This window comes from Neolamprologus multifasciatus, unplaced genomic scaffold (genome assembly GCF_963576455.1).
Source record: "Neolamprologus multifasciatus unplaced genomic scaffold, fNeoMul1.2 chr13_unloc_3, whole genome shotgun sequence".
NCBI lineage: Eukaryota > Metazoa > Chordata > Actinopteri > Cichliformes > Cichlidae > Neolamprologus > Neolamprologus multifasciatus.
The window spans coordinates 513-72601 of NW_028181976.1; the positions used below are offsets into that span (position 1 = coordinate 513).

The window sequence follows — 72089 nt, forward strand, 5'->3', positions numbered from 1 at the left end:
AGGCCGGAGCTTGCTGGAGAGGAGGTTGCCAAACCTGATGAGAAGCTCCAACAGCAGGAGCAAACCCTGAAGGACCTACAGAAGCAAAAAGGGTCAAGTTAAGGAGGAGCTGGACAAGAAGAAGATGCAGGACACTGGAGAAAAGGACTGCCTCAATTGGGGCCAGAACCAGTATGGAGAGAACTTTGGGCAGCAGCACCAATGGACCCAAACGGACTGAAAAGGGGGAGGCAGGACCCCAGAGCGCGCTTCAGGCCCTGGTTTACCCAGAACACCAGAACAGGAAAGTGATGAACACAAACACACACACAAACACACACATTTACATACACTGACTCAGAAGCAAGAGAAACACACATATGAACACATATGCACTCGTTGATTGACTGAGAAATGACACACACACACGCACACAAATCGAAATGCTGATTCAATTCATTGAGAAGTGATCCTCACACACACACACACACACACATATACATGTTTGTGCAATGAAGAGTGATACACACACGCTGATGCAATGAAGAATGCTTTACTAACAAATGCTATGCTGATACGCAAAATGCTGCACACAAACGTCCAAATACAGAATTTGTTACAACAACAAGAAGCCATTGATTGTTAATTGGTTTAAATGCATTTCATGTCACCCAGAGGGCATTTGTGTAGATTTAGGGGACAGGGTCTAAAGCAGTTTGGTTATGAAAACAATGTCTGTGAGTGATGTCTGTTTATGGCTTAAGGCCTCGACTGAATTGTTTACTGTGCTTCACACAGCCTGATAAGGACCAGTGGTACAGAGTGAAAATGATGAATTAACGGTATGAGCCTTATTTCGGAGCGCCACATTTTGTGATTGAGATTTAATTGAAGGAGGAACACAATAATAAAAAAAAAAAAGAAAGAAAAGGGGGCCAGCCCTTGGATTTACGTAAGTATCCTACGTGTATTTAACACAATTGCCTCAGGCGTTAAAGATCTGTACAAAATTCAACAGGAAATCATAGCTTCCCTGTATTTCCTACATTGTTGGCATGCTGGTGAGTGCTGTTGCCCCACAGTACGAAGGTCCTGGGTGCAAGTCCACAGTCTGGCTAGTTTGCAGTGGTTTCTCTCTGGGTATTCTGGTTTCCTGCCACAGTGAAAAGTCATGCAGCTGTTAGAGCTAGGTTAATTGATGATTCTAAATTATCCGTGAATGTAAGTGTAAATGGTTGTCTGTTTCTAGGTGATAGACTGGTGACCTGTTCGGGGTGCACCCTGCCTCGTAACCTATCACTTCAGGGTTATTTCCCAGCCCTCCTGCAATCAGGATAAAGATAGGAGGATGGTAGTTGTTGTAGACCCATTCAATTTTTATGGTAACCAGAATCTAGACTTTGTTGAACCGTATGCAATATGAAGACAACATGTAGTATTTAAGGGACCAAGTAGAATTTGGATAAAAGTTATTGAATAGTGTTGAAATAAAATGACAGAATTGTGAAGAATTAAAATATTCCAGGAGCTCAACTTACTCCATCTGAACATGTTTTAATCGTGTTTTATGAACTCAAAATGCACAGGTTTACTGAATATGAAAAGGTTGTGTTGATTTAACTCAGTTGTTTAAGTTTCTACCAAAGCAAAACATTTGTGTGCAACTAGTGTCCACTATTGAATCAAATAAGTCCAACACGTTTCTGTCAGTGCAAAAAGAAGTTACGGTACCTGTATGCTTACACAATATTGTCCCGGGACGGAGAAAAACTTTCTGGTGAAGTTTTGGTTGATTTTGGGTTTTGCTTAACACTAGGTTGATTTTATCAGTGAGGTTTGGATTGTTTTCTTTCTCTAAGAGAGAGAAAGATGGTTTTATGCTTGGACATGGTTCTAACGGGCCCCAGTATTTGTTATTATATGAGTATTTTATTGGTTACGTTTGTTTTTGCTTTTGTTACAGTGCACTGAAATAAGAACATCTGAGAGGAGTGATCCACCGGTGGTGATATTTTGGTATTTTGTGAGTTCCTGATTTAACAAATCAGCTCTTTAATCCAGGCCTGAGAGATTGAACTTTAAAGCGCTATAAAACATTCTTGCTGAAAACAGTTGCAAAGTATTTTTCTCCATGATTATAATGGGCTTGGGAGAAATTCACTTATATGGGACATTGATCACATGAGAAGTCCTGAGCCTAAAAGGATTGCAGCGAGTCAATCCAGTCAAAAAACAAGGAACTGTTTTCCTTTAAAATGATGACGTCATCTTGCTGGTGATGGAGGCTCGAATAGGTTGCGTGTGAGACTCCATTATCAGCAATATCTGGTATGAATGTGTGTGAATGTATGCATGTGACTGGACTGTGATGGACTGCCGACTAAAAGTTTTAACTGACTTGATACTGAGACAAGAACGATACCGACTTTAGGATTAGTAAATGTCCACAAACAATTCACCCAGCCTGTAAAAGAAGGGTGGATGTTTTGTCTTGCTTTGTTTTGTTTTTGCAGGAGTAGAAGGAGGACAGAGACTAAAGGGGGAGGCTGTAGCTTCACATGAGTGTGAACTGCAGACTTAACCCTTTGGTTGCTAATTTTGAGCTACTGATGTTTCCATTAAGAAAATTGTGTTTTATTAGTTGTGTTTCGATTAATGTATCACATTATATTGTTGGGAATGTTAAATGCTAAAGTGAAGAGAAGCTTTGATTTCACTCAAGACTGAACATGTTATTATTAACCATAGCAGGCCACTGTAAAAAAGCCAATTAATTTTTATAGAGGAAAAAACCAAAAAAGACTTCTATTGATGTCTATGAATAACAGGGGAATGATAGACTTGTCACATTCAAAATAGAGATATGTAATGACAAACCTTGGTCCACGTCATTTAGGTTCTCCATTGAAATAGTCAATAATTTAGAAAAGTAAGAAAGAACCGACAGGGGCATGTGCTGAGATGTGGTGCTGCACAAGAACAAGAGCAAAATAAAGAAAAATTATTGTGTAGTTTTGATAAATTCAAATTAAAATGTACCATTACACTCAGAGGATCAATATGAAATTCAATATATGCTAATTTTGTATGAAGTACGTGACTGATAACTGTTCTGTCCTGAGCTTTTGTTTTTACAGCACCCACTTGACCACACCAACAGTTTCTCGCCACCCAAAGGGGTACTTGCAAAGAATAGGGAGGAATATCATCAGAAGTGGGAAAGGTAAGCCCCGATGGGGATGATAACATCATTAATTTCACGTATGGTCAAATTCTTAAAATTTGACCCCAAATATGAAAAATTCTTCAAACATTTAGAGACAGAGTGGAGTTCTAGATAAACATGATGTAGCAAACCACATAAGGATGGAGCGTTGGAATCAATAAGATGGTGAAATAACACACAGGAAAAATGTTGACCATGTTGATTATGCTTATTCCAGTGTGCAGGGATTGGCTAATCTGACCAGGAAATGTTATAAATGGATTGTCGGAACAATCAGCGTTAAAGTCACCTTGACAGTCCAGACTAGGATGGCGTTGGACATCTTCAGGGCGGAAAAGGGTTGGTGTGACCAAGGTGTGGTTTGGCTTGTTGTATGTATATTTCAAGATGATATGGCTCTGGATGGACCAGTTACCAGGGCATGGAAGGAGGACAGACTTATTAAATGAGGAGAAGGAATTTTCTGGGATTGAAGATCCTCTGGGTGAGTGGTTGACTAAAAGCATGCATAAATAAAAGCTGTCGTTTGTTATTGATTGGTAATAGATTGATAATTGGCCACATTTACAGCTGTATTGACTTGTAGTGGACGTAGTCTACTTCATGTTTAAGCACTCTAATTAACAGATTGAAAATAGTGACATTAAAGGAAGAATATGCAGCGCCACCCTGTCAGATGCCAGTGCCGGTGGGGCTCAGTGATGAATCAGGTGAGCTGGATTCATGGCTGAATTAAAACATAGATGCCCCTGCTGTGGTCAGTAAGGGATATAAAGGGGGTGTTTTACTGTTATTGTAGCATCAGCATTATTGTTACATCAGAATCATATAACAAGCATTGCATTGAACATTTATTGAAGCTATTGACATTATATTAATATTTGTATTACAGTGATTGTTATAACCTCATGTTAATCTTCTATTTACAGGTGTCAAAAGTAGCCAACAAGTTCATGTTGAAGTGAAGTTCATGTTAATACAGGTTTTGTTTGTAGACAATTGTGAAGACGCAGGCTCTGGGCGGAGCCAGGAGTTGAACAGATCTAACATGACAATTAAATTGATTTCATTCCCTAACACAGGATAACAAGATTGGAGCAACGACACTGGATAGGAGAAAGTCTGATATTTTCTAAGATATGAGGTCACTAACCTTTTCTTTTAATTTTCTAGCTTCGTTGAATTGACACATGTTAGAATTAGAAATGGCTAATTTGTTTTTGATGTATTTTATTAGGATGAGTGGTTTTAATCATTTTCATACATACCTTGCAAATGTGCTTATAATGAGTTGGCACTCGGTCTTTTGAAGGTTATAAGCTTCGTTCGGCGATAGTCCGGACTGATAAAGTGTAGGAAATGCCAGTGCAGCGGGCTAAATGCAAACACGCTTACACACACATACACTAAATTAGGATAAGTCCTTGGGACATTCTGAATGTTCTAAACCAATTCTGAACCACCAAAAGATCAGTAGACAGCAACATTAGATTGTTAGAGCTAGGAAGAGCGGTGTTTTGGTTTTCTGTCTCTTACAGAGAAAGGAACAGACACCAGACGAGGTCACAGATATACGAGGATCCTTCGCAGCAGAGACAGACACGGTGACTGCGGAAACATCAACTGGGTTCAAGTGTCATGGCATTTTGGCCATGACACTTGACACTTGACACATGACACATTTTGACTTAGCTGGATGGCTCCAGCTAAGTCACCTCAAAACGATGGATCCCATAAACACAGCAATAACCATGAAGGGGTTGACGGAAATCCAGGAACACCAGACCAACGACGTTTGAGAGGCTCTTGGTCATAAGGGGGACACGTTCCTGTTCCTTTTCCTGGGGAACACAGCGGTGACCCCAGAATACACAGATCATTGTTTGAAATCGGGGCAGAATAATCCCCTGATCTGTGCAACGACTGAAGGGTTGTCTAACCCCTGATGTTGAAGAAAGAAGAGTAGAGGATCACCCGACTGGAAGACACTGGTGCATACAGCCATAAAATAAAGGTTAAAAGCTCCTCGGACAGAGGTTCTAGTCTGAGTACGTTTGAAGGGTATAAGGTAGCACCGAAATAAAGCTGTGGGAGAACTGGGGAGTGATGGGAGTATCATCTGTACCTACTATTGTTGTTGTAATAAAAGTTTTTCTTGCATCTGAACTGCGCAAACACAGAGGTCATCTCACATATGGTTCACCCAACAGGGGGACAAAGGGCCTCAGGAGTAAGGAGAAATGAACCCGGCAACACTGGATTGCAGGGTGTAAGTGAGCTCTTTAAGTCTAAAGAGCTCATCAGGGGGAATTGTCGGATTATAATATTATTTTATGCCATGTTAGACCCCTAATTAAAGATTGTGAATTATTATGTAGTTTTAGTTTGCATTATTCTCCTGAATTAGAAGAAGGTGATAACGATTACATTTGGTAAACTGATTTGCATTACATGAGACTGTTGATTTATTGTGAATGAATGATATTGTTTTATGATGTATTATACTGCTGAGTTATAAGACATATTGTTCACAGAAAGTCATCGCCTTATTTGTCTGGTTAGAAGAGAACAGAGCATAGTGCCCCATCTTAGCAGGAGCAGATAAACAGGGAGCCAAGGTCGTAGCTTAGGCGCTGTGTGAGAAAGAATGTGAATGTTTAGGCGTTTATGATTAGGTGGGGGCCACTAGAGGCTATAAGAGTTTGATCAAGGCTCCACCATTTTGAGATCTGATGCTGTCTGCTGTATGGTGTCCATCTCCCACGCGTGTGTTCATTAAATCATCGTTTGACTTGACCCGGCCGGACCAGTGTGGTTATTTTTGGTTTTCCTCTTGTATCCATCCCCAATATTTGAATCCGTAACAGGTGCACTTAGGAAAAGAACCACCATTGATATGAAGCAAAGGACTTGTAGCTTCAAATATTTATGAATTTCTTATGCATAGCTCTAATCCATCATTACTATATTAGACCTAATGAGTACAACAATATTTAACACGTAATGTACTCAGAATCCAAGTAAGTGCTTAAGTCTCTGTAATGTTCATGACCAATCTTATGCTTATTGAATACATATATAACAAGGGTATCAGTGAAAAAGCTGATGTCTTGAATGTAATACTTTGTTGCTGAGATCAAGAGTCTAATTGCTAACACTTACAGAACCTAAAATTCCAGTTGGTAATAGTCTCTTTTGTCATGACGGTGAATAATTCCTTAAATTATCTCATTGTTTCATCCTGATGTGAACCCAATCCAAGATTATCTCAAAGGAAGCACTTGGGAAAAAAATAATCATTCCATTTTCATTCCATGAAATCTTGACAACTCAGTTCAATTCAACTGTATTTATACACCACCAAATCACAACAACAGACGTCTCAAGGTGCTTTATATTGTATGTAGACCTTACAATAAAAAATTCAGAGAAAAACCCAACATCATATGACCCCCTATGAGAAAGAACTTTGGTGATAGTGGGAAGAAAAAACTCCCTGCTGTGGAAGAGAGCCAGAGATTAATAACGAGTGTGATTAAATGCAGAGAGATCTATTAACACATGCTGAGTGAGATAGGTGACTAGAAGGAAATAGTGCATCATGGGAATCCCCCAACAGTCTACACCTATTGCAGCATAACTACGGGAGGACTCAGGGTGACCTGATCCAGCCCTAACTATATGCTTTAGAAAAAAGGAAAGTTTTACGCTTAAGTTGTAATAAGGAATTTTATTTTAACAGGACATAAAGATTTCGGAATGTCAAAATACAATATGAATCAAAATCCAAGAGTCCAATCCAAAACTTGCACTTACTGTAGTTTGAATTCCAGTTGGTGACAGTTGTTTTTAATGATGGTGAACAAGTCCTGAAATAACCTGGCTGTGTGATCCTGATGTAACACAATCGAGATTACTTTGAAAGGAAGCACTTAGGAAAACATGAACCATTAGTGTCTCCGTTCGAGGTGATCTTAATGTGATACGTCCTGAAAATCTAAAGTCGACTTAAGTTAACATGCATCTTTATATCAAGTCCTGCAACCTTGGCAAAGAGGAAAGATTTGCAACAAAGATTTCTGTTGGACAAAGTCAGCTACAATGCATAATGCAAAGTAATTTTACAGTGATTGTTGGCTGTAGAAGACATCAACAACACAACAACAATGAGCACTTACTGTATTCAGAATTCAAATAAGTGCTTATGTTGTTGTGATGTTGGTGACTTAATTTAGCAAAGCACTTTAATTAAAGAAGTGTGATCTGTGATTTTTTTGTGGAAAACAAATTCAACCTTTTCTTTAAATAAATAAATAAATAAATAAATAAAGCTTAATTGTATCCCGAGTCACAATTCAACATTATGGGCTAGGAATATAGTTTAGCAAATCATTTACATACACACTTACTCTTTCAGAAATCAACCTAATCCTACTGTTTTCAGTCAGTTCATGGTTTGTTGTGGACAACAGCATTACAACAACAATTAGCACTTGATGCTTTCAGAATTCACTTAAGTGCTGATGTTGCTGTGATCTTGGTGACCAATTCAGAAGTTTATATCATCATGTGACCCTGATAGAACTATAAATAGACACCTAACATGATCAAGTACCTTAACAGAAGTACTTTCTTCATTAAAACACAAAAAAACCAAAGTTACTGTTCTTATGATAAGTATACTTTGGATTACTTCCATCAAAGGATAATTATAAACAGAACTAAATAAGACAATGTGGTAATAACAATCATAGAACATAAAACCAATGGGTCAATAACAGATATGTAAAGAACATGCTTACTTACCGATGAAGTTGACCATGGTTTGTAGCATCTGCCATTTGGTTTCCCTTTTGCAGTGGATGTGGTGATATACTTATAGGGTACTCTTAACTGCTGGGTGCTGCCTCTTCCACCCAACTCGCCTTCTTTTACACCAAATTTCAATGGTCTTGATAATAGCTGGCCAACGACCAAACCATGATTAACAAAGAACCATTGTCACACCTTAACTCAGGTCATCAGACATTCGGGAGTTAGATTTACTTGATAGAACTAGGGCTAAAGTGATATTTAGAAATGGCATGAAAAAATTAGAAATAAGAACTTTCAGCCAAAAGTTTTTAAAATGTCCTTAATACAGAACATATATAAGTCATATTTGTCTGTGATAGCAAACTATGGTTTCCCATATGTCATTCATCAGTTAAATTCTCACTTATAGCATTTAACTTGGGTTAAAAAATAATGACTTAACTCTATAATGATATTTTCATGACTACAGAGAAAAGGACCTTAACCTGAAAAATGAGCACTTACTTTAGTGTAAGTCAGTGAAAGTTAAAATAATTATGTTATGATTAAGTCATGAGTGTTAGTGGTAAATTTCAGATTTACGTAATAAATTATATAACATAAACTGTAATAGGATTTTATGATTTTTGTAGTTATCTTAACGTGAAAGCTGATATATTGTTCACTGATACTGTTGTATACCTGATAGGATTTATTATGAACCAAACTGTGTTTTAATGCAATCTTTGATTGTCTTTTTTTACTTGCTGAGTGGTTTCAGAGGTTCCAATCATCTCCCAGTGTCACAGTGGATCAGGTCAGGAGACAACGGAGGAAGCTTCGCCCCAGAAAGGCAGCAGGTCCAGACAAGGTGTGTCCTAGGATCCTAGGAGCCGCTACAACGAGTCTTCAATCTCAGTCTGCGACTGGGGAGAGTGCCTGCCCTATGGAAGACATCCTGCATCGTCCCGGTCCCCAAAAGGAACCGGCCCAATGAGCTGAATGACTTCCGACCGGTGGCACTGACGTCACATCTTATGAAGACTCTTCCTCAACCTCCTCCACCACAGGTACAACATGCCCAGGACCCACTACAGTTTGCCTACAAGGCGGGTGTCAGAGTGGAGGATGCCATCCTGTACCTCCTGCATAGAGCCCACTCACACCTGGATGGGGGAAAAGGCACGGTCAGGATCCTGTTTCTTGACTTTTCCAGTGCCTTTAATACAATCCGGCCCTGTCTGCTTCAGGAAAAACTGAACAGGATGCAGGTGGACCCCTGCCTGGTCGCTTGGCTCTCCGACTACCTCACTGACAGGCCACAGTACATCAGGCTGAAGGACATCACGTCGGACATGTGGACAGCAGCACAGGAGCACCACAGGGAACTGTGCTGTCCCCTCTTCTCTTCACCCTGTACACCTCTGACTTCTGCTACAACTCTGAATTATGCCACATTCAGAAGTTTGCAGACGACACAGCCATCATGGGGTGTATCTGGGATGACCAGGAAGAGGAGTATAGAAGTCTGGTGAGGAACTTTGTCGCATGGAGTCACACAAACCACCTGCAACTAAACACCTCAAAGACTAAGGAACTGGCTGTGGACCGGCGGCGCGATCGGCGTTTCCTCCCCACAGACGGCTCCGACGGGCCGGGCAAGATCACATCCGGCGAGTCGGGAAGCGAGGCAGGAGTGGCTGAGAGAAGGTGAGGTGTGTGCCGGAGAAATGCCTGCATGGTCGGAGGAAGCGACTTCAGAAGCCATGGCAGGCCAGAAAAGAACCGTTGTAGCCGGCTTTCCACGGTGCGGCGAAGCTCCTCCGGAGGGTTCTCTAGCCAAGGAACTGGTTGTGGACTTTGGGAGGTCCAGAGCAGGTCCACTGCCGGTTCAGATAGAGGGGGAGGAGGTGGAGGTGGAGGTGGTCAACAAGTACAAGTACCTCGGGCTGTGGGTGGACAACAAACTGGACTGGTCATGCAACACAGATCACCTGTACAAAAAAGCCCAAAGCTGACTGTACTTCCTCAGGAGGCTGAGGTCTTTCAACATCTGCAGGAAGCTCCTGAGGATGTTTTACCAGTCGGTGGTTGCTGGAGTACTTTTCTATGCAGTGGTGTGCTGGGGGAGCAGCACAGCAAAGAAGGACTCATCCAGGCTGGAAAAATTGATCAGGAAGGCTAGCTCTGTGGTCGGCATGAAGCTGGACACTCTGGTGTTAGTGGCAGAGAAAAGGACACTAAAGAAACTGCTGGACATTATGGACAATGCTGGGCATCCTCTGCACACGGCCATAAACAACCAGACGAGTCTGTTCAGTGACAGGTTGCTTCTCCCAAAGACAAGAACCAACAGACTTAAAAACTCCTTTGTCCCACACGCCATCAGACTGTTTAACTCCTCTCTGGAGGGGAGAGGGAGGGGAGACAGGGGGACAAAGGAGGGGGGCAACTAAGCTGTAGTGCCTCTTCACTTCACTGTGCAATTACCTTTTGTGCAATACTTTTTGTTAACAGTCAACGGTGCAATAGACTCCATACTTGAAATGTGCAATTCACTTGTATTTTTATATTTATTCCTATTTATTCTATTTATCCCCTTTGTATATTTTATCTATATATGTCTTTGTATTTATATATGTGTCTATATATATATATATATATATATATATATATATAATATTCTGTAACTCTGTAACTTCTGTCGGTGCTGTGCTTTTGGAAACCGAATTTCCCAGAGGAACCCACCCGAGGGATTAAGAAAGTTTTATCTCATCTTATCTTATCTTAAAATTGCTGCCTTTGCTCTTTTAGTCAGTAATTGATTTAAAGCTGAGCGGGCTGCTTCTAACTTCTTAAGTATAGTTTTGGACCTGGAGATTTTAAACTGCACTTCTAGTTTTTGTATTATGTGCTCTAAATCGAGTTGTTCTTTCATTGAAGCCTCTTTCTGCGCTGTGGTGTATGAGATAATACTACCCCTAAGATAGGCTTTAGCAGTTTCCCACAATAAAGATGGGCTTACATCTTCCGTTTTATTAGTGGTCATAAAAACATTCCACTCTTTAGTCATATACTCAATAAATAAGGATTGATCCTCCATCGGCGGGAATGTGGCTCAAAATAAGGTGGGTGAATATTTATGCTTACTACTGAATGATCAGATAATGGACAAGATGTCACGTCCGGTTGTGGCAGACGTGTGGGGTTTGTAGAAAGGACCCAAAAGCCGGCAGCTCTGGTGCAGGTGAGTGTTTATTTACAGGAGTGGGTACAAACAGCAATGGTGGGTGAACATGAAACTGGAAAACCTAAACTGGGCAGAGCTAAGAAAACACATGAAAGGACACAAACTAAGAAACGTGGACTAGATACAGGAACACACGGGCAGAACAGAGTAAACACTAAACAGAGGAAGAACAGAACCAATAATCACACTAATAGAAAACACAAAACGCTGGGTCAAAAGGACCCAGGACCATGACACAAGACCTTATTGAGCACTCTTCCATCCTATCCAAGACCGTCCTGGATGACAGGAGCAAATCTATTCTTGAGAAACTCTGATGGGGGCAAGAAAAAAAAGTGAAATCCCTATCTGTGGGGTGAGCTACTCACCAGGAATCAAAAATTTCTAGATCAGAACAAAACTCTTTCAATCTAATGCTTTTTGGGGACAATTCACCCCCTGGTGGAGATTTATCAACCCTAGGATCAGGAACACAATTAAAATCACCTCCCAAAACCAAATATGGGGAAGCTATGGCTGAAACATGGGTTAAGAGATTGGGAAAAAAAGAGACATCTTCTGAATTTGGACCATAAACACATCCTATAAAAATAGATTCTCTAAATAAGAAACCAGATATAAGAATGTAGCGTCCTTCCTTATCTTTTATGACTTTTTATGGTTAGAGGCAAATTACGATGGATAAGGATGGCTACTCCTCTACTTTTTGTATTATAGGATGAGTAAAAAAGCTTGGCCAACCCAACTTCTTTTTAGTTTTGAGTGTTCCAAATCATTTAAATGACTTTCTGAAACTAAGGCAATTTGTGTTTTTTCCTTCTTCAAAAATGAAAGAGTTTTTTGTCATTTAACAACATTATTCAGCCCTTAAAGAAATTATTTTAAGATCAGTCATATCAGCTCAGCTTTCTTTTTTTTTGGTTATAACATATTTCAATCAATTGCTGTCGGTGTACTTCAATTTAACTCAAATTGTCCAAAAGAGCAAGAGCATCTTCAGATTTACGGAAGGAGTAATTTTTCCCTCCTTGGGAAAGTTTAGTGTAGCAGGATAGCGCATATAAAGCGCATATTTTTCTGGACAAGTTTTTGGCACACTCCGTTAAACGCACGTCGCATCTCTTTTACTCCTGTTGCCAAATCTTGTCGAATATGAATGATCTGTCCATCATAAGTCAGGGGGCCATTATCTTTAGCTGCAGTGAGGATCCTAATCCTTAATAATCATTGCACGAGGGCTGATTAGGTCTCGATAATCCAATGGACCGATGGGCTCTGTCGATTTGATTTTCCCCTGTTTAGTTTGAATACTCAGCAAAGTCGGTAGCCAGCCTTCGAGGAATTTCACCGGTTCACAACCTTCAGTGCCTTCCTTTAAGTTCAGAATTACAATGTTGTCTCTTCGGCTCCGGCCCTCCAAGTCTAGACATTTTTCCTGTAAGAATATTCACTTTAGTCTCCATATCAGCCAGTCTAGTTTCCATACCTGACAGGGAGTCTTCTGCAGTTGAAATGCGATTCTCCGTGTCAGAGATCCGTTGAGAATTTAATTCCAGTTGTGCTGATATATTTTTTAGTGATAATGAGAGCTCATCAATTTATTCTCCATCATAGTAGATATTTTGTCCACGACTGTCTTTGATATTTCCGCAGCGAGCGCGTCGGCGTCCACAGGTGTACTTGGCGTGGTAGCTGTGGTCGTCGACATACCCTCTTTCGCTTGTGACTCTTCAGGAGATTTGTTGGATGCAGATTTTGCAGCTCTTGTAGGAGGCATTTTAACAGACTCTTGTTTAAAGTTTTTATCCCTCAAGGTTGTGCAGAACGTATCGATAATAAAGCAAGATATGCTCAGTGGCGGCGAGAGCTCAGTGTTAACCATTCCTCACCGTCAGTCCCCTGACCGTGGTCGGGAGATGCGAGGGGAGATGCTTCCTCCAGGGCCAAAGTTTGTCCTGAACTCCCTTCACTTTTATGGAGTAGTGAGGCAGACAGAAATCAGCCGGGACACCAGAGAGTACTGAAGAGATGAGGCTTTAATAACAGTACTGCACACTTTGAAAACACACTGCATAGGCTGTAGCCCGTTAGAACGCTGCTCCCGGTCGCCCTCTCTACCCAGGACACACTCTCTCTCTCTTTTTTTCCTCTTCCGCTCCCCCGCGTTTCCTTCACGCGCATGCTCACACACACATCACATACACTCCTTACTGCACCCAGCCACACACAAGACGGCAATTCCCGCAACACTACCCCCACTCTGGATGGCAATTAAACAATAATTCCACTCCAGCATTGTAATGCATAAAACTGGTACACAATCCCCTTTACCACTTGGAGCCCACAGGAGATAAAAGTGTTAGCCATTACCGCATATAAGGTGAGGTATAGTATCAACTAGTGCACTTCAGTGACAAAGACGTTGACTCAAGTAAGGTGTACATACATGTGCAAAATAAAGCATTTCAAGTGCTGTTAAGTAGAAAAGAAATTACACAATTGTAACTATTACATGGCGACCGGGAATAACTAACTTATCCTAGCATCTAGGAATGGATGGTGGCCCTGGTGCCCCCTCATAAGGTCCAGCAGTCCTACTGTCCATCCAACAGCTCCTTCTCCCCTCTTACAGCCCCTATGCGAGCTCCATCTGTGGTGGCTACAGGCCTTACAGCTACAGCTACGGTGGCGGCTACAGCCTGGGAGGATACAGACACACACCTCACCTTGAGGACGTCCCCCCAGCAGGTTTGTGCAGCAGGCTGAAGAGATGGAACAGCAAGCACTCACATATTCATATGAGTACATTTAGTTGTTTTGAGAGGTGTACTCAACACAGGACAGTGGCTGCAGGTGCTAATTGTTTTGAGTTCAAAGTAATTAAGGCTGCTGTTGCAAAGTTTGATAATAGAATCTGAAGCTGGTAATGTTCAGGGCTGCAGTACACGTGCAAAGATGAGTCTGCTTGTATGACATCATATGTGCCTTTGTGTAACTCAGTGGCAAATAAATTGGGTACCATAGCTCCATATGCCATTAGTTACTTTACAAGTGTAAGGAAAAGCAGAAGGACTTGTTTTTGGTTAAGACCAGTTAAAATGATGAATGTCTTTCATTCAGTTTCCTTGCTTGGTTTAGACACTAACTGGACGAGCGAGGAGGACGACCACGTGGTGGCCAGAGGAGAATATGACTTTACAGCTGCTTCTCAGGAGGAGCTTTCTATGCAAGCTGGAGAGATGCTCAACCTCGCTCCTAAAGGTGATGAGCTTTTTACTGGCTGCGGGACATTTGATTCTGAGTGCTTTGACCCAAAACCTTCTATTTTTGTTTTCCTTATCTTAGAAATAACAGATGAGGGCTCTTCTTTTGTGTGAGCGTGCCCCATGTTTACAACTATCTCCCTCGTGTTTAGAGCTACAGCCCCGTGTGCGTGGCTGGCTCCTGGCCAGCGTGGACGGTGAGACCACCGGCTCGTCCCAGCAAACTATGTTAAGATCCTCAGCAAGAGAAGAGACCGCCGGGCCACAGATGTGGAGAGGCTCGCTCAGGCCCAGCAGGCGAACACGCAGGCACCCCAAACAACCTCAGCTGCACAAATCTGTGTCTCTCCTGCAGCCCATAAACGTACAGCATCTACCCGCATCATGTACAGTACATGAATGACCCGTCTCGTCAGATTCATTAGGCTCAGCTGTGTCCCCCTCCTGTGTGCAGTTTCCTCGTTTCCCTCTGTGTGTATTTATAGTAGTGATGGCCAAACAAAGCTTTCTGAAGCTTGTGTTGAAAAACGATTCATTACTGGAAGCTTTTTAACACAGTCCTCTGTGGTGACATCTGCTGGTCAAAAATATGAAGAGCAGCTTGAATCTACAAAAAACTGAACTGCTTCATTATGATTGCCCACTCTGCAGAGTGGAATTCACAATTCACAATTGGACGTCACTGATCACGTGACTGTGGCCAAACGAATCGAGCATCGACAGAGTGCTTCTGAAGCGGTGTGTTGGTGTTTTTGACACACGCGCCGGAGCGTCAGCTTCAAGCGGGCCATCACTAATTTATAGCATTCGTGCTCTTGTGTGCGTTACTGGTCCGTCTGTGTTCCTCCATGCTGTTTTTCCTGCTTGTCATCCTTCGTGTTTTAACTCCATTCCCTCGTGTCCAGGTTTCTTATTTGGTTCTCAGCTTTCCCAGTTTAGGTTTTCCTAGTTTTGTTTCTCGCCTCCCTCGCCTTTGTTTGTATGTCACTCTCCATAAATAAAGCTCACTCACATCAGCAGTGCCTGCATCTTGGGTCCTCCATTCATATCTCAACACGCAAACCCTGACATTTATTGTGTAGTTACATACTGCAAGGAAGTGCTGACAAAATATGAAATTATGATGCTATTTATGTAGAGATACAGTACCAACACAGAACAGCGGGGACACAGAACCAAAACCTAAGAAGTAACAAAGACACATCAAGAAATCAAAGATTAATAAAACAAAACAGAAAACACTGAGCCAGCGACCCAGGACCGTGACATTCAGTTTCTCAAGGAGGAATCAAAGCAAACATTTTTTTCTTTTTATGAATAAGAGATTTCCTCGGGTGTCCGCAGACGTGGGAGAAGATACCGTCGCAGACATTAGACAATCTCAATAAACATGTAGGATGAACATCAAAACTGTGGTCCAATCAAGTTTTTTTTAGATAATATATGTTGTTGTTGTTTTGTGTGTGTTTGTTATCAATGTTGTGAAAAAAGTTAAGCTTAGTAAGCCATCAAGCACTGATTACTCGTAGAAGAGCACCAATAGGAGACAGAACTAATTAGAAGGTGTTATTATTCAGTCTGTACATCGAATAGAAGGCACTAACCACAAGGTGATCTTCAATGCATCTCTGTGTGAATGTGAACGGGGCGAGAAGACCCCCACTGACTGCATGTCTTTAGACTGTGGGAGGAAGCTGGAGAGAACATGCAGACTCCACACAAAGACCCCGGCCTGATGGGGTTAGGGTCCTGAGTTTGATAAACTGAATGCAGGACAGAGGAAGGGATGGGTGATGTTCATGTGTGCCCAGGTGTATGTTGTGGCTCTTTGCGGTGACACAGTAAAAAATGTGGCTGTTTGTCTGTGACTGGTTGGCTGCCCCAGCCCTGGGCCCTTCATGTATTTCAGTAATGTCTTTTTCTCCCGTCTCCTCCTCTCGTTTACATGTTTTGCCCTTGTGACCCATTCCTTCTGTCACGTGTGTTTTCCCCCCAGCCATCATGTTCTGTTTGTGCTTAGTTATGTCCATGTCTCATCTCTAGTCCTCTTTTCCCTCTGTATGTATTTACAGTGTACGTGTTCCTCGTTGGTTCGTCATGCTAAGTCTGCGTGTCTTATTCCATCATGTGTCATGTATCACTCCAAATCTCACTGACTTTAACTAATAATAACTGTTTGCTGAGTGTTATGTCTAAAAGGTATTGCACAATCGCCTCTAGTAGAGGATCAGGTTTGTTTTCCACTGATAATGGATTTTAACATGACTGACCAATGATTGTGGAGCACGTCCATGTAGGATCTTATAAATACAACGAGCAAACTTAAATGTTTTAAATGTTCAAAACTTAATATATTATATTTCTGAAGTATGACGGAAGGAAAAAGTTTCATATTTTTAAAAATATCCAATTTCATATGATCAAATTTATGTCAAAAAGTTCATATTTATCCCTCCTATGTCATGTGTGAGCACTGTACTGTAAATGTCATATATATCAGATGATACTGATAACCTAATGCTAATAACTATGCAGAGGTCTCTAGGCCTCGACTTTTATGGAGCATGTGAAGTTTGGGGCAGAGTGGACAAAGAAAAGTTTCTCAGCAGGTTCAACAGGTTGCTACAACACAGGCCGATGAAGTATTGCACTCACTCATCCAAACTGGCAAACATGTAACATACACCCTAAGACTGATCCTGCTTTTTACTCCTTTGCTATGATTTAATTTGATATTATGTAGCCATGGCGACAGTTTGCATAGATTAGAATGTTAGATTCCTGTGATGTCATCAATGCCCGATGTTTTGTTTTAATGTCTTGTGATAGTTCTAAGTGCAGACAAAGTCAGAGTTCAAGTGAGTTTAGTCCAATTTTGATCCAGTTTCTGACATGTGGTCAAAATCTTGGCCGACCTTTACCACACCACGTGCTGTGGGTGTGCGTAAATATCTAGGTGAGTAAAGTCCTTTACCTGTTAAATTCAATTTGTTTTGTCTCTCTGTTGAGGACTTTGAAGAAGAATACGAAGAGCAGGATAAGCTGGGTGAAGGAGGCTTTGGGACTGTCTTCTTTGGAAAACGCAGAGAAGACAATTTCCCAGTATGTCTTCTTATGTGTGCACTTTACAATTCTTCTAGTTCCTCCTGTTCTCTTTTTTCTAAAACACATTTTCTCTGTAATGCAGGTGGGTGATTAAGCATGTTGCTCAGTTTTTAGTCAGCTACCTACCAGTGGTAAGAAATGTTTGTCTTTTTCTGTTAGTTTTCCCCAACGTGTACCTCAAACAGCCTAATGTTTGAACACTGACATTGTGAGCAATGTGACGCCCGCTTAAACGACTGGTATGACTTGGAAGACGAACTCATTATGGTCTTTGAAAGGCCAAAAAAACATAGACTTAGAAGCCTACCTGGCAAACAGAAGAACCTTTGTGCACGAGAGGGAGGTTAAGGTCAGCGAGTGGCAAGATAACATATATGGCAAACTTTAATGGATAATGTAAATCTGATTATTTGAACGTATTTTTCATTTGTCTGTCTGGTCATAATGAGACAGCTGGTACATGCAGCGCTGAAATGCAATCCAAGGGTGTCTACCATCTAGACATTAAGCCAGACAACATTGTGTTTGACACATCGCCTGATCATCCAGCATTTCTATGTGTCAAATTCATCGATTTTGGTATTGGAGTCCCTTTTAGACCAGAAGCAGTCACACGAAGAAATGGTAGGTCATCAGCCTTACTGTTTAAATGTCCTTGCCTGCCCACACGCTTAGAGTCCACATGACTTCCTTACCATGAATAATTACTCTCTGGATTTTAGGGACCAAATCAGCCGCTGTAAACTGGCAGGACTTTAATGCCACCACAGCAGATTGCGTCACAGTTTTGCAGCTGGGTGCGGTGATGGATTGGCTGGTATGTCACATCATCCCTGATGACAACAACACATCTGAGATGCACACTGACATTTCAGAGGGTAAGCTGAATGTTAATTCTTTAACCTGTCGCATTACAAAAACTTGAAGAAATCCCCCAAAGAAACCAAATTCCAAGAAATCCAAACATGGTAATGTTTGCACACACTTGTGATTATGTGTAGAGGTCCACCCTACCAGCCAACCTCAGGACTCTATGCATGCACACATTAATGCACATACATCGGCACACATTCTGGCATTGATATTTGATGTCAAATATCAATACAGGACTCGTCTTTCTTCTGTGATGTCAAATATCAATCCCAGTCAGTCAAGCCAGAGCTGAAATCACCAGAAAGTGCCGATGAGAGTGGCTTGATGACAAACTGTGTGACCTATATGACATCAAGCTGTATGAATTCATGACATCAAGCTGTATGAATTCATGACATCAAGCTGTATGAATTCATGACATCAAGCTGAATGCCTTATATGCAGTGATGGGAATTACGGCACTACAAGTAACGGCGTTACTAACGGTGTTGCTTTTCAAGTAATGAGTAATCTAACTAATTACTATTTTTATTGTTACAACGCCGTTTCCATTACTAGCAAGAACTTCTTCCTGCTCTTGCTCTTGACGAAGGCGGTCACACTTTTCTCCTCTCCTCCTCCTCCTCTCCCTTAGCGCTCCTGCTTAGCCTCTTGCGTCCTTGTCTAGTCTGGTGTTTTTTGTGTTACTTTTCCCTGGAACACTCTCTCACAGTCTGTTCTCTAAAACCTAAAAGAGGAATTCTGGATTTGATCAACTGGTCCCTAAATGCAATTGACACCCCTTTCTCAACGAGAAGTCTGGGCTTGGGTGAGCCTGAGTGCTGAAGATATCTACCTATTCGGAACCGTGGTAACAGGGTTCTGGCTGATCGGAGGTGGCTTGGCCCTGACTTATCGAAGAATTAAGAAAGCGGAACCGGCTGTTCAAACCCCCACAAGGCTGCCCTCTGGGATTGATTGATTGATTGATAAGATCTTGGAAAGGTTACGGCTGCTGTGAATACTCAGAATAAGATCTCTGAGTGCAGACTGGATTACATCTCGGGGAGGCACACTGTGGTCGTGAGTTCTCAGAATCGGCTCCTTGAGCACAAGAAATGACAACGTCACAGAACGCAAGTATGGCGAAGCTCGCGGCTCTCCAACGGGAGATTGAGAGACCAGTGTTGGACTGTAGAACTGCTTTGAAATTCATATGAGCTGTTCGCACTAAAGTAAAAACCACTATCACTTCATGCGGATACCCTAACAAAAACACCCTGATAACGACTGTGTTTAGTCTGTTCCTTCCCATTCCATGCAAGGCCACCTGGGTTGGCTGGAAGACTGTTTACTTAGCCTAGCAGGGCGAAGGACACTGTCTCAGCTGAACTCTGGTCACGCACACACACATACATATACACTGATATGCACACACTCATCCCCCCCTCCCTTTCCAAACGCCTTCGATGCTTATTCCCTTCCGATGCTGACGGGGATCAAGGAGACCAGCGCACAGGCTGCAGGCCCGGATGTACTGTCTAATTCGGCTGTCTCTCACCCTTTACCCACCCCTGTTACTTGTCATGTGTTTCTTTGGTGTATTAAGAGTTTTTCATGTGCAGAGGTGTTTTTTTCTGTTCTCAAACTGATCTCCCTGTTGGAGCTCAGTCTGGGAGGAGTTATTTTTTTCTCCTTATCTTTCCTCGTGTGGTGCATTTTCCATTGTTATACCTCTCTGACCTGTCTTCCCCATGTGATGTTTGTGTAATGTATGTATAGTCGGAGGGTAAGATGGCGCCGCCATTGTGTGTAATAGGTCGGCAACCTTATGAAATTTCCCCTTGTGGGACTAATAAAGGTATATCAAATCAAATCAAATCAAAGAAAATGCGGTGCGGTCGCGTTACTATTTTTCAACACAAGCTGTGAACCCACGAGGAAGCTGTGTTCAGCTTACCGCATCTTATATCAGTTGCACGGAAGTAGATGTAAGTAATCTGGGCACTACTGCTTTAAGCAGCTGTGCATGTTCCTGTACGCTGCAGCTGAACTGATGTCTTGAATTTGCTGTCTTGTGATATTTTCTGCCATTTTGATGGTTTTGTCTTTGATAGTCTTCGCAGAGAGAGGCATCGCTCGCATTTTCTGCACAGAGATTGTGCACTCTGGTTTTCAAAGTCAACGAATAGGTGTTCTGAAATCTTAATGAATGATTCCTTCATATATTCTCTGTCTGTCAACGGCTTCCCACGCCTGACCATTTCCTGAGCGGCCACAAAACTTGCATATGCAGACTTCATCCACTTCTTGAATTGATTTTTTCCACAGATCAGCCTTCCAAATCACTTCCAAAAAGGCTTTTTTCCTCTCTTCTCCCTCTGGATATTTTTCAGCAAAGGCTGTGTTTTTATTTCGATATTTAACCTTTTTTTGTTAGCCAGTTTCTCTCCACAAATTAGGCATTCTGGTAGGCCACTCTCGTCAGAAGTAAATGCAAATGAATCTGCCCAGGCATCATTAAATGTTCTATTTTCTTCTGATATTTTTCTTTTCTTACATTTCTCCATACTTGGCCGACCCAGGGTTGAAAGTCTCCATAAACGCACGGCGTTTTGGCGGGTACACCGGCTTCCACGTTATGCGACGCTTATTTTGAGCAACAAAAATACTAAAATATAATTTTATGTTAATATTTCAAGATCACAATAATCTTCCCATTTAGAACTATAATTTTAAAAAAGAAGGGTTGTGAGTCTGCAAAGAGACAAGATGCTGCATATGTCGCTGCCCTGTGCCTAACATGCTGTCACGTAAAGGAATGTTATTTTTCTGTCACTGTGTTATTATTCACATGCACAATCATTATTTCATCATTACTTCATTAGTCTGTATCACTTATCATTATCATTATCCGGTTATCATCCTTATTATCATGTATCATTTACCACTCAGTATATTTGCCAGGGCACGCAGAATGACACATTCTAGATGCAATGCTTCATCATGCAGCATAGTGATGGGTCCACAGTAAGTCAGATGAGGACGCTGAACTTTCGGTGGCCGAGACCAACAATCTTACACAACAGCACACTCGTCTTACACAATTGTTATGTTCCCAGACGCTGATGATGGGAAACATCTGGTTTCAAGTCTGGGAAAGGGTTGTTGTTGTTCTGATAAGATGACTCCCAGGAATTGTTCTGACGTCATAAAGGCTATAAAGCTTTCTGTATCGGGGCCGAACGGGAAGACCGGCCTCCCACACTGTATAATACGTGTGTGTTTAATAAATCACTTTTTGGACACTCCCTAGGACTCTGTCTGCGCTTACTTTTCCTTCCAAATCAAAAAGAACCATTACATTTTGGTGCCGAAACCCGGGAAAAGAAAAAAGGAAAGGAAAAGAGAAAGAAAAGGAACTAAAATAAGCAAAGAAAATAAAAGTGTGGAAGTGTGAGTGAGAAATTGTCTCCAACTGGTGAAGCAGTGATGCTAGAGGTCACCTTATTCCCCTGCTGGACACAAAATGAAAACATAATTTGGAGTGTTGTGGACGAAAATAACTGATAACAACATCAAGAAGATTTTTTGTGTTTGCGGTTATGAACAACTAAAAATTCACATTTGGGGTTTAAAGTCAGTAGAGTTCAAAACAAAATAAGTAGAGATGTGTTGTTTTAGGAGTGATGAAAACATCTGGAGTCACAGTGAATAATGAGAGTCTCTCAGTCTGTCGTTTACAGGTGGGGAAACGGACCTGAATCACTTCTCCATGGGCAGCAGTCGGAAGAAAATTATAGGTTAAAATCATTAGAAACAAAAATAGGAACACCCAGCCAGAATTTTTGGCTGAATTGTTTTGCAGCTTCCCATCCTCATCCTGAACAAGCAAGCTCCAAGGAAGCTAATCTCTCCCTGAAGACACAGAGTGCAGTTCCAGAAGCACGAGCATGAACATTAACAATGGACAGAAGTCCAAGAGACAATACCGGAGTTCTGAGCAGAGAGGTCCAGCAGCGCTGTGGGCAAACGGCATCAGAAAGAGAAGATCCACCATCTGGATTGGATGGATGGAGATGCGTTTCCAGCAAGCTGCAACCTCACTGTGTGTGAAGGACCTTTGAGGAGACTGCCTGAGTTTGACATTTGCCATGTTTGGAGCGAGATGGCAATGAGAGAGACAGTGGGACAAAGAGATACACGGGACAAAGCTGAAGAGAACTGACTGCCATTGGACTGAAAAGTGGGAGAAAAGAACGGAGAGGAAAGGAGCAGAAGAGGACTGAGGCTGCTGTTGTAGTTTGGGGAATTAAATTGGGTTAAGGAATCCGGGGAGACAAGCGCCTGCCTGGGAGTGGAGGATTGACACAGTGTCCAGACCACCACAAAAGGGGGAGGAAGACAAGCACTGAGGTATGCAAGTGTACTGGTAGAAAAAATGAAAAGATAACACCACACCTTCACATGATATGCACTAGAGATAACACAGAATCATACATAAAGTGTAACACATTAAAAGAGGGCATTTGTAGGAGGGGGTTAACAACACACAGTGTGGTTGCCGATGGTAACCTGCAAACATTTGGGGTTTAGCTGTGCCTGACTATGTCAGAGTTTTTCATTTAGATGTTTCTGAAACAAACTTAGGAGTGAACGGAGTTTGTTTCAGAAAAAAGGGGGAAGGTACATAAAAGGATACATAGAAATAGAAAATGTATTAACCCGACTAACACACACACACACACACATACGCGATCAGCTCATTAGGATCAAACACAATTTTAAGAAGGTAATACGGTTACCAGCATCCTGTCTGGTTTATTAAGTGGATTGAGAACTGATACATAGACTGAATTAGTCTTATGTTGGGGAAGATGATAGCAGGGGTGAACAGAATCCTGCACCCAGAGTTTAAATGAGTGAAACTAGCAGATTTTTTGTTTTGTTTTGTTTTGTTTTTGTTTCTGAAGTATGGGGAAAGTTTTACCATGCCACCAAGTTTAGATTTGGTATTTTTTCACTTATAAGAGTGACAAGTCCTAAGACCGGGTTTCTGTATTTTTATTTACTTTTGTTTTTCAGTTTTATCTTTTATTTTTTTCATTTTATTTTTATTTTATTTTTATTTTTGAACAGTGCACTGATTTTGTTTGTGAATTTCTTTTCTTTGAGCAGATCTGCACGTTGGGAATTAAAAGCGCTACACGTCGTCCAGAAGGTTGTTGCAAGTGAGTTTCTCCACATTAAAATGGGCTCTGGGGAAGCCACTTATTGGGGACAATTAGAATATGAGAGTCCCGGCCTAAGAAGGATTCAGCGAGGTAATCCGATCTAAAGTTCTTTTTTGAAATGACGTCATTTTGCTGAGGGTGGAGATCAAATGCGACGATGGTTTCCACTATCAGCAAAGAAAGAATGAATGGATGAATGAATGGAAATAAAAACAAACTGACTGACTGGTAAAAGCTGACAAAAGCTGATAAGACTTGACCACGACTCAAAGTTAACCTCCACCTAGACAGGACGAAAGGGTGGATGAATTTATGTGTGTTTCTTTTACAGGAGCAGAAAGATGATAGCAACATCCGAGGTTGCGGGAGCTTTGGCCTGCCGTTTTAACTTTTAAATGCCACTTTCTGTGTTTGTAAATTTACCAGGGTTGTGTTATTCATGGGTTTGTGTTGTGTGTTGCTCACAGATGTAACTGTGAGAAAGTGTATACATCTGCGCAGCGCTAACATTTGCATTTTCTTCTCTACAGCATTACAGTTCTTCATGTGGTTTGATCATGTGATTTACCACTGGACAATTGATTGACGTTTGGTTTTTCCACTACAGGATTTCTGGGCTTATGTGTGAAGAAACTGTGTTTATAGGTTATGACGCCTGATCACCGGGATGGTCAATGTGTGTGGCTAACGTTTGTTTTGCTTTTGTTAAGAGTGCAGGTGCATGTGGAGGATTCGGTAGAAAACAGACAAGTGACATGAGGAAACAAATAAGAGATGCAGTGTTTATGGAATAGTTCAACATGGAGCTCACTAGCTGGCCACTTTTTGAGTTCCTAGTGATAAAGGGGTGGAGTGACATTGCTTAAGGAAAGTCACTGAGTAAATTGTGGAGTAAATTGGGATGATTCATGATTGGAGACAAATTATGGTAATAATAGTGAGTTAATGATTGGAGAAAACCTGCACATGATACTTGTCTGTTGTGCTGAATACTTTATTGCTCTCATGATCTATAGTTGGTTGTAAATAAGAAGTTTGATTTAACAGATTTGTTTTGCAGGATACAGTCTCCAGGTGGAGCTGGGAGTTAAATAGGCTTAACATGTAACTGCTGAGGTAATGTTTTTACACAAGGTTACAGGTTGGCCGGAGATTGTTTTAGAGAGAAGGTGCAACATTCTTGTACATGTCTCATTGGGGAGTTGAAACATGGAGGAAGCCATGTGCAAGAGGAGGTGAGTATCATAAAATGTAAAGGTCACTCCTCGGGGACTGGCATGGTGGCCAGAGGAAATCAGGAAGCCGATCGAGCTGCGAAAGAGGCAGCAGGCTATAAAGCACTACGGCAGATCGTGCAAATAAGTGTGGAGGAAGAAGTAGGAGTCAACATGTTGGAGGAGGCCAGGAAGGCCCAAGAGGAGGCGGCCCCGGAAGAGAAGGGGGTCTGGAAGAGTCGAGGAGCATGGGAAGAAGGAGGTCTCTGGCGAGGACCTGACGGACGACCGGTGTTGACCGCCAACCTAGCGGAACAGAAGATTGCAGAAGCACATGGGCTTGGCCATGTGGGTGTGGCCCAGATGGAGAGACATCTGTGCCATTGGTGGCATCCCTTTTTGAGGGATATGATTAAGGCAGAAAGCTAGGACGTGCCTGATCTGTGGGAGGCACAATCCAAAGCCAGTGATTAAACCAGAGGCAGGTAAGTTCCCTATTCCAGAAAGACTAGGGGAAGAGATTGTCATTGATTTCACTGACATGATTGATGTGGGACCGGGAGGAGTCCGGTATTTGCTGGTGAGTGTGGATGCTCTGACGGGGTGCCCGAAGCGTGGCCAACAAAGAGGGAGGATGCAAAAAGTGTGATTAAGTGTTTAATCAATCATTACATCCCTCGGCATGGTTTTCCCAAAAGAATTCGGTCAGACAATGGAACTCATTTTAAAAATAAAGATTTGGCAGAAGTAGAACAGAAGCTGGGGTTGCAGCACCGATTTGGGACGGTGTATCATCCTCAGTCCCAGGGAAGGTGGAAAGAATGAATCTAAACCTGAAGAATAAAATAGCTAAAATTTCTGCTCAGACGGGGCTAAATTGGGTTGCAGCCCTGCCAATTGCATTGATGATAATAAGATGTTGTGTTAATCAATCCACAGGTTTCACACCATATGAGCTGTGACAGGACGACAGTTTCCAGGTCCTTGGACAACAGTCCCGGCGGAAGAGAGTATAAAAAGTAATAGAAAGCATGCTGAAGGTTGGAAAGAATTAAAAGCTCTTGTGTCTAGTTTCACACAACAGGTTGGAGTGGGGGTGAATGCGGTGGACAGGTCCGTCCCCGACGCCAAGGCGGTGTGGCTGAAGGTCATTAAGCGAAAGTGGAGAGATCCAAGGTGGACGGGGCCATTCGAGGTGACGGCTCGTACCACCAGTGCGGTTCGGCTGAAGGGAAAGGGTGAGACCTGGTTCCATTGGTCTCAATGCGCAGTGGCGGACGAGAGCTTACTCGAGATAAGCTCCACCCAAAGTAACACGGGGGGGAACATAGAGGCAGAATAATCCTCTCCCCCTGTGCAGCGGTTCTCCCCAGCAGTCTACCTGGGGAGACGAAGAAAGAAGAGGAGCGTCACGCGCCAAGCATCAATCCATTCCAGGCTCATGATAGGCTAGGGCTCTAGTCTAAAGTAATTGATAGTTTAAAGGAGTCGTAATAGTCTTGCACGTTAATTGCCTACTTTTATACTCATAATCTTATACTCTTATCACGAAGTTTAAGGTAAAAGTAAAAGAGCCTGGAAACAGTGATCATGAAACTGTGGGAAAATTGGAAAATAACGGGAATGTTGGGGTTGATAAGTGTTGTAACGTGTTTGTTTGTTTATTGGCAGACAGGTGAATTGCCCAGACGCAGAGGTCTATCCGCTCCAGAGTCCAAACCGATCGAGTCGTCGAGAAAATTCAAGCGCGAGGTTGGCTCAGGTGGGAACGATGGGTGTCTCAAGGCCAGTGGGGGAGTCGAGTTTGGGTATGTTAATGGGTCCACGACGGCATTCACATTCGATTTGTGTGAGGTAATTAGATGCCCAGGAGACGGGAGTAGCTGGAGAACATATGATGTGTGGATTTGTTATCACCCTATGGTGTGCTACCCTAAGTCGGTGTGGGGCCCATCACGGGAAGCAGACATTTACAGTTATATAACGGATCAGTGGTGTTCTTGGCAGGATGTGGTTGCTTGGACAGGAGTAGGATGGCAGCCAACAGTGCCACAGGCCCTTGAAGGGATAGCCATTCAGAAAGATTATTCTGTTACACATAACCCTGTCACTCTCTCCCTAGGACCATGGAGTAAACTCCCGGAAGCAGCCTATGAGGGAGGTGCGTTCTATTTAGTAATAGGGGTAGATAAAGCAGGGACAGATCCAACAGGGATAATTCGGGTGAACTTATTCAATCCAAGATCTAAACCGGTAGGGAATGACACTGTAATGAATCTCACAGAGCAAGTGGATCCCTTAGAGACAGTTACTTACCAGGACTCAGAAGAGAAATGGTTTGTTGCCACAGATTACACTAGATTAAAACCTCAAGAGTTAATAGAGCGTGCCACAGGTTTTGGTGACAGGAATCTTTGGTTAGATTGGGTGGCTCAAAATGCTAAAGAGCAGGAAGTGGTTGATTGTGTTGCTTGTGCTACAGCTCGACCTCGTCTGTTCACTGAACCCGCTCCTCTGTATCCAGAGGATGAGTGGGGTTATGATTGTATGCTGAGATTAACTAGAGAGGCGGTGAACACAGGTAACTGCACCACTTTGTCAGGTTTATATCCGCCAATTGATAAACGTACACAACCAGGTTCATTCACACCTAAAAGGGATAATTATACATGTTTTGAGTTCTCTACAGACAGTGTGAGATATACGTTAGGAAGAATTGATCCAAGCTGGTGTCAGAGGACAGTCCCCGGCAGGACTACCAATAATGTAAGTGACCCAAATACTATTATAGGCACCTGGGCAAGGGGTGGGCTATATTATTATTGTGGGCAGTACACCCTTTTGGTACAGGTTCCCCTGGGAAGTGTGGGTACATGTGCTCTGGTGCGCCTAGGAGCACCTTTGATGCTGATAGGGAATAGAGTAGAGACAGTTCCACAGCAGGACACTGGTGTGTTGACAGCTAGACGTAGGAGAAGTATAAGGGGTGTGCACAAATATGACCCAAGATGGGACTCACCAACCTGGATTGACTCAATAGGAGTTCCCAGGGGAGTTCCAGATGAATATAAGTTAGTTAATCAGATAGCGGCTGGTTTTGAAAGTGTGTTTCAAAACCGGCCAGTTATGGATAACTCCAAATAAAAATGTTGATCGCATTAACTATGTTCATTATAATGTGTTGAGACTCTCAAATCTCACTAGGGACGCGGTAGAAGGCCTTGCGGAACAATTGGGACCGACGTCGTTAATGGGAATCCAAAATCGAATGGCCCTTGACATGTTGTTGGCTGAGAAGGGTGGTGTGTGTGCCATGTTTGGGGACATGTGCTGTACTTTTATTCCCAACAATACGGCCCCAGACGGTACGGTGACTAGAGCGCTTGAGAGTCTGAAAATGTTATATAAAACCATGCATGAGCAATCGGGTGTGAACACTGGACTGGGAGACTGGTTTACGTCTGTCTTTGGGCAATGGAAGAGTGTTGTTATGTCTGCCATGTTTTCTTGTGTTGTTTTTCTTGCTATATTAATGATCGGATGTTGTCTCATCCCTCTGGTCCGGCGAGTTTTAGTAAAGATGCTGGAGAGGGCCCTGAGCTTGGGCTCAGCTGGTTCAGCGGCGCCTGGGTCCATGATGCCCTTGAAGGAGATTGTAAGCTGGAAGGAGGAGTGAGACAAATCCTGGTGTAAGTTGGTCTCGCAAGCGAGCCCAAGAGGAGGAGTTGTCACGTAAAGGAATGTTATTTTTCTGTCACTGTGTTATTATTCACATGCACAATCATTATTTCATCATTACTTCATTAGTCTGTATCACTTATCATTATCATTATCCGGTTATCATCCTTATTATCATGTATCATTTACCACTCAGTATATTTGCCAGGGCACGCAGAATGACACATTCTAGATGCAATGCTTCATCATGCAGCATAGTGATGGGTCCACAGTAAGTCAGATGAGGACGCTGAACTTTCGGTGGCCGAGACCAACAATCTTACACAACAGCACACTCGTCTTACACAATTGTTATGTTCCCAGACGCTGATGATGGGAAACATCTGGTTTCAAGTCTGGGAAAGGGTTGTTGTTGTTCTGATAAGATGACTCCCAGGAATTGTTCTGACGTCATAAAGGCTATAAAGCTTTCTGTATCGGGGCCGAACGGGAAGACCGGCCTCCCACACTGTATAATACGTGTGTGTTTAATAAATCACTTTTTGGACACTCCCTAGGACTCTGTCTGCGCTTACTTTTCCTTCCAAATCAAAAAGAACCATTACAATGCCCAGCCAGAGACACCTGTGAACATGTCACCATTGCAGCCTGTCACAGTGACCTGGTAAAATCCCAAAGGAAGGATCCCTCTATCATTTAACTTATCAAACTGAAAGAAACAAAATCAGTAATAACTAATGATGGCAGAAGGAGAGCCAGTGGCCCCATGAGAAAGCTTATGCATGAGTGGGGAAAGCTTCATATGGAAAATCAGCTGCAACATCGTACAGCGGCTCAGCGAAGGCAGCTTGTGCTGCCAGCACAATATCAACTCCTAGTGCTTCAACATCTCCATGATGACTTGGGTCACGCAGGGCAAAGAGGGTCATTCACTTGGCACGGGACCGTTTCTACTGGGCTTTTATGAAGAGGGACATTGAGGCGTATGTGACCAGAAAACACCCCTGTGTTGTGAGCATTTTTGTTGAATGTTTATAAAACACAATTTGTATTAATTTTTGTTTTTTCTTTAAAGTTGTAAGAATATGCTGACCTAGTTTTGTTATGTAAATTTGTAATTCATTTTATTGGAAAAGTTTTTGGAAAGTGATTGGTTTATTGGCTTATGGACCCTCCCATTAATCAGGGGATTAAGAGCACCATGGAGGGGTGTGGTAAAGATGGTTTTTTGTTTGCCAAATGTCTGATGGGAAGACGGGGGGGGGGGGGGGGGGGGGGGTTAGAAAATGATTTTTTGACCACTTTTGAGGTTGTTAAAGCAAATTGAGTTAACTTTCGTTTAATTATAAGTTTTAAGAAGTTATTTGGTTGATTTTTGTTTATAATTTTCCACGAAATAAACAACATATGATTTTTAAACAATGGAGTCAGGAGTGCGTTCTAAAACAAACTTCCCGTTGCCACCCACGGCCTTTTCTTGGACTTTTTTGGTGTTTGGAACATAAAAGGCCGTGACACCCCTGCATTAAGCAAAAGAAACCAGTCAAACACATCAGCAACCCTACAACACCTGGCTGGAGCTGCTCACTCAAGGACAACACCATGCCATCCAAATGGCAACCCAGCTGAGTGATTTAATTGGACATTTCTTCAAATGCTAAGGACATTGGAGGAGAAGGCAAAGAGCAGCTGGAAAGAGCATCTGCCTCAGATAGTACATGCATACAACTGCACCAGGCATGAGGCAACAGGCTTTTCATCCCACTACCTCATGTTTGGTCGACACCCCCGTCTCCTAGTAGACTTCATTTTTGGCTTGTTAGCCAGAGATGGGACTGAAACACCTCAGAGCTATGCTAAAAAGTGGGCTTTGTGGATGGAAGAGGCTTATCGTATTGCAGCTGAGAACAGCCAGCACTCTAGTGCAAGGGGTAGAAGAACTATGATCATCACACACAGAACACAGTCACTCTCCAACCTGGTGAGACAGTGTCCTAGTCCGTAACATGAGTGAGAGGGGAGGACCTGGAAAATTGAGACCTTACTGGGAACAAACTTTGTATGTCGTCAAACAACAAGTGAGTGACAGTCCCATTTACAAAATGTGTTCAGAGACGTAATGTGTTTACTTCATAGAAATCTCCTACACTATGGTGGCCCCTAGAGACAAAGCACATACAAACTCCAAAACACTTGCAAACTCCAAAACACTTGCAAAATCCAAAACACTTGCAAACTCCAAAACACTTGCAAAATCCAAAACACTTGCAAAATCCAAAACACTTGCAAACTCCAAAACACCTGCAAAATCCAAAACACTTGCAAAATCCAAAACACATGCAAACTCCAAAACACCTGCAAAATCCAAAACACTTGCAAACTCCAAACACCTGCAAAATCCAAAACACTTGCAAAATCCAAAACACATGCAAACTCCAAAGCACATGCAAAATCCAAAACACTTGCAAAATCCAAAACACTTGCAAAATCCAAAACACATGCAAACTCCAAAGCACATGCAAAATCCAAAACACTTGCAAATCCAAAACACTTGCAAATCCAAAACACATGCAAACTCCAAAATACAACGGAAGTGCTCCAGGACGCTAGGGGCAGTGTTGAGTTCGATTTGCAAAATAAACGGCAAGTTTGTCTGTATGGGACGGTCTAGTCTCTGTCGCGCTTCCCAGGTTGCCTAGCAACCATGATACTAACCGCTGGAAACGTGTCATACAACTTTGTTTGACAGAAATGAAGGAGAACATATTTTGTTCATTTGTTTGTTTGTTTCTACATGATCTTTGTGTGATTTGATAAGTATCTGAGGCTGAGACCACAGGACAGTAAAACATGATTTTTGGGCTTCATTTCTGGACTGAAAAGTTATTTAAGAATAGTTAGTAAATAACAATTAGCTAATGTTGTTCATGAGACTAAAGTCATATCACTTTGGTAATGTAAATATAATATGGCCAATATTATAGTTATTATATTAATCATTATTAGCTATTACAGCAGTGAACATGAACTCTGTGTCAAATACTGAGCTTCAGTACAGATTCAAGTTGCAGTTATTTATGTCTTATCACCTTAAATCTTCACTCAAAGACAAGTATCTTTGACAGTGCATATATAGGTGTATCATATATAAGAGACAAATGTTGTTCCTTCAGTATGTTGGCATTACTGAATTTGGCTCATTGCTTACATATATTTATAAAAAGAAAATGTACAAGCTGGATAACTGTTTCTGATAAAATGAAGAGTAGACTGATATATTAAATATTCGTTTATTGGGTGAGAAAATCAGACCATGTCATAACTGCTTTAAGTCATACAGAATAGATATCAGAGCCTTAAACTGGCTGACTTCTGCTAAATTGGTCAAACTGGGCAGAAAGTATACAAACATCCTTATAGAATATGATGTAACACTATAGATCAACTTACCTCAGAATATAAACAATTACAGCAATATGATGCAACAAACACAGCAGTGCTACTAATCCAAAATACTCAAAGCTTCATAGAACTGAAACAAACATTTATTTTTAGCTCCATTCTGCTGCTGATACATACTTTAGGTTTCTGAACATTAAACTTGTTTCTGCCTTTCATAGTGTGTAACTTGAAGGCCCTGAGCACTTTCTCCCACACTGAAAACACTGGAATGATAATATTATTTGAACATTACCTAATAAGACTGATTCAGGACAGACAATTAATTATGTTAAACTTTTCTAACAGTCCTTCACAAACAGGGAACAGTCTGTCTATTCTCTCCATCTGTCAGCTGCTGCTGGCTCTTCCTCCTCCTCTTCCTCACACACTGCTGAGTTTGTCCTGGTGGATCATCAGGGGTGCAAAGCCTCACAGATGATGTGCAGCAGTGGGTCCCTCAGTCTGTCCTCACTCTGGACACTTGCAGTTGTCACACATGGAAATCAAATGTGTGATAAGCTGCAGGATTCAAACACAAGTGTAACTTATAAATACATGTTAATACTTTTATTACACAATCAGAGAGAAAGAAACAGAGAGAGAGTGCAGGACAGACAGACAGGTGACAGTCTCAGGTGTACACACTGCTACAAAACAGCACCAGAGAAGGAGGATTCAGTGTTTGTGTTATTACGAAACAAGAAGAGTTCCCAGATGGTACAGTGGACACGTGTGACTCCTGTGATTAAAGCATGTTTCTTTCAGCTTAACGGGTGAACCGTCAGCTCATTCAAACACACGTTAAAGTCCATGTGGCTCGACACCACCGAAAAGAGGCAGCAATATAAAATAGCTAACATTAACAGTGCAGTGAATCCTACTTGTGCCGTGATATTCAGGACTGCAAACCGAGCAGCATCACTGAATTTCAGCTTGTTGTGTTTGTGGATATATGATCGACTTTAATTATCCATAAAATCATCAGATTCTCTGTAAGAGTAAAGTCAACTATTGAACGGCATATATTTTGAAGTAAAGGCTACCAAGGTAGTACAAACATCACTAATGTCACATAACTTTCCCGACATGAGGCCAACAGTAATGTTTTAATGTTCTTCATTATAAAAACATTCGCACATAAATAAGTGACATAATATTCAGTACTTACTTCTGAAAGTTTACTCTTCGGCGGCTCCGCTTCCGCCGTTTTTTTTCCACACCACCGCCGCGCTATGAAATCTGGGATATGTTGGGCCATGAAGGCTACACCGACCCATCCTTAAAATTCAGGGAAATGAAGGACGCATTTGAGGGCCGCATTTCGAGCAGCCTTTGAATTGGGAAAGCCTTCATCATGTCGCTGTGACGTAATAGGCCTTAAAATGCGGCCTTTAAGGCAGCAGACCCTGAATTGGGATACAGTCCAAATCCGGTCATTTGTACTTCCTAGCTTGTGTAGTTACTAGGTAACAAAAGCTCAACACTGCCCCTAGCGTCCTGGAGCACTTCCGTTGTGTTTTGGAATTTGCATGTATTTTGGGGTTTGCATGTGTTTCTGGAGTTTGCAAGTGCTTTGTCTCTAGGGGCCACCGTAGGATTGAACCCATGACCTTGGCGTTATTAGCACCACGCTCTGACCAGCTGAGCTAACCGGCCTACAACATGTGAGTAACCGATCCTTTTGTTGACTAATATACCAAAAAAGAGGGTGGAAGAACTGTTAAGAACACAAGAGAAATGTGTGTTTACAAGAAATTACTTCAAGCTGTACCAATGAAAGCCAACTCTTGGAAGCTCCTACTGATCAGAAGCCACCTATGCAGTTCAGCTGATGAACAATGTGGCTGGAGAAACTAACAAAGTCATACTTTAGTAGACTAAAATATGAAAACAGTCGAAAGCACTGTGTTTCCTAATGAAAATGAAAATGCTTCAAGCGGCATGGCTGTTTTTTGAACAAATTCCAAAACATGCCTTCAACGAGGAGTGAAACAGAGCACACTGGATCTTTTCCAGGTGGAGTTCCACCAACAGCATGCTTCCAAGTCGTGATTTTTTCACCCGTGTCGCTTGAGGTCATGGAATGTTATTGACTTTCTATGGTTGCTTCTAAGCCAAGATGACGCGAGCCTGGCACTGATAAGGCCAAGTTCATGGCTTCAGTCCCCAACCTGGCCATTCGAGCCTCGTTTGAGAACTCGTAGAGTCTCTGTTGAAGGACATGAAATTGACAACAGCGTAGCAATTTTGGATGACATAAAGGATGCGAGGTCGGCCTGCTGCGAACAAACTGGGAACGCATGCCTGCTCCTCAAGCACTCACAACCAACCACGAAGGGACTCGAACCCTCAATCTTCTGATCCGAAGTTAGACGCCTTATCCGTTAGGCCACGTGGTTTGGCAGAAGTTCCCACTTTTCATGAACATTTGTTTGAGTCTGTTTGAGCCAACTGCTGGTGTTGGGTTGGTCACGTGGCTAGTGGATATTGCTTGATTGTTGCTTGAAATAATTGATTGTTGCTTGAAATAAGTGCATGCCACAGCATTTCTCCCATGTATCATGCTCTTAAAAACGTAGTACTACCTGCCACATGCACAGTGGATCCACCCACTAAGCCAGAGTATCATCTGCCAGTGGAGGTCATAAAGCTTATGTGGCCCGATCTGTCACATTGGAAGTTGGCAGAGGTTTTTTTCTTGGATCCCACCAAACAAAAACCACAATCTACCATGAGAGAGCACCTTGGACAGTTGCTGGAATGGCCAGTATGGGGATTGAACCCATGACTTTGGTGTTATTAGCACCACGCTCTGACCAGCTGAGCTAACCGGCCTACAACTTGTGCCTAAACCGACCCCTTTTTTTTGTCTAATATACCAAAAAAGAGTGTGGAAGAACTGTTAAGAACACCAGAGAAATGTGTGTTTACAAGAAATTACTTCAACATAGTGGGAAAAAAAAGTATTCTGTTGACTTACAAAAAACGCTTTAAGAAGAAATTTGAAACAAAACAATACATGGTGTGCGTCTTCTAATGTTAGGGTCGATAGGTGTGATATAAAGCAGCAATTTTTGATGCAGTATGCTGTGTCAGACTTTGGAAATGAGTGATTTATCCAGAAAGTAGCTGGAAAAGTGATTTGGGGATTGTAGCTAAGCATGTAATGTATTCATTAGCGTGTCATGTGTCAGTGAATTTTGTGTTTTGCTTTCATTTGTAGTTGCGTACATTACTCACTTGGAAGTTGGCAGAGGTTTTTTTCTTGGATCCCACCAAATAAAATCCACGGTCTGTCATGACACAGCAGCTTGGATGGCTGGTGGAAAGACCAGTATGGGGATTGAACTAGGGATGCAATGATACCAATTTTTTCAAAACCGATACGACACCGATACTTGGATCTGAGTACTTGCCGATACTGAGTACAAAACCGATACTTCTACCACACACACACAAATGCAATGAATTGGAAGAGAGGTTTTATTTTATTCTCTGCTGATAATAAATACTATCTTAATAAAAATGACCACAAAAAAATTTCAAGTGAAAAATAAGCACTTCTCTTAAATTATTGCAGAGTCTCCACATTGTAATTTAACAAAATATCACTGAACTATTGGCACTGTCTCGAGCTTTCAGAATAATAAATAAACACTTCTGTTTGGAATAAAATAAATACAAATTAGGTTTGAGAATAAAATAAAACTTTTAAATTATTGCAGAGTGTCCATATAATAAACAAACAAACAAAATAACGAAAGTATTTGGCATTGACGAACGAACTCCCCATCTGCCCGTGGATCATCAGTCCACTGTGCCGTTAAACCAAGGACTGACATCGCACACACTGCTTGTCTTTACCTCTTTAGAAAGTTTTGGCACCATTATCTCCCTGATGTGTGGGCGGCTGGGAATTTTATATTGCTGCTCGAGTATGCTGAGAAGACGGTGCAATCCTATGTTTTCCACGACCGGCATTGGCTGGTCACCCAGAGCAATAAAATGAGTCAGAGCCTCTGTTATTTTAACTGCTCGTGGATTTTCTCTTGACATTTTTCATCGCGTTTCCAAAACCCGAGTTAAAGTTGGCTGTTCCGGTCCACACTGCTGACATTTTGTTTAGCCTAGCTACAGCAGCCTCCAGTTTCTCTTTTTTTATCTGGAGCCGCCAGTCTCACTCGTCTAACCCTGTGCCTGTTTAGCGCGGGATGTCCCCCTAGTGGCCAATCTAAAAAATTACAACAAAAATGACAGTCCACCCTCTGATTAATGAAATAAGTTAGTATCGGTTCGTGGTATCGATTAACTTCACGAGTTAACCGATACCACATTTTACAGTATCGCTCCCGATACCCGATACCAGTATCGGTGCATCCCTAGATTGAACCCATGACCTTGGCGTTATTAGTACCACGCTCTGACCAGCTGAGCTAACTGGCCTACAACATGTGTGTGAACTGATCCTTTTGTTGACTAATATACCAAAAAGAGGGTGGAAGAACTGTTAAGAACACAAGAGAAATGTGTGTTTACAAGAAATTACTTCAAGCTGTACCAATAAAAGCCAACTCTTGGAAGCTCCTACTGATCAGAAGCCACCTATGCAGTTCAGCTGATGAACAATGTCGCTGGAGAAACTAACAAAGTCATACTTTAGTAGACTAAAATATGAAAACAGTCGAAAGCACTGTGTTTCCTAATGAAAATGCTTCAAGTATAGCGGCATGGCTGTTTTTTGAACAAAGTCCAAAACATGCCTTCAACGGGGAGTGAAACAGAGCGCACTGGATCTTTTCCAGGTGGAGTTCCACCAACAGCATGCTTCCAAGTCGTGATTTTTTCACCTGTGTCGCTTGAGGTCATGGCATGTTATTGACTTTCTATGGTTGCTTCTAAGCCAAGATGACTCGAGCCTGGCACTGATAAGGCCAAGTTCATGGCTTCAGTCCCCAACCTGGCCATTCGAGCCTCGTTTGAGAACTCGTAGAGTCTCTGTTGAAGAACATGAAATTGACAACAGCGTAGCAATTTTGGATGACATGAAGGATGCGAGGTCAGCCTGCTGCGAACAAACTGGGAACGCATGCCTGCTCCTCAAGCACTCACAACGAACCACGAAGGGACTCGAACCCTCAATCTTCTGATCCGAAGTCAGACGCCTTATCCGTTAGGCCATGTGGTTTGGCAGAAGTTCCCACTTTTCATGAACGTTCGTTTGAGTCTGTTTGAGCCAACTGCTGGTGTTGGGTTGGTCACGTGGCTGGTGGATATTGCTTGATTGTTGCTTGAAATAATTGATTGTTGCTTGAAATAAGTGCATGCCACAGCATTTCTCCCATGTATCATGCTCTTAAAAACGTAGTTCTACCTGCCACATGCACAGTGGATCCACCCACTAAGCCAGAGTATCATCTGCCAATGGAGGTCATAAAGCTTACGTGGCCCGATCTCTCACTGATAAGGCCAAGTTCATGGCTTCCCTAACCTTGCCTTTTGAGCCTCGTTTGAGAACGCGTAGAGCACAGGTGTCGGACTCCGGGCCTCGAGGGCCGGTGTCCTGCAGGTTTCAGATGTGTCCTTGATCCAACACAGCTGATTTAAATGGCTAAATTACCTCCTCAACATTTCTTGAAGAGGCCTGGTAATGAACTGATCACTTGATTCAGGTGTGTTGACCCAGGGTGAGATCTAAAACCTGCAGGACACCGGCCCTCGAGGCCTGGAGTTTGACACCCCTGGCGTAGAGTCTCTTTTGAAGGACACAGCCAGGGTCTGCAGCCTTAAAGGCTGCATTTCAAGACCGATTACATCACAGCGACGCGATGAAGGCTGTCCCAATTCAAAACTGCTCGAAATGCGGCCGTCAAATGCGTCCTTCATTTCCCTGAATTTTAAGGATGGGTCGCTGTAGCTTTTATGGCCCAACATATCCCAGACTTCATAGCGCGGCGGTGGTGTAGATAATTTTTCTGAAAAAAATGGAGCTGCCGAAGAGTAAACTTTCAAAAGCAAGTAATGAATATTATGTCACTTATTTATGCGCAAATGTTTAATAATGAAGAACATTAAAACATTACTGTTGGCCACATGTCGGGAAAGCTATGTGACATTAGTGATGTTTGTACTAACTTGGTTTTAAAGCCTTTACTTCAAAATATACGCCGTTCAATAGTCGGCCTTAATCTTACAAAGAATGTGATGATTTTATGGATAATTAAAGTCAGTCATATATCCACAAACACAACAAGCTGAAAGTCAGTGATGCTGCTCGGTTTGCAGTCCTGAATATCACGGCACAAGCAGGATTCACTGCACTGTTAATGTTAGCTATGTTAAATTGCTGCCTCTGTTCGGTGGTGTCGAGCCAAACGGACTTCAAACGTGTGTTTCGAACGAGCTGACGGTTCACTCGTTACGCTGAAAGAAAGATGCTTTAATCACAGGAGTCACACATGTGTCCAGTGTACCAGCTGGGAACTCTTCTTGTTTAGCACTCGTAATAACACAAACACTAAATCCTCCTTCTTTTGTGCTGTTTTGTAGCAGTGTAAACACCTGAGACTGTCTCGTGTCTGTCTGTCCTGCACTCTCTCTCTGTTTCTTTCTCTCTGATTGTGTAATAAAAGTATGAACATGTATTTATAAATTACACTTGTGTTTGAATCCTGCAGCTTATCACACATTTGATTTCCATGTGTGACAACTGCAAGTGTCCAGAGTGAGGACAGACTGAGGGACCCACTGCTGCACATCATCTGTGAGGCTTTGCACCCCTGATGATCCACCAGGACAAACTCAGCAGTGTGTGAGGAAGAGGAGGAGGAAGAGCCAGCATCAGCTGACAGACGGAGAGAATACACAGACTGTTCCCTGTTTGTGAAGGACTGCTAGAAAAGTTTAGCATAACTATTTGTCTGTCCTGAATCAGTCTTATTAGGTAATGTTCAAATAGTTTTATCATTCCAGTGTTTTCAGTGTGGGAGAAAGTACTCAGGGCCTTCAAGTTACACACTATGAAAGGCAGCAACAAGTTTAATATTCAGAAACCTAAAGTATGTATCAGCAGCAGAATCGACCTAAAAATAAATGTTTGTTCCAGTTCTATGAAGCTGAGTATTTTGGATTAGTAGTACTGCTGTGTTTGTTGCATCATAATGCTGCAATTGTTTATATGCTTTATATATTCTGAGGTAAGTTGATCTATAGTGTTACATCATATTCTATAAGGATGATATGTGTTTGTATACTTTCTGCCCAGTTTGACCCATTTAGCAGAAGTCAGCCAGTTTAAGGCTCTGATATTTATTCTGTATGACTTAAAGCAGTTATGACATGGTATGATTTTCTTAACCAATAAACGAATATTTAATATATCAGTCTTCATTTTATCAGAAACAGTTTTCACAGCTCGTACATTTTCTGTTTACACATATATCAATCAATCAATCAATCAATCTTTATTTATAAAGCACTTTTCATACAAAAAAAAATGTAGCACAAAGTGCTTTACATGGTTAAAAGCAGCCCCCCCCCCTCCCCCCCCCCCCCCCCCCCCCCCCCCCCCCCCCCCCCCCCCCCCCCCCCCCCCCCCACACACACACACACACACGTGCACACTTAAAAAGTAAAATTGGACTGGGTACGCATGAGCCAAGTGAGGAAACACTATCATGGGGAGCCGTCTGCACCGGAAGCCGGTCACAGACCGCAGCCTCCAGGCTGGGCACACAGCAGGAGGGAGGCAAAGAAGCCCCCCAGCCAGGCTGAGAGGACCCCCAGAGCCCCAGCGGCCATGGTCGATCACAGCCCCGGTGCAGAGAGCGCCCTCTGAGGAAACACTGGAGATATGACCTAATAAGAGTATATACTGGGTAAAAAGATAAAATAAATAAGAACGGGATACAATATAAATATAAATATAAATAGAGTAAGAAGATTAAAAAATGAATAAGAATAAAATCAATAAATATTAGGTAAAACCTAAATTAACAATAGAATAACAGGATAGAATAAATAAGCGTAAAATAAATAAATGTTAAGTAAAAGCCAAATTAAAAAGGTGGGTCTTGAGCCTGTTCTTAAAAACATGTATGTTCTCTGCGGCCCTGAGCTCCTCCGGCAGGCTGTTCCACAGACGAGGACCATACCACTGAAAAGCTGCCTCTCCGTGAGTATGTGTCCTGACTTTAGGGACAATCAAAAGGCCAGTACCAGAGGACCTCAAGGTCCGCGAGGGTTCATATGGTAAAAGCAGATCTGAGAGATAAGAAGGCCCAAGACCATTAAGACATTTAAAAACCAATAAAAGAACTTTAAAATTGATCCTGAAACACACGGGGAGCCAGTGCAGCGATTCTAAAACCGGTGTAATGTGGGCCCGCCCTCTCGTCTTTGTCAGCACACGAGCTGCAGAGTTTTGTAAAAGTTATAAAGTTGAAATATTCCTTTTAGGAAGACCAGAGAGCAGGGCATTACAGTAATCAATGCGACTGGTAATAAAAGCATGCATCAACATCTCCGTGTTGGTCCGAGAGAGAATAGGGCGGACTCTGGCTATATTTTTTAGATGATAAAATCCAATTTTGGTTACATGTTTAATATGTGGGATAAAACCAAGCTCAGAGTCAAAAATAACACCCAGGTTTTTCACTTGTAGCAAAGGACATAGTGAAAATGCCTGTAATTTAGACAAGAGTTTCTCTCTCTGAGCCTCAGGACCGACAATTAAAACTTCAGTTTTGTCCTGGTTAAGCTGTAAAAAGTTTTCTGCCATCCAAGATCTTATATCTAAAATACAGTTAAAAAGGGCATCCATTGGTCTGGTGTCATCAGGAGACATGGAAATGTACAGCTGAGAGTCATCAGCGTAACGGTGGAAGTTCACTCCATGCCTCCTGATGACACCGCCGAGAGGGAGCATATACAAATTAAAAAGTACAGGGCCTAAAACTGACCCTTGAGGCACACCACATGTCATTTTATGGATCTTAGAGGAGCATGTATCCATACTCACCATAAAAGTTCTGTCTGAGCGATAGGAAGTGAACCAGTTGTGTACAGCACCAGAGAGGCCCACCATGTGATTCAGTCTGTTTAAGAGAATAGCGTGGTCTACTGTATCAAAGGCTGCGCTTAGATCCAGTAGCACCAGGACTGAGAGCTTTTGGGAGTCCCAGTTACATCTAAGATCATTTAAAACCTTTAGGAGAGCAGTCTCTGTGCTGTGGTTCACCCGAAATCCAGACTGGAATATCTCCAGGATCTGTCTATCACTCAAAAAGTCATTAATCTGAGTAAAAACAAGTTTTTCTAAAATTTTACTTAAAAATGGTAAGTTGGATACAGGTCTGTAGTTAGACCCAGAGGAGGTGCGTATCATAAAATGTAAAGGTCACTCCTCGGGGACTGGCATGGTGGCCAGAGGAAATCAGGAAGCCGATCGAGCTGTGAAAGAGGCAGCGGGCTATAAAGCACTACGGCAGATCGTGCAAATAAGTGTGGAGGAAGAAGTAGGAGTCAACATGTTGGAGGAGGCCAGGAAGGCCCAAGAGGAGGCGGCCCCGGAAGAGAAGGGGGTCTGGAAGAGTCGAGGAGCATGGGAAGAAGGAGGTCTCTGGCGAGGACCTGACGGACGACCGGTGTTGACCGCCAACCTAGCGGAACAGAAGATTGCAGAAGAACATGGGCTTGGCCATGTGGGTGTGGCCCAGATGGAGAGACATCTGTGCCATTGGTGGCATCCCTTTTTGAGGGATATGATTAAGGAGAAAGCTAGGACGTGCCTGATCTGTGGGAGGCACAATCCAAAGCCAGTGATTAAACCGGAGGCAGGTAAGTTCCCCATTCCAGAAAGACCAGGGGAAGAGATTGTCATTGATTTTACTGACATGATTGATGTGGGACCGGGAGGAGTCCGGTATTTGCTGGTGAGTGTGGATGCTCTGACGGGGTGGCCCGAAGCGTGGCCAACAAAAAGGGAGGATGCAAAAAGTGTGATTAAGTGTTTAATCAATCATTACATCCCCCGGCATGGTTTTCCCAAAAGAATTCGGTCAGACAATGGAACTCATTTTAAAAATAAAGATTTGGCAGAAGTAGAACAGAAGCTGGGGTTGCAGCACCGATTTGGGACGGTGTATCATCCTCAGTCCCAGGGGAAGGTGGAAAGAATGAATCTAAACCTGAAAAATAAAATAGCTAAGATTTCTGCTCAGACGGGGCTAAATTGGGTTGCAGCCCTGCCAATTGCATTGATGATAATAAGATGTTGTGTTAATCAATCCACAGGTTTCACACCATATGAGCTGTTGACAGGACGACAGTTTCCAGGTCCTTGGACAACAGTCCCGGCGGAAGAGAGTATAAAAAGTAATAGAAAGCATGCTGAATGTTGGAAAGAATTAAAAGCTCTTGTGTCTAGTTTCACACAACAGGTTGGAGTGGGGGTGAATGCGGTGGACAGGTCCGTCCCCGACGCCAAGGCGGTGTGGCTGAAGGTCATTAAGCGAAAGTGGAGAGATCCAAGGTGGACGGGGCCATTCGAGGTAACTGCTCGTACCACCAGTGCGGTTCGGCTGAAGGGAAAGGGTGAGACCTGGTTCCATTGGTCTCAATGCGCAGTGGCGGACGAGAGCTTACTCGAGATAAGCTCCACCCAAAGTAACACGGGGGGGAACATAGAGGCAGAATAATCCTCTCCCCCTGTGCAGCGGTTCTCCCCAGCAGTCTATCTGGTGAGACGAAGAAAGAAGAGGAGCGTCACGCGCCAAGCATCAATTCATTCCGGGCTCATGATAGGCTAGGGCTCTAGTCTAAAGAAATTGATAGTTTAAAGGAGACGTAATAGTCTTGTACGTTAATCGCATATTTTTATACTCATAATCTTATACTCTTATCACAAAGTTTAAAGTAAAAGTAAAAGAGCCTGGGGACAGTGATCATGAAATTGTGGGAAAATTGGAAAATAACGGGAATGTTGGGGTTGATAAGTGTTGTAACGTGTTTGTTTGTTCATTGGCAGACAGGTGTATTGCCCAGACGCAGAGGTCTATCCGCTCCGGAGTCCAAACCGATCAAGTCGGCAAGAAAATTCAAGCGCGAGGTTGGCTCAGGTGGGAACGATGGGTGTCTCAAGGCCAGTGGGGGAGTCGAGTTTGGGTATGTTAATGGGTCCACGACAGCATTCACGTTCGATTTGTGTGAGGTAATTAGATGCCCAGGAGACGGTAGCAGCTGGAGAACATATGATGTGTGGATTTGTTATCACCCTATGGTATGCTACCCTAAGTCGGTGTGGGGCCCATGACAGGAAGGAGACATTTACAGTTATATAACGGATCAGTGGTGTTCTTGGCAGGATGTGGTTGCTTGGACAGGAGTAGGATGGCAGCCAACAGTGCCACAGGCCCTTGAAGGGATAGCCATTCAGAAAGATTATTCTGTTACACATAACCCTGTCACTCTCTCCCTAGGACCGTGGAGTAAACTCCCGGAAGCAGCCTATGAGGGAGGTGCGTTCTATTTAGTAATAGGGGTAGATAAAGCAGGGACAGATCCAACAGGGATAATTCGGGTGAACTTATTCAATCCAAGATCTAAACCGGTAGGGAATGACACTGTAATGAATCTCACAGAGCAAGTGGATCCCTTAGAGACAGTTACTTACCAGGACTCAGAAGAGAAATGGTTTGTTGCCACAGATTACACTAGATTAAAACCTCAAGAGTTAATAGAGCGTGCCACAGGTTTTGGTGATAGGAATCTTTGGTTAGATTGGGTGGCTCAAAATGCTAAAGAGCAGGAAGTGGTTGATTGTGTTGCTTGTGCTACAGCTCGGCCTCGTCTGTTCACTGAACCCGCTCCTCTGTATCCAGAGGATGAGTGGGGTTATGATTGTATGCTGAGATTAACTAGAGAGGCGGTGAACACAGGTAACTGCACCACTTCGTCAGGATTATATCCGCCAATTGATAAACGTACACAACCAGGTTCATTCACACCTAAAAGGGATAATTATACATGTTTTGAGTTCTCTACAGACAGCGTGAGATATACGTTAGGAAGAATTGATCCAAGCTGGTGTCAGAGGACAATCCCCGGCAGGACTACCAATAATGTAAGTGACCCAAATACTATTATAGGCACCTGGGCAAGGGGTGGGCTATATTATTATTGAGAGGATGAACCAGACATTGCTGCACATGCTTCGGTCCCTAGAGTCAGAGAGACAACAGAGGTGGCCAGAATATCTCCCAGAGCTCTTACAAGCATACAATAATACTGTCCATAGTGCCACAGGGTATGCGCCGTCGTACCTGATGTTTGGGCGGCATTTGAGACAGCCGGTGGATTTAAACCTAGGTGTTGAGCGGGAATCCCCATGCCACGACCTGGGAGGGTGGGTTAAGGACCATCACCAGAAATTATCTTTTGCCTATGAGATGGCTAGGAAGAAGGTGAAGGCAGCAGCCACCCAAAACAAGAGGGCTTATGACCGAAGTGTGCGGGCCCTGCCATTGGTGCCAGGCGAGAGAGTTTGGATAAGGGACAGGAATAGGCAGGGACAAGGCAAGTTGCACCCAGTTTGGAGCTCAGAGCCGTATGTGGTAGTGGAAGAGGTTGGCAATACAGGTGTAGTGTATGGGGTGCAGCCGGAGAAAGGGGGGGGGGGGGAGAAGGTCCTCCATCGGAATGCGGAGAGGGAGAGATGCTAGTTGAGCCTCCATTTTATGGTGTTGCGCCTAGCGCTCCAGCCCAGCGGCCAGGAGAGTTGTCAGAGGTGCGCCGCTCAACGAGGCCTAATTTTGGTCAGCCACCCGCCCGTTACAGGTCGCTTGACTAGTGTGACAGGGACTGTCACAGGAAAAATGTGGGGGGATGTCACACAGTGGAAAATTGTGTTTTTATATTTTGTTTTGGGATTACTGTGTGTTGGTACATAGTGTCGATTTTATTTGCATGTTTTTATTGTAATAGTGATATTGCATGTTTTTTTTAAATTGATATTCTTATTGCATGATTTTATCCCCATATTTATAGTGTGTGTTTGGTGTTGTATAGTATTTTTATTCCACTGTGTATTAAGCGGACAATTGTAGGCACCTGTTTGGTGGGGGCGTTCCCCGAGGTGGCCTATCTGCCGCCAAACGGACTTAAGGGGGATAGTGAGCACAAAGACGGCAGAGGAGAGACACACGAGAAGCAGGAAACAAAACGTGTGCAGCCCAGCACCTGTAAAGAAAGACCGGCCTGCCTGTGGGACGTCACGAGATATCCGACGATCGGCCAGCATAACCCGGCGATCCAGTCCAGATGGACAAAATAGCAACAGTGGGAGGCGACGCGTGAAATCCACAGTAGGGCAGGGGGACGCCTCTGCCTGCATTTGTGAGTATCGCTTTCCCACTGTTGGGCGCTAGGCGTAGCTTTGCCGGGGGAGGATAACAGCGGCTGCGCCGACAACGTTGCTGGCCCGTGTCTGTTGTTTCAGGGCGGGGCTGCGAGGGAGGCCGTGTGCAGGTGCGGAGAGTGGCTGGACTGCGCGGCCGCGTACAGTCAGGCGGAGATAGGAGCCTCCTCCCTGGTCTGCTGCTGGCGAGTTTTACCATCCCGGAAGAGGAGTTCCTCTCCTGTCTCTTCTCCAGCTAAGGAACATTTGCCCGCATGTGTGTGGCTGGACAAGAGGGAATATAGGACTCTGGGGGGGAAGTTTTTATCATACAAAAAAACCCATTTATTTAGTTTTGGTTTTTAGTGTATAGTTATTCCTGCCGGCAGGGCTTTTAGCGGGTTGTGAACATTATTTTTATTGTGTAGCGGGGATTTTAGCCTGTATTTGGGGGTTCTGACTGTGTTTTACCCTAAAAATAAATGGTGTGTTTAAAGCTGGCTTAGCTTCTGTTCTCCGAGCGCTGACCCACTCACTCCCTTTTCCGCTTGCATATATATACGGACGTGGTGGTTAAGATTTAGGTCCACCAGTTTAGCGGCTACATATACATACAAACAAAGAGTACCTTGCCTGTGCGTTGTGTAAGTATGTGTGTGTGTGTGTGTGTGTGTGTGTGTGTGTGTGTGTGTGTGTGGGGTCAGAGTTTGACCCCATAAAAACTTCCCTAAACCTGCTGGTCTGGAAGTCCAGCAGTTCATCTAAACAAAAGGCACTTAGACTAAAACAGATATAGATACGTTCATCCTACCACAAAACAATAAGAGCAGGTACGACCTCTCCCATGCTCCCAGGATGTGGGTGTGAATGCCAGAACACTCTGGAATGCACACAAAGTCTCTGCAGACTCCTAAGGATCAACCCTCTACCAACATGACATTGATTATAAAACTCTAAGCATATATGAGTAGATATTTCTAAGCATAAATGACAATCAACAATATAACCCTGACAAGCTTCATGTCTTATAAGTCTTACAGATTGATGTCATTTGTGTCATACAGCTTGATCTCATGTATGCCCTCAGCTTGAAGTCCTGGATCGAGACAGCTTGATGTCATGTCTGCATACAGCTTCATTTCATGTATGGTATCCAGCTTGATGTTGTCATGGTCTGGGTGCGTACCTGTAGGTTTCCAGCAGCGGTCCGCTTCCTTTGGGATCGGAGATCGGTTGCTCCTCCCTGGCTGAGCACCTGTGGGCAATTATTCCAGCAGCATATAAGATCTGCGCACTCAATCAGTCATGGCCTGAGTATCAGGTTAGTCAGTGATGTTTTATTGCTCAGTCCAGATCCTGTGTGAAAACTTACCTGCTTTTTCCTGTCTTCAGAGTCGGCTCCTGGAGTGGGGTTCTCGCCTCAGTCATCCCCGCTTTTCTGGACCTGGGCCACCAGCTGCTGGTACATCATTGCTAACTAGCCTGAAACTCACCTGCCTGCCTCCCCGCACCTCCACCTCATCTGGGCCTTGCCCCCCACCTGTCCCCTTCACCTGAAACCAATGCCCTGGTCTCTTCACAGTATTTTTCCCAGCCAGCTTCCACCTCCCCACTGCCACAGCTGTCCCGCTGTATTCTAGAGCTGTCTAGTTTTAATTTAGTTGCCTTAGTTTTGACAGCGCACCCACTAGTGTAGTGGCTTCATTTAAATTTGGCTTGTGTGTTTAATTTGTGGGGGAAGAAATGAACCTTTTTGTTCACTTACTGTCTCGCTTCCGGTTTGGATCTTGCACTTGTGTCCATCCCATTTACCTCGTGCCGCTGGGCCGTGACAGATGTCATATATGGCATACAGTATGATGTCATATAGGCATACAGTATGATGTCATATAGGCATACAGTATGATGTCATGTCAGGCCAATGGTCAATGGTAACTTTTATTGTGCCTAACGGTAAATTGATTTGCAGTATGTCCGTACAAACGAACAAACGGACAACCAACACATCACATACACTCACCAAAATAATATAATATAATATAAGCCTGAGAAAACAACCTAGATTTTTCATCAAAAAAGTGCAATGTGCAATGGAAACAACACTTATGGTTTAGTGTTATTAACTATGATAATAGAAGTAGGTACAAAAGACAATCTATGTCTCTTTGTCTTCACTGCAGGCACTTTATATATTATATATATTTTTATAACGATGACCTGATGGAAGCAGTTGAAAATCATTAAAGAGAGGATGATCTGAACACAACAGGACAGAGGTTGCCTTCCTCAGCACCTGCCTGTTATAAAAGTCCACAAGCTGGACCTGAGACCTCCCTGAAATCTTGCCAGCCAATTTAACCAGGTTGTTAAGTCTGGTCTTATTATTCAGGGACATATTACCGTACCAAGCAATGATACAGAAAGTTAAAACAGATTCAATAAAACGTTTATAAAAAAGAGTCATCATTTTAGATGAAACATTAAAACCTCTCAACCTCCTTAAAAAGTGCAGTCTTTGTTGAACCTTTTTCACTGTAGCAGCAACATGTGACTCAAAGGACAGAGTCTTATCAAGAACAACCCCCAAATACTTATAACTGTCCACCAGTTCAATGGCTGCACCATTTACCACTGTTAGTGCAGGATGGGGGGATGTCTTCCTGAGGTCAATAACCATGTCCTTGGTTTTCAAGGTGTTAATCATTAAGAAGGACTGATCACACCATGAAAACAAACTCATCCACAACAGGCCCATGGGAATCCTCTTCACCATGAAGGAGGCTTACAATGACTGTGTCATCTGCATATTTAATGAAATGCCTGTTGGCCTGTGTACTGCGACAGTCATTAGTGTACAAAATATACAGTAGAGGAGAGAGACAACAACCTTGTGGTGAGCCCAAGGGCGTAGATTTGGTTTTGGCATTGGTGGGGACGGATGATTCAACCACCAAACCCTGCCCTGTTTCTTGCTTTTTCCTTTTTGTCTTTGCTTCTTGATTTAAAAAAAGGAGAAATATACTTGCCTACATATGCTATTCTTCATGCTTTTAAACCATTTAAAATTACAATTCATAGTTTTACATTTGAATTATATAATGTTAAATTACTATTAAACAAATGACTGACTAAGTATTTTAGAGTTTAGTTCAACCATAATCCATATAAATCAGGTATCATACAAACATAGCTTCAAATACAGTCATGACAATAAAAGAATATGACTTTAAGGACTTAACAACATTACTTCAGTTATAGTACACCAACATCTCTGACACATTAGCACTAAGGGAACACTGAATGACCTGGTGGTTTTTGTCCATAAAACTACTCATCTAAGATGACCACAAAGTAAAAGATCTCTCAGCAACATTATGCAACATTTTAGCCACACTGTTGCCCCGATCAAATCAGTGAGCTGGGATGTTTTACTCTAAACATGAACTACTGTTACAGCTACAGACATGGACTACTGGTGTCCCACACAACAACTCAATGTCCACTATGTGAAGGAGCCAAACACATGCCTGCTCCTCTCGTTAACTGAGATAAACTGCTGGCATGTTTGTTTTACATCTATACTGTCCAGTCTCTCCTGGTGGACATACAGCAGCATTGTTTCCTCTCATTTGAGTCATTGTTAACCTTACCCATGTTTTTAGTCTTCTGAGAGCACTGAAGCTTCTTTCAGCCTCAGTACATGCGTTTTATCCTCAGATTAAAATTATTATTATGTGCTTGATGTGTCTCACCTTTGGCCCTGGCTCCTCCCCTCTGAATGCACTAGGACATATTGCCACCTGATAAAATAACACATTGATTCGTGCCATATAAAAAGTGAGACATGTCAATTCAGATTCTTTGTCAAATATACACTAATGAAACAATTTACATCAGCAGCCTAACAACTGTCATGATAATAAATACTAGTTAATCTACAGCACCAAATCATCAGTCAGTCACCTGTGACCTCGCGTCTTCACCTCTGAGCTACAACATGGCAGAGCTGCCTCTGTCACCTGATCAATAACAGTGAGACATTCACATACATGCAGTCACACATGTGCTTCAAATACAGTCATGAACCAACAAGTCATCATCCAGTTTCACCTGTGATCTTGTGTCACCATTACTCTCTGAGCTTTGTGTTGGTTGGAATATTTGCAAAAATCATGACTACCTCGTGATATTTTGTCTCAAAAATTAACCCTATGAATATGTCAGCACCATGAGGATGAAATTATTGTGTCACCAACATTTTAACGATAGACATATAATTTTAACAGCCTCTGTAAACTAATATCCTGGCTTGCTCGAGGCTCTGTTTTCTCTGACAGTTTCAATCAAAATTAGAAATGCTGCTCTGAGACTGAGAGAACTAATAGTGCTGCCTGTTGTGCAGTTAGTTTCCAAAACACGTTATTCATGGTTACAATTTTAGACGGATGTGGGCCAAAGCCTAGCATAGCCTGTAACGTTATTGTGACACATTTTATGAGTGAACTTGGCTTTAAGTGACTTACAGGTTTCTTTGAAAAACACTTTCTTATATCCAGGTTCTTCCTCTTTGCTGCCGTCTTCCTCTCCTCCTCGCAGCAGATTTGCTGCTGCTAAAACTAAACAGAGCTCCCTGAAAGGCTCAGCCAATCACAATCGCCATATTTTTCACATGATGTAGGACTCCAGGTGAGTGGGTGAGCCAGTAGAAGAGTTCAGCTGTTTGGAAAAACAACCGTTTACTCTCACACACTGAGATCTGTCAGTTAAAAAGTCTAAAATCCAACCAACAAGATTAAAATCAAGTTTAAACTGGTTAAGAAGTTTATCAACTAAAAGATGTGGCTGGATAGTATTAAAAGCTGAAGAAAAATCAATAAATAAGAGCTGAGCATGAGCTTTGGCGCCATCAAGATGGCGATAGAGGAAATTCAACAGAGTGACCACTGCATCATCAACACCTCTACGAGGCCTGTATGCAAATTGTAGTGAGTCTAAATGGCTTCGGGTATCCCATACGTTTGGATCGAGACCCCGGAGCAACCCAGAAATCTCGAGGAGGAGGGGTGTGTTTGTATATAAATCAGAAACGGTGTAAAAACGTTACCGTTCGTAGACAAGTATGTCTGCCTGACATTGAGCTCCTCTCTGTGTCTTTGAGGCCGTTTTATCTGCCGAGGGAATTCCCACAGATCAACGTCACCGTCGTTTACGTCCATCCTAAAGCGAATCCTAAGAATGCGACTGACACCATCTCTAACGTCATCCACTCACTACAATCTCTCTCTCCTGAGGCTCCTAATATTGTTCTTGTTGACTTTAATCGCTGCGACTTGAAGAAAACACTGAGCAGTTTTTATCAGTATGTGAACTGTCCCACACGCTTCAATAAGACTCTGGATCTATGTTACGGTTCCATAAAAGGTGCGTATACATCTGTGGCTGGCCCCGCCCTCGGATCCTTGGATCACATCACGGTGTATCTTCTGCCAGTTTACAAGACTGTGCTGAGAAGAGAGAAGGTGAGGAAACACCGCATAAAGGTTTGGAGTGATGATGCCTCTTTAGCCCTGCAGGGCTGCTTTGACTGTACAGACTGGTCAGTGTTTATAGAATCATGTAGAGACATTAATGAACTCACTGACGTTGTCTGCAGCTATATCTCCTTTTGCAGAGACATGATTATCCCTTCAAAGGTTGTGCATTTTTTTCCCTAATAACAAACCATGGTCTTCCAAAGCTCTTATGAGGCTGATTCATGAAAGGAAAAAAGCTTTTACTGAAGGGAATATCTTGAAAGTCAGAGAAATTAGGAAGGAGATCAGATCAGAAATTAAAAAAGCCAAAATAAAATACAAGGATAAGGTAGAGGCGGAGATGGGTAGCAATAACTTAAGGGTGGCCTGGGCAGGCATGAAACACATGACTGGTCACTGTTACAGTGACTGTAATAAGATGAGTCTCCCTGGTTGTAGTTCAGACTCTCAGTTAGCCAATGAGCTGAATAGATTTTATTTGAGATTTAATGATAATTATAATTCAAGGAATACACTTGATTTCTTAATAGAGAGCACCAGAGCCCCCCCCCCCCCCCCCCCCCCAGCTTTGTTCGTTGATGAAAGAAGGGTGGGAAATCTTTTTAAAATGAGTAAGAGTAACAAAAGTCCAGGTCCTGATAATATTTGTGGCCAGTTGCCTAGAACATGTGCTGAGCAATTATGCAGTGTTTTTTATTACATCTTTCTTTTATCTCTTCAGCAACAGAAGGTTCCAGAGTAAAAAATCAATTATTTCTCCAGTCGCTAAGACCACAAAACCTACATCATTAAATGATTTTAGGCCTGTCGCTCTAACATCTTTAGTGGTGAAGTACTTTGAAAAACTTGTGAGGAAGGAGATCCTGCAGCAAGTAGAGAAGCTTATAGACTCACTACAATTTGCATACAGGCCTCGTAGAGGTGTTGATGATGCAGTGGTCACTCTGTTGAATTTCCTCTATCGCCATCTTGATGACGCCAAAGCTCATGCTCAGCTCTTATTTATTGATTTTTCTTCAGCTTTTAATACTATCCAGCCACATCTTTTAGTTGATAAACTTCTTAACCAGTTTAAACTTGATTTTAATCTTGTTGGTTGGATTTTAGACTTTTTAACTGACAGATCTCAGTGTGTGAGAGTAAACGGTTGTTTTTCCAAACAGCTGAACTCTTCTACTGGCTCACCCAAGGGCGTAGATTTGGCATGGATGGAAGGGACATGTCCCCACCAATAATTTGATCTCTTCGAGTAAAGAAAAACAAACCTGATAGAAAGAAAAAAAAAACATCTGTCGACGTCTCATTCACCCAGCGGTGCAGAAAGAGTTAAATTACGTTCTCTACTGGAGTCCTACGTCATGTGACAAATATGGCCAATGTGATTGGCTGAGCCTTTCAGGGAGCTCTGTTTAGTTTTAGCAGGCAAACCTGCTGCGAGGAGGAGAGGAAGACGGCAGCAAAGAGGAAGAACCTGGATATAAGAAAGTGTTTTTCAAAGAAACCTGTAAGTCACTTAAAGCCAAGTTCACTCATAAAATGTGTCACAATAACGTTACAGGCTATGCTAGGCTTTGGCCCACATCAGTCTAAAATTGTAACCATGAATAACGTGTTTTGGAAACTAACTGCACAACAGGCAGCACTATTAGTTCTCTCAGTCTCAGAGCAGCATTTCTAATTTTGATTGAAACTGTCAGAGAAAACAGAGCCTCGAGCAAGCCAGGATATTAGTTTACAGAGGCTGTTAAAATTATATGTCTATCGTTAAAATGTTGGTGACACAATAATTTCATCCTCATGGTGCTGACATATTCATAGGGTTAATTTTTGAGACAAAATATCACGAGGTAGTCATGATTTTTGCAAATATTCCAACCAACACAAAGCTCAGAGAGTAATGGTGACACAAGATCACAGGTGAAACTGGATGATGACTTGTTGGTTCATGACTGTATTTGAAGCACATGTGTGACTGCATGTATGTGAATGTCTCACTGTTATTGATCAGGTGACAGAGGCAGCTCTGCCATGTTGTAGCTCAGAGGTGAAGAGGCGAGGTCACAGGTGACTGACTGATGGTTTGGTGCTATAGATTAACTAGTATTTATTATCATGACAGTTGTTAGGCTGCTGATGTAAATTGTTTCATTAGTGTATATTTGACAAAGAATCTGAATTGACATGTCTCACTTTTTATATGGCACGAATCAATGTGTTATTTTATCAGGTGGCAATATGTCCTAGTGCATTCAGAGGGGAGGAGCCAGGGCCAAAGGTGAGACACATCAAGCACATAATAATAATTTTAATCTGAGGATAAAACGCATGTACTGAGGCTGAAAGAAGCTTCAGTGCTCTCAGAAGACTAAAAACATGGGTAAGGTTAACAATGACTCAAATGAGATGAAACAATGCTGCTGTATGTCCACCAGGAGAGACTGGACAGTATAGATGTAAAACAAACATGCCAGCAGTTTATCTCAGTTAACGAGAGGAGCAGGCATGTGTTTGGCTCCTTCACATAGTGGACATTGAGTTGTTGTGTGGGACACCAGTAGTCCATGTCTGTAGCTGTAACAGTAGTTCATGTTTAGAGTAAAACATCCCAGCTCACTGATTTGATCGGGGCAACAGTGTGGCTAAAATGTTGCATAATGTTGCTGAGAGATCTTTTACTTTGTGGTCATCTTAGATGAGTAGTTTTATGGACAAAAACCACCAGGTCATTCAGTGTTCCCTTAGTGCTAATGTGTCAGAGATGTTGGTGTACTATAACTGAAGTAATGTTGTTAAGTCCTTAAAGTCATATTCTTTTATTGTCATGACTGTATTTGAAGCTATGTTTGTATGATACCTGATTTATATGGATTATGGTTGAACTAAACTCTAAAATACTTAGTCAGTCATTTGTTTAATAGTAATTTAACATTATATAATTCAAATGTAAAACTATGAATTGTAATTTTAAATGGTTTAAAAGCATGAAGAATAGCATATGTAGGCAAGTATATTTCTCCTTTTTTTAAATCAAGAAGCAAAGACAAAAAGGAAAAAGCAAGAAACAGGGCAGGGTTTGGTGGTTGAATCATCCGTCCCCACCAATGCCAAAACCAAATCTACGCCCTTGGGCTCACCACAATGTTGTTGTCTCTCTCCTCTACTGTATATTTTGTACACTGATGACTGTCGCAGTACACAGGCCAACAGGCATTTCATTAAATATGCAGATGACACAGTCATTGTAAGCCTCCTTCATGGTGAAGAGGATTCCCATGGGCCTGTTGTGGATGAGTTTGTTTTCATGGTGTGATCAGTCCTTCTTAATGATTAACACCTTGAAAACCAAGGACATGGTTATTGACCTCAGGAAGACATCCCCCCATCCTGCACTAACAGTGGTAAATGGTGCAGCCATTGAACTGGTGGACAGTTATAAGTATTTGGGGGTTGTTCTTGATAAGACTCTGTCCTTTGAGTCACATGTTGCTGCTACAGTGAAAAAGGTTCAACAAAGACTGCACTTTTTAAGGAGGTTGAGAGGTTTTAATGTTTCATCTAAAATGATGACTCTTTTTTATAAACGTTTTATTGAATCTGTTTTAACTTTCTGTATCATTGCTTGGTACGGTAATATGTCCCTGAATAATAAGACCAGACTTAACAACCTGGTTAAATTGGCTGGCAAGATTTCAGGGAGGTCTCAGGTCCAGCTTGTGGACTTTTATAACAGGCAGGTGCTGAGGAAGGCAACCTCTGTCCTGTTGTGTTCAGATCATCCTCTCTTTAATGATTTTCAACTGCTTCCATCAGGTCGTCGTTATAAAAATATATATAATATATAAAGTGCCTGCAGTGAAGACAAAGAGACATAGATTGTCTTTTGTACCTACTGCAATAAAATGCAATAAAACATCACTGACTAACCTGATACTCAGGCCATGACTGATTGAGTGCGCAGATCTTATATGCTGCTGGAATAATTGCCCACAGGTGCTCAGCCAGGGAGGAGCAACCGATCTCCGCCCAAAGGAGGAGGACCGCTGTTGGAAACCTACAGGTACGCACCCAGACCATGACAACATCAAGCTGGATACCATACATGAAATGAAGCTGTATGCAGACATGACATCAAGCTGTCTCGATCCAGGACTTCAAGCTGAGGGCATACATGAGATCAAGCTGTATGACACAAATGACATCAATCTGTAAGACTTATAAGACATGAAGCTTGTCAGGGTTATATTGTTGATTGTCATTTATGCTTAGAAATATCTACTCATATATGCTTAGAGTTTTATAGTCAATGTCATGTTGGTAGAGGGTTGATCCTTAGGAGTCTGCAAAGACTTTGTGTGCATTCCAGAGTGTTCTGGCATTCACACCCACATCCTGGGAATATGGGAGAGGTCGTACCTGCTCTTATTGTTTTGTGGTAGGATGAACGTATCTATATCTGTTTTAGTCTAAGTGCCTTTTGTTTAGATGAACTGCTGGACTTCCAGACCAGCAGGTTTAGGGAAGTCTTTATGGGTCACACTCTGACCACACACACACACACACACACACACACATACTTACACAACGCACAGGCAAGGTACTCTTTGTTTTGTATGTATACGTCATATGTTAATGAACCTATGTATATTCATTTAACCTCAATAAAAGAGCAGTGTTACGAGGGAGCGGATGAGAGCGACTGGGGTCAAGCGAAGGAACGGCGTTTGTCCAGTTCTCTCCCGTGCACGAGAAACATGAAGAACTTTGCCTACTCGTGTCTTGCTTTGCTGTGTAGTTAAATTGTCTTGAAAGTTCCAGCGAATAGGTTTGAGCTACAAACCTATCAAAGTTGCATGTCATACATGACATCATACTGTATGCCTATATGACATCAAGCTCTTTGCCATGAATGACATCATACTGTATTCCTATATGACATCATACTGTAGCCTGGGAAATGGTTAGCCACACAGGACTAGAGATGGACCGATCCGATATTATGTATCGGTATCGGTCCGATACTGACCCAAATTACTGGATCGGATATCGGGGAGAAATAAAAAATGTAATCCGATCCATTAAATATCAAAAAAGCACCTCACAAAGCTTGCTACATGGCGTAACTCGGCTCATAACCGTAGCACGTCGCTGCAGTATGCGTCACGTGATAGAGCCGCTGTGTGTATTTGTAGCCTTGCTAGCAAACCAGCATTTCATCTCCAGGAAGTTTTCCCAGAGAGAAGTAAAGCAAGTGTGTAAGCTCATCTCTGAATGTTTGTAAAGCATTCCCACCTTAAGCTTAACAACAGATATATGGAGCGACTGCCTCTCTCTCTCTCTCTCTCTCTCTCTCCTGCTGCTTCAATCATGAAACTGCTTAATGATCAGCTGATCGGCTTTTCTGTCGAGAGTCCGTCTCTCTTCTTAGTTTTTGGCCCACTTCTCACCAGAAAGAGGAAACCAGCGGCTGAACAACAGCAGCACGTTTAACCTTGATAAGCTGTTGTTAGAATTTATTTAATATTACTTTCTACACCAGGATCTTTTTCTACGTAGCTGATGGCTGTAACTGTGCAGGGGCGGATCTAGCAAAGTTTAGCCAGGGGGGCCGATAGGGCATGAACAGGGAAAAGGGGGCACAAAGACATACTTTTCTTTCTTGTTCTCATTTAAAATATCTAGCTTTTAATAAATAATTATCTGACTCTTACACCCAAAGTTTTAATCTGATGTAAAATATATAGAAGTCCATTACTGTATATAGTAACTGTTAAGTCTAATATACCCTAGTAAGCTATACTACTTTTTCCTTTGGGAAGATACCATCTGTGCAGTCTGCAATTCTGTTGAAGAAAGATGTTGAATCTATTTAATTATTCTTGAAAAATAATTGATTTCTGTGCATTTTTCCCCCTGCATCAAATTAAATTTGATTACATCAATTAAGCATCATGAGGAAGAGGGTGGTTCCCTATTTTTTTTTTTTGCTGGGAGTTTGCAACCCTATTAGTTAGGTTGCTTGATATTTCTGCTAAGTACTCTTTAAAATACCAGAATAGGGAGGATGGAGCAGGTTTACGTTTATTAGATTGATCAGTATTGCTGAACTATGAAATATTTTGTTGTATTTTTTACATACAGGTATAACAGAATAGCTTTAGTGTTGTTATTTATTTAAACTTGAGTATAAACTTATACAAAATGCAGCAAGATATTTAAAAAAACGTTTTATTGATTAAAAAACACACTATATCGGATTCATATCGGTATCGGCAGATATCCAAATTTATGATATCGGTATCGGTATCGGACATAAAAAAGTGGTATCGTGCCATCTCTACACAGGACACAATTACTGGGGTTCTTAATGTGCAGTTTTATTGTCAATGCCGACTGAATAAACAAAAAAATGTCCTTTGACCTTTACTTTTGTCAAACAGCGGCCATATGGACTTGTACTGAACATCGACAGCACGAGAGGTAACGTGGCAAAGTAACAGAATAACCGACTAAACAAAGATGCGCCAATACAATACGAGGAATAAAGGAAATGAAATACAAAACACAAAAATACGGCAGTGACCTGTGTGTGCAGAACAAAATACAAAGAGCTAAATCACACAAGGCTCCTTTAAAAAACTGTGGAAGTGTTACATACATTTTTATAAACACTTACATTCCACAGAAATCTCAGCTCACTCGGATACTGGAGCACACAGACGATCTCGCAACTTATCCCTTGCATGGAGAAAATGGCCGCTCCACGCTGCACATACAGGTCCTTTGCATCATATATTTCAGAAATACATCATCTTGTTAAAATACTGACGTCTTGCCACTGCACTACAATTATACCAATATGTTTCAATGAGTTATGTGCATATTTAACAATTCCTTACCAACAATTTAACTCCTTCACAGCATTCCCGTTCCACATCCACAACAAGAAGAAAAGTCCCGAGATGCAGTTCTTGTTAAGTCTTTTTTTGGAAAACTGCAGTTAACCCTTAAGAACTCCCCCCCCCCCAGTGACCACAATATGCAACTACACAAACCTATAAAATAAACAGCTTCAAGTGCACGCAACATGCAGATAGCCAAAGAAATAGCACAAGCAATAACATTAAATTACCCAATAACATTCTTGTCTTACCATACATGGAAACAAAGAAACAACATTTTAAGACCACTTTTTGAACCTTAAATGGACATTTGGTTAACTGAAATCGAAAATATTATTATTAATTTACCACTCGGCTACAATACTGGATGCCTATATGACATCATACTGAATGCCTATATGACATCTTACTGTTCTTGCATGAATCGGACCAATAATACAGACTTGTAATGAACGCTCTTCCTTACCAGTGAGTCCTGAAGTTCTTTTGGAATATCCTGCGTTGTCTGTGCTTCCAAATCCATGAGAGATGCTTGAACATGAGTCTCCTTTTATATGAACTCAAGACTCCTCTTTCAGTCCAACCCACATTTAAGTCAATGACATTAAGTCATGAGACTAATGGTTGGCTAACGACTGTAGTAGCGTCCATTTGTATTTTGGTTTCCTCTTTTGTCTCCAGTAGCTGTTGAAGGTTTTGTGCTTTTTTTATTCACAGTTATTAACACATAAATCAACGATTCCCTGAACTATTCAAAATAAAGAATTCCCAAAATTGGAGCAATTAGTAAAGAGGAAAACCACAAGTGTTTCCATTTGAAGTGTCTCTACTTGAAATGTTCTGTAAGTGAACCGTTATATCTAAAGTTTGCTTCAAAGTGTCTAATTGTTGTAAACTCATATGCAAGGTCACTTTGAGTGAGTGCACTTAGCAAAACAACCACCATCAGTGTCTCCATTCAAAGTGATCTTGATATGAAACATAGAACTCAATTTGATAGACCTAACTTGAAGGGTCAGGTAGAATTTGTAGCAGTTGTTGTGTACAACTGCTCCAAGCAGATGCACTTACTGAATTCAAGAGTCAAGTTCTTGCATGAGTTGGACCAATAATACAGACTTGTAATGAACGCTCTTCTTACCAGTGAGTCCCAAAGCTCTTTTGGAATATCCTGTGTTGTCTGTGTTTCCAAATCCATGAGAGATGCTTGAACATGAGTCTCCTTTTATATGAACTCAAGACTTCTCTTGCAGTCTGTCAGGAGATTTTTATTATTAAGACATTTTATTAATCATTATTGCTGATATACTAAAGCTAAAAGTGTTCATATTTCTGTTTGCACTCAACCAGCTGCACAACTAACTGTCTGCACCTTGCCTTAAAAAGACTTGTTTGATTTCACATTATCTAACTTTAACAGGAAACCGCCACCCAAGAGTAAGAAACGACCTTTTAAGAACATGACCTTTTTTGAACATAAGTTCCGAGAAGTCACACCTGCCTGTTTGACTAGAGAATGTTACTTCCTTTCTTGTATGTTTCATGCTGTGTATAAATAAAGGCAGAGAGCTGCTGCAGGGGTGTGAGTCTCCCTTGAGCTCTCACCCGTGCACGTTGAACTGTTACAAGTGTCTGAGTGTTATTTCATTATACCTGATTGCTTGATAAAGAATATCTCTATCATTTTTAATGGTCCTCCGAGCCGGAGTGGACATTGATTTTTTTTTTTTCATGCTCCAATAGGAAACCTTCATCAAGTCCTGACGTCGTGAGAAGCCCGCGCTGAAGTCTGTCGACAGCTCCTCTCCAGGCAGAGGAAAAAGCCCAGAAACGCTATAATTCGGGTTCTGGCAAGCGTTCTTATAAAGTGGTCCATGACGTTGGGGGTTGATAGAGCAGACCTAAACAACCACGAAATAAATCAGGTGAATATTTAACACTCACCCACATCTTGCGAAAAATCGAATAAGAGTTGACGCTGTTCCTACATGTAAACGCTCGTCCTAAGAGAGGACTGGTAGCTATTATAGGAAATTCCTACAAGTAAACGCTCGTCCTAAGAGAGGACTGGTAGCTATTATAGGAAACTCTAAATGTAAATGCTCGCCTGAAAGAGGGTTGGCAGCTATTTTAGAGGGAAAGTGTCATAATAAAAACCTTTAAACGCGCGAAATATTTCTGTTTTATTGTTTTGTTGGTGGAATAAGTTACATTTACAGCACAATAGGGAGGCTGAACTATTCCACCGTATTGTTTGCCGACTGGTTGCTCACGTACTGGTGGGACGAGGAAAAGGTTGTGCTTCATCACATAAAATTAACACCGCTTTCAAGGGTATCTTGAAAGTAGAAGGCTGTGTTAATAACCTCCCTCATCCCTCGTGCCAGAGAAAGCACCACGGCTGTTTGTGTGTGTAAAAGTTAAAAAGCTGTAATTTTCAAGGTACCTAAACATAAAACATTTAAAACAAATTAGTGAAAATGGGTAATAAATCAACAAAACTCACTGCTGACGAGCAGTGGTTAGAGAAAAAATGTCCAGGCGCCAGACAAATTAGTGCAAACAGATGGAGGAATCCAAAAAAGTTTAAATGCCCTGCGTGGGAGGGAAAATGTAATCCCTCTGCAGTGACAACTTTAAAAGAGACCCTCCAAGCAGAATTAAACAATGTAAAAAGTCCTAAAAAGAAAGCTAAACGTACTCAAGAGTTAAAATATTTCAAAGCATGGAAAGCGGAGGAAGACAGACGTAGTGAAAATAGACAAAAAAGACAAAAGAAAAAGGAAACAACATTACAAAGCCTACAGCCGCCACTTTATGTATCAACACCGTCAGCACCAGAGCCACAATCAAAAAAATCCCTTCACTAGTCGACCTAATCCTAATCCTTATGCCCAAGCCCGAAGTGCATTAAACTGTATGACAACAAACCCACAGGAAGACATAGGGAAAGACCCGTCAGGCAGGGACATGGGAGGTATTGTAGATCCTCCAGGACCCTCCAGAATTTTTCCAATGGTAGCTGCACCTAATCCCAGATATGGACAGTTGATAGGTGGTGAGAACGAAGAAAGAGATATAAACCCATTTGTGTATGCTTTTAGACCATGGACCCAAGCTGACAGACAAAATGTAGAAAAGGATGTTCCACCTCTAAATGAAGGCTTCCAACAGTGGAGAGACGCAGTGGAGCTAATTAGAACTCAATGGGGCCTGAACGGTCATGAAATGCTTCAAGTAGTACAAGACCTGTTAGGATTGAGAATGGGGACAGTGAAAGACGGTTTTACAGGTGCAGATGACCAAGGAAGACCTCTTGGCCCAGATTCCCTAGATTTAGTGAACACTTTGACAGACTTATATGACCGAATTAGGGTTCGTTTCGCCCCCAGAGCAGATTATTCCAAAATAGGAGAAGTAAAACAAAAGGAAGCCGAAACAGCATCAGACTTCCTCGATCGGCTACGCCCGGTTTTCCGACAACATTCAGGCTTAGATTATGAAGACCGCCCAGAAAGACCTTACCAACAGCAGTTAAAAAATGCATTTCTAAATGGTCTCCGTCCCGCAGTCAGAGCCCATGTCGAAAAGCACTGGGTGACAATAAACACAGGAAATCTAGCAGACGCCCTACAATATGCAGAGCACGCAACTAGAGTGCTAAAAAAGAAGGAAAAAGGAGGTGTTTTCACTGTAGATCCCGACACAGGTGTCATAGCATTTTCTGGTGGATACAGAGGACAGAGACAAAATCAACACAGAGGAAAGGGACAGAAAAGCGGAGGTTACAAAGGTAACAGGAAGCAAAGAAATGAAAGAAACAACCGTTGTTATAATTGCGGAAAAGAAGGACATTTTGCACGAGACTGCAGAAACAAAAAAGAGAATCATAGTGACAGAGAAAGTATGTGACTAGAGCAAAATACTGAAGCTGAACAAAACACTGAGGATGAAACTGAAATCTATAACATACAACAATTACTTTTAGGCTCTGAACATAAACCCACAGTAATTATTCATGTAAACAGCCAACCCATGAATATGCTGTGCGACACCGGAGCATGCAAAACGGTGTTAAATCAAAAACCACCGAATCTGAAATACTCCAGTGACACCATGATAGTGAAATCAGCATCAGGGCACACCAGCATTAAGTCTTTAACAGAGAGCCTACTGTTAGTACATACAGACAGTGGACGCAGCTGCAAAAATCAATGTATATATGACCCATCCTGCCCAGTTAACCTTCTAGGGAGAGACTCCTTAGGAAAACTGCAAATAGGTGTATTGCCAGGGCCAGAAGGCATGTATGCTAAGCTAATGTTGAATGAAGAGCAAAACCTCACTGACTGTCAGATTAATGTATGTGAAGGACAGGGAGAGCCCCACTACTACTGGACATTAGACCTGCCCTCACTACACATAGCAAATCGATATCTGCCAACCCACTCGACACGGCAGGGCTACACAGAGTATCACAACACACTGAGGTTCAAACAAAGCCCAGGTCATGATCCCATGTATGACTTACAGGTGCATAAACTAGGCCCACAAATGCTCATATTGCAGCACCTATATGTCACTCAAAGTGGTAATGCAGTCTGTTCTGTACTTCAGCCAGAAATAGTGCAACGAGTGAACAGGATGCCAAAACCACATGTATCAGTAGCACACAATGACAGCACTAAGTGGAAAGATTTAGGCCGTGTTCTCGCTCAAGTTGAAAGGGACAGATATGAAAAAACTGAAGAAACACATGAGGGATGGCTGCAAGGTCGCAGAACAGGATGCATGAGATACACATTAGGGTGGGTACTGACTACCCACCCAGCCACCCACATGATTGACAGCACTGATGTACACGTGCAGGAAGATAGTGAGAACTGACATGCACTCTCATTAGAGTTACACCCTGAACTACAACAACTGCCCACAACACTGTGGTCCACAGGATCGACAGATGTAGGATTAGTTAAAGGAGCAGATCCCGTTGTAGTAAAAACCACCACAACCTACAGGCCAGTCAAACCACAATATCCCTTAACAGCAGAAGCAAAGGCAGGTATCAGGCCAGTAATTGCAGATATGGAGAAGGCAGGCATTTTAGTAAAAACAACCGAAGTGACCTGTAACACTCCAATCTTTCCAGTGAAAAAAGCAAACACAGGAAAGTATCGCCTAGTACATGACCTCAGAGCAATAAATGACGTAACAGAACAAATCCCACCTGTGGTAGCAAATCCACACACAATCCTAAATCAAGTAACACCAAAAGAGCAATGGTTTTCGGTTATAGACCTATCAAATGCATTCTTCTCTGTACCGCTACATTCTGACTCACAGGCTCTGTTCGGTTTCACCTTTGATAATCAGAAGTACACATATACAAGGTTACCTCAGGGTTTCCAGAACAGCCCCACTCTGTATGCAGAAGCTTTAAGGAAATCTATGTCACTTTGCACTCTCCCTGCCCCAGGACAGTTTCTCCTGTATGTAGATGACATACTGATCACGGGAAACACACAGGCAGACTGCAAAGCGAACACAATGACAGTATTACAACATTTAGCTGAGCAGGGCCACAAAGTCTCACAGCACAAATTACAACTATGGAGCTCAGAGGTCACATACCTTGGACACAAGCTCACAGGGGAAGGGAGAACACTGTTAGACAGCAGAAAACTAGCAGTACAGAATGCTCCAAAACCGCTCACAAAACAACAAATGATGAGTTATTTAGGTCTCTGCAACTTTTGCAGATGCTGGATACCTGAATATGCTCTGTTAGCTCAACCTTTGCAAAACTTAATTTATGGAAAAAATCTAACACTGAAAGATGAAATAGAATGGACACCTGAGGCAGAAAAAGCATTTAATGATTTGAAACTTGCCCTACAAACACGCACAGTCCTAGCTTTGCCAGACTATGACAAACCATTTTATTTGCATGTAGACGGAGGAGCAGGCTATATGAAGGCCATACTCACTCAGGCTTTCGGGGAAAAACAACGGCCACTCGCCTTTTACTCATGTAAATTAGACTCAGTTGCTTCAGGCTTACCAACCTGCATACAAGCCTGCGCAGCCGCAGCAGAAGCAGTTAAAAAGTCCCCTGACATTGTTCTAGGACACACATTAGTTGTCAAAGTTCCCCATGCTGTGACCTCCATCTTACTGCAAGCAAACTTGTCTTATCTCACACATGCAAGACAGCTCTCATATGTAGGCATTCTGCTATCACAGTCACACATTACAATTGAGAAGTGTGGACAGCTAAACCCAAGCACACTTCTCCCCACTTCAGCAGACGGAGAAAAACACTGTTGCATGCAAAAATTAGATGAGGAAACGAAACCACGAGCTGACATTTACAGCACACCCCAACCCAGTTTCACTGACATTTTTGTAGATGGCTCAGCATCAAAAAATAGCCTAGGTCGAAACTGTGTTGGTTATGCAGTAACCACAGTAGATACAGTATTAGAAGCGCAACCTTTAACTTCCTCAAACTCTGCACAGAGCGCAGAACTTACTGCTGTAATACGTGCCTGTCAGCTGAATGAAGGAAAAAGCATCAACATACACACCGACAGTCAGTATGTTTTTGCAGCAGTACATCCTTTTGCAAAAATCTGGCAAAACAGAGGTATGGTTACTTCTACCGGTAACCCTGTGCAACACGGAAATCTTTTAAAGCAACTATTGGAAGTGATAACACTGCCAAAACAGCTGGCATTATGTAAATGTGCTGCACACCAAAAAGATGACTCTGAAATTACTAAAGGTAACAACTTTGCAGACATAGCTGCAAAAAAGGCAGCACATCAGCCAATAGAAACCTTAATGTCTGAAACCACAGAGTTAATACCACTTGATGTACTCAAAGATGAACAGAAAGCCGCACCCACTGCAGAACAGAAGAAGTGGTTAAAATGTGGTGCACAACTGAAAAATGACTTAATGACCTGTAATGGCAAACCAATATTGCCAAAATCTCTACACAAGACAGCAGCATTAGTGACACATGGTTTAACACATGTGTCACAGGGGGGAATGTTGGATATTCTCTCTAAACACTTCTACACTCAAAATTTCGAAAATTCAGCAAAAGAATTTATCAGAACATTCATGATTTGCCAAAAACACAATGCACAGGGAAATCTCAGAACAAAAAGAGGTCATTTTCCCACACCACCTCACCCATTCCATACAATCCACATGGATTTTATCGAACTGGATGAATGCCAAAATTCCAGATACGCTCTAGTAATTATAGATGTATTTAAAAAATGGCCAGAAATCTATCCAGTAAAAAGAGCAGATGCAATTTCAGTAGCAAAATGCTTATGCAATCATTTCATCCCCACATACGGCATTCCCAGTCTGATAAGGTCAGACAATGGAACACATTTTGTCAATGACATAATCAGAAAAGTCTCTGAAGCTTTAGGATTTAGCATCAAACATCACTGTGCATACCATCCACAAAGTGCCGGACTAGTGGAAAGAACTAACGGTACAATAAAACAAAGATTAAGAAAATGCATGGAAGAAACAGGAAGGCCATGGCCTGAGTGTGTAGGCCTAGTAAAAATGTGGATGAGACTGACACAAGGTTCTCAAAAACTCACACCTTTTGAAATCATTCATGGCAGACCGTTCCCACTGCCGATCACAAGCGAGCCAATAGACAAATCAGTAAGGGAAACCACCTTAGCTGAATGGATGACTAAACTGCTTGAAAACAAAGACATTGTGTTGAATAGCCAACTGCCAAGTGATGTATCTCCAGTGTCTTGCAGGTTAAAACCAGGTGATTGGATCCTGATCAAGGTGCTCCAAAGGAAAAATTGGAGCTCTCCCAGGTGGGAAGGCCCGTACCAAGTCCTTCTTACCACACCTACCGCCTGCAAAATAGCAGAGAGACCCTCGTGGATCCACCAAAGCCACTGTAAAAAGGTACAGGACGCATCAGGCTAAGACGCCAGCTCCCTAGAATCTCACCGGTGCTCTAGTGGTGGAGAGAGGGCCGATTGGGCAAAAAGCCCGCCCTTGTTCTTCTCGCCCTAGTCTACGCACCTGAGGTTTTAGTGTGCTTGGTCACCATGAAGACACTGTTCCTGCTATCAGCGATCCTCCTATCATTGGTGGCTCTCTTTGCAATATTCACACTGCAAGGCAGCTACAAAAGAAATCTGGAAAAAAGATGGACACATGACAACTCGCACCTGCACGACCTGAACCAACACCACAACCACCCATGGATGAACAACGCGTGGTATAGGTATGTGTACGACAGAACCCGCTCCGACAACAGCACGGAGTGCTATGTGTGTTCACACATGTCAACAACGGCCATACACGCAACAATATATGGAATGGCACCTGAACTCGACGAAGCGATGTGCATATTCAACAAAGCGATAACTGGCAACTGCTCACGCAGAGATTTGATGACAACAGGACTGGCTCTAAAAGGTCAAAGCACAAAGAAGAAAGACCAAATTCCATGGTGTAATGACACAGACGTTAAACGTGTCATGAAACCAATCTCACAGTAAAGGGTCGTATTCAAACAGACAACCCCTTGTGCCTACAATCTGACAAACTGGAACTACGCCTGTGACGAAGAACATTGGGTAAACGTAAACGCCAGCAACACCAAAAGCAGATCATTCGCCATAGTTCTGCCACCTGACATACAGCACCCAATATGTTTTGACTTCTCGGACGGAAGCAGAAAGGTCGGACGGAACCTTAACTGCACACAAACCTTTGACATGACCCAATCCACAGGAACACTCACCTTCAAAAATGGAACTTTCTGGGTCCAGGGAGCCGCTTGGGCCTGCGGGCCTAAAACCTACTTCATGCTCCCACCAAACTCTACCGGTCTGTGTGCACCAGTGCTAATTTCAGACCACACCTTCAAGATCACAGCAGAGACACACGCACGCACATCAAGAGCAAAGCGTGAAGTCGCTGAAGTGTTGCCACATGACTCAATTTATGGATCAGATGTGCCTAAGAACTTCAAATTATGGACCACCGGTCAAAAAGTTCTCCACTCCCTGTTCCCTTGGGTGGGAACTGGAAAAAACATGCTCAGGATTGAGACACTTGACTACCGATTTGGATTGTTCCTAAATGCCTCAGTAAAGATCAACAAGGCACAAAATGAAGAAATCGACGCAATACGCATTGTAGTGATGCAACACAGAGTCGCACTGGACATGATTTTAGCTGAAAAAGGAGGTTTGTGTGTATTGTTTAACACCACATGCTGTACATACATCCCAGACAATGTGCATTCACAAAACATGACCGACGCTCTGAACGCTTTGAGAAAGATTAAGGACGCTCAGCAACAAGACTATGTCACAAGCACTGAAGATTGGCTCACATGGTTGCTAAGTGGTTCTTGGAAGTCCCTACTGATTAAAGGACTTGTTTTTGTTGGAATTTTACTTTTACTTTTATGTGTTTTCACAACATGTGTAATACCCTGTCTGAAGAAAATGGTATCAAACATGGTAATGACCTCTATCAACGCTTATGTAACACTGCCTCAAATGGAAGATGTTTTGGAAAATGACTCATATAGTGATGTCGTAGTCTAATTGAACCCAGGATTGCTCAATGACGTTCTGACCGAAAATGTTTAGGCAAGAGGTTATGAATTGAACCAATAGCAATGCTGTTATTACAGAAATTTGAACAACAGGAGGGAATGTCAGGAGATTTTTATTATTAAGACATTTTATTAATCATTATTGCTGATATACTAAAGCTAAAAGTGTTCATATTTCTGTTTGCACTCAACCAGCTGCACAACTAACTGTCTGCACCTTGCCTTAAAAAGACTTGTTTGCTTTCACATTATCTAACTTTAACAGGAAACCGCCACCCAAGAGTAAGAAACGACCTTTTAAGAACATGACCTTTTTTGAACATAAGTTCCGAGAAGTCACACCTGCCTGTTTGACTAGAGAATGTTACTTCCTTTCTTGTATGTTTCATGCTGTGTATAAATAAAGGCAGAGAGCTGCTGCAGGGGTGTGAGTCTCCCTTGAGCTCTCACCCGTGCACGTTGAACTGTTACAAGTGTCTGAGTGTTATTTCATTATACCTGATTGCTTGATAAAGAATATCTCTATCATTTTTAATGGTCCTCCGAGCCGGAGTGGACATTGATTTTTTTTTTTTCATGCTCCAATAGGAAACCTTCATCAAGTCCTGACGTCGTGAGAAGCCCGCGCTGAAGTCTGTCGACAGCTCCTCTCCAGGCAGAGGAAAAAGCCCAGAAACGCTATAATTCGGGTTCTGGCAAGCGTTCTTATAAAGTGGTCCACGACGTTGGGGGTTGATAGAGCAGACCTAAACAACCACGAAATAAATCAGGTGAATATTTAACACTCACCCACATCTTGCGAAAAATCGAATAAGAGTTGACGCTGTTCCTACATGTAAACGCTCGTCCTAAGAGAGGACTGGTAGCTATTATAGGAAATTCCTACAAGTAAACGCTCGTCCTAAGAGAGGACTGGTAGCTATTATAGGAAACTCTAAATGTAAATGCTCGCCTGAAAGAGGGTTGGCAGCTATTTTAGAGGGAAAGTGTCATAATAAAAACCTTTAAACGCGCGAAATATTTCTGTTTTATTGTTTTGTTGGTGGAATAAGTTACATTTACAGCACAATAGGGAGGCTGAACTATTCCACCGTATTGTTTGCCGACTGGTTGCTCACGTACTGGTGGGACGAGGAAAAGGTTGTGCTTCATCACATAAAATTAACACCGCTTTCAAGGGTATCTTGAAAGTAGAAGGCTGTGTTAATAACCTCCCTCATCCCTCGTGCCAGAGAAAGCACCATGGCTGTTTGTGTGTGTAAAAGTTAAAAAGCTGTAATTTTCAAGGTACCTAAACATAAAACATTTAAAACAAATTAGTGAAAATGGGTAATAAATCAACAAAACTCACTGCTGACGAGCAGTGGTTAGAGAAAAAATGTCCAGGCGCCAGACAAATTAGTGCAAACAGATGGAGGAATCCAAAAAAGTTTAAATGCCCTGCGTGGGAGGGAAAATGTAATCCCTCTGCAGTGACAACTTTAAAAGAGACCCTCCAAGCAGAATTAAACAATGTAAAAAGTCCTAAAAAGAAAGCTAAACGTACTCAAGAGTTAAAATATTTCAAAGCATGGAAAGCGGAGGAAGACAGACGTAGTGAAAATAGACAAAAAAGACAAAAGAAAAAGGAAACAACATTACAAAGCCTACAGCCGCCACTTTATGTATCAACACCGTCAGCACCAGAGCCACAATCAAAAAAATCCCTTCACTAGTCGACCTAATCCTAATCCTTATGCCCAAGCCCGAAGTGCATTAAACTGTATGACAACAAACCCACAGGAAGACATAGGGAAAGACCCGTCAGGCAGGGACATGGGAGGTATTGTAGATCCTCCAGGACCCTCCAGAATTTTTCCAATGGTAGCTGCACCTAATCCCAGATATGGACAGTTGATAGGTGGTGAGAACGAAGAAAGAGATATAAACCCATTTGTGTATGCTTTTAGACCATGGACCCAAGCTGACAGACAAAATGTAGAAAAGGATGTTCCACCTCTAAATGAAGGCTTCCAACAGTGGAGAGACGCAGTGGAGCTAATTAGAACTCAATGGGGCCTGAACGGTCATGAAATGCTTCAAGTAGTACAAGACCTGTTAGGATTGAGAATGGGGACAGTGAAAGACGGTTTTACAGGTGCAGATGACCAAGGAAGACCTCTTGGCCCAGATTCCCTAGATTTAGTGAACACTTTGACAGACTTATATGACCGAATTAGGGTTCGTTTAGCCCCCAGAGCAGATTATTCCAAAATAGGAGAAGTAAAACAAAAGGAAGCCGAAACAGCATCAGACTTCCTCGATCGGCTACGCCCGGTTTTCCGACAACATTCAGGCTTAGATTATGAAGACCGCCCAGAAAGACCTTACCAACAGCAGTTAAAAAATGCATTTCTAAATGGTCTCCGTCCCGCAGTCAGAGCCCATGTCGAAAAGCACTGGGTGACAATAAACACAGGAAATCTAGCAGACGCCCTACAATATGCAGAGCACGCAACTAGAGTGCTAAAAAAGAAGGAAAAAGGAGGTGTTTTCACTGTAGATCCCGACACAGGTGTCATAGCATTTTCTGGTGGATACAGAGGACAGAGACAAAATCAACACAGAGGAAAGGGACAGAAAAGCGGAGGTTACAAAGGTAACAGGAAGCAAAGAAATGAAAGAAACAACCGTTGTTATAATTGCGGAAAAGAAGGACATTTTGCACGAGACTGCAGAAACAAAAAAGAGAATCATAGTGACAGAGAAAGTATGTGACTAGAGCAAAATACTGAAGCTGAACAAAACACTGAGGATGAAACTGAAATCTATAACATACAACAATTACTTTTAGGCTCTGAACATAAACCCACAGTAATTATTCATGTAAACAGCCAACCCATGAATATGCTGTGCGACACCGGAGCATGCAAAACGGTGTTAAATCAAAAACCACCGAATCTGAAATACTCCAGTGACACCATGATAGTGAAATCAGCATCAGGGCACACCAGCATTAAGTCTTTAACAGAGAGCCTACTGTTAGTACATACAGACAGTGGACGCAGCTGCAAAAATCAATGTATATATGACCCATCCTGCCCAGTTAACCTTCTAGGGAGAGACTCCTTAGGAAAACTGCAAATAGGTGTATTGCCAGGGCCAGAAGGCATGTATGCTAAGCTAATGTTGAATGAAGAGCAAAACCTCACTGACTGTCAGATTAATGTATGTGAAGGACAGGGAGAGCCCCACTACTACTGGACATTAGACCTGCCCTCACTACACATAGCAAATCGATATCTGCCAACCCACTCGACACGGCAGGGCTACACAGAGTATCACAACACACTGAGGTTCAAACAAAGCCCAGGTCATGATCCCATGTATGACTTACAGGTGCATAAACTAGGCCCACAAATGCTCATATTGCAGCACCTATATGTCACTCAAAGTGGTAATGCAGTCTGTTCTGTACTTCAGCCAGAAATAGTGCAACGAGTGAACAGGATGCCAAAACCACATGTATCAGTAGCACACAATGACAGCACTAAGTGGAAAGATTTAGGCCGTGTTCTCGCTCAAGTTGAAAGGGACAGATATGAAAAAACTGAAGAAACACATGAGGGATGGCTGCAAGGTCGCAGAACAGGATGCATGAGATACACATTAGGGTGGGTACTGACTACCCACCCAGCCACCCACATGATTGACAGCACTGATGTACACGTGCAGGAAGATAGTGAGAACTGACATGCACTCTCATTAGAGTTACACCCTGAACTACAACAACTGCCCACAACACTGTGGTCCACAGGATCGACAGATGTAGGATTAGTTAAAGGAGCAGATCCCGTTGTAGTAAAAACCACCACAACCTACAGGCCAGTCAAACCACAATACCCCTTAACAGCAGAAGCAAAGGCAGGTATCAGGCCAGTAATTGCAGATATGGAGAAGGCAGGCATTTTAGTAAAAACAACCGAAGTGACCTGTAACACTCCAATCTTTCCAGTGAAAAAAGCAAACACAGGAAAGTATCGCCTAGTACATGACCTCAGAGCAATAAATGACGTAACAGAACAAATCCCACCTGTGGTAGCAAATCCACACACAATCCTAAATCAAGTAACACCAAAAGAGCAATGGTTTTCGGTTATAGATCTATCAAATGCATTCTTCTCTGTACCGCTACATTCTGACTCACAGGCTCTGTTCGGTTTCACCTTTGATAATCAGAAGTACACATATACAAGGTTACCTCAGGGTTTCCAGAACAGCCCCACTCTGTATGCAGAAGCTTTAAGGAAATCTATGTCACTTTGCACTCTCCCTGCCCCAGGACAGTTTCTCCTGTATGTAGATGACATACTGATCACGGGAAACACACAGGCAGACTGCAAAGCGAACACAATGACAGTATTACAACATTTAGCTGAGCAGGGCCACAAAGTCTCACAGCACAAATTACAACTATGGAGCTCAGAGGTCACATACCTTGGACACAAGCTCACAGGGGAAGGGAGAACACTGTTAGACAGCAGAAAACTAGCAGTACAGAATGCTCCAAAACCGCTCACAAAACAACAAATGATGAGTTATTTAGGTCTCTGCAACTTT

The 72089-nt window shown here is 42.4% G+C and overlaps 2 long non-coding RNA genes and 2 other non-coding genes across 4 annotated transcripts; 2 read left to right on the top strand and 2 right to left on the bottom strand.

Moving 5' to 3' along the window:
- Positions 1 to 13218: 13218 nt before the first annotated feature.
- On the top strand, positions 13219 to 16115 carry LOC146490406 (uncharacterized). Its single transcript, XR_014872763.1, has 2 exons — positions 13219 to 14510; positions 14665 to 16115. It is a non-coding gene; the product is annotated as an uncharacterized LOC146490406 (long non-coding RNA).
- A 5742-nt stretch (positions 16116 to 21857) lies between these two features.
- Positions 21858 to 28654, top strand: LOC146490407 (uncharacterized). Its single transcript, XR_014872764.1, has 2 exons — positions 21858 to 27683; positions 28122 to 28654. It is a non-coding gene; the product is annotated as an uncharacterized LOC146490407 (long non-coding RNA).
- A 5708-nt stretch (positions 28655 to 34362) lies between these two features.
- trnar-ucg (transfer RNA arginine (anticodon UCG)) lies at positions 34363 to 34435 on the bottom strand. The gene has a single exon. It is a non-coding gene; the product is annotated as a tRNA-Arg (tRNA).
- A 362-nt stretch (positions 34436 to 34797) lies between these two features.
- trnai-aau (transfer RNA isoleucine (anticodon AAU)) lies at positions 34798 to 34871 on the bottom strand. The gene has a single exon. It is a non-coding gene; the product is annotated as a tRNA-Ile (tRNA).
- Positions 34872 to 72089: the final 37218 nt, after the last annotated feature.